The sequence below is a fragment of the Hydra viridissima genome, unplaced genomic scaffold, assembly GCF_058129835.1.
Source record: "Hydra viridissima isolate aposymbiotic clone 2 unplaced genomic scaffold, HvirCarnegie_v1 scaffold_9, whole genome shotgun sequence".
NCBI classification, from domain to species: Eukaryota; Metazoa; Cnidaria; class Hydrozoa; order Anthoathecata; family Hydridae; genus Hydra; species Hydra viridissima.
In genome coordinates, this window is record NW_028324308.1 from 17790228 (window position 1) to 17855553 (window position 65326).

The following is a 65326-nucleotide window of genomic DNA, read 5'->3' on the forward strand; positions in this document are numbered from 1 at the left end:
GAGAAGATGAAAAAACTTGTTTAATTTTTTCCATAGCACTGGTATGTTCATGGTTCCATGACCAGAGTATGTCTTTTTTAAGTAGCTTGCGGAGGGGAGCTGTTATCTCTGACATGTTTGGGATGTATTGTCGCAGATAGTTGACCATTCCTAAAAGCCGTTGCAAATCCGCTTGACATGTAGGCAATGGGTATGCAGATATGGCTTTAGTTTTTTCAGGATCAATTCTTATGCCTTCATGGCTGATTATGTTGCCAAGATACTTGACCTCAGATACTCGAAATTGTATTTTTTTTAGGTTGAATCTGATGTTTCTCTTACGAGCTCATTGTAGGATTTGTTGAAAATTTGTATCATGCTTGGCATTTGTTTTAGCTGCAATAATCAAGTCATCATGGATAGCCAAAACACTGGGGATATCACCAAAATTAAGTTCAATCATCTCCTGTGCAGCATCCGTTGCGCATGATATGCCGAATGGCATGCGGTTGAATTTGTATCGGCCATATGGAGTGTTAAATGTACATAGCTCTGAAGAAGGTTACTCTAGTTTTATATGCCAATAGCAATCAGCCATGTCTCTAACAGTGAAAACTTTGTTGCCGCAAAGTTTGATAGAGATTTCTTCTGTAGATGGAGTGGTTTTGTATTGTCTTAAAACAGACTTGTTTAGTTCTTTCGGATCAATACATAATCTTAAGGACCCATCTTTTTTTTCTATGATGAATAATGAGTGTACCCAAGGTGTTAGCTTAGAAATTTTTGAGATAACAGTGGCTTTTACTAAACGGTCAAGTGTGCTTTTAAGTTTAGGAAGGATAGTCATTGGTACTTTCCTTGGTGAATAATTGACTGGGATTGCATTTTTAGCAACTGCGATATGATAGTTTCCTTTAACTAAACCAAGGCCGGTAAAAACGTCACCATAATGTTTTAAAATGTTAGCTTTATCAATTTCAACATCGTTAATGTTTAATATTTCAAGAGATTTGCAGGAACTTAGACCAAGAAGTGGTTTTGCATCAGATAGAGATACAACAAAAAACTGGCACACTTGTAAAATGTTATTATTTTTAACAGTTAGATTGCAAGTTCCTAGTACAGAAATAATGTTTCCTCCATATGATTTTAGTCTTGTTATTGATTTTTTGAGAGGAGATCTTCCAGGAAAAGAGTTGTAGACATTGTATGAAATGACATTACATTGGGCTCCAGTGTCTAATTTAAATGTTATATTTTTGTTGTTGACTGTAATATTTGCTGTTAAATCGTCAGCACATTCCATCGATGCTGCAACATGATGAATATATAACTCTGCAATGTTGAGGTTAACTTCCTTTTGATCAACTTGGTCAACACGATTAGTATTAAAGCGATTATTTTTGGGTCTGCATACTTTAGCAAAATGGTTTAGTTTTCCACATGCTGTGTACTTTAAGCCATATGCTGGGCAAAAGGAGGTAGTATGTTGCGATCCACAGTAATAGCAAGGTTTTTGTAAGGGTCTATCAATCTTTAGGAAGTTGAAATTAGTTCTGTTTCCATGTTTTTTTATAGAATCTGCCTGGATTTTATTTTCGAGGGCTTTTAATTGTATTTTTAATTGTATCTCATAAAATTGATTATTTTTTCTAGAGCGAGCTCAGTGTCTCGAAGTAGTCGTTCTCTGGCAGCTTTAGAGTCGATACCACAGACTACTCTGTCTCGTATAAGGCTTTCTTCGAGGGTTCCAAACTCGCATGTTTTAGCTTTATTTTGAAAATCAATCAAGAAGTCAGTAAATAATCTGTTGTCTTGCATACATGTATTGAATAAATAACGTTCATAAGTTATGTTTTTTTTTGGTTTAAAATAACATTCAAACTTTTGAACTAAAGGTGCTAATTTATCGTTTTCTTCGCTTGTGATGATGAATGTATCATATACTCTTAAGGCATCTTCGCCAATCATATGAAGGAAGATGGCACATTGAATATCTTCATTTTTGTCATTGACTCCTGAAGCTATTTTATAAATATTCCATCTCTGCTTCCATTTTCGCCAGTTTCCTGAAACATCACCATTTAAATTCATTGCCTCTAATGGTCTAAATTGTTCCATTTTATTTTTAACACAGGTTTACTTCTGGTACCATGTAATATTCTGAGGATAATGTTAGAATAATAACTGAATACAACATAAAGTTTGAGACGTTTGAAAGTTTGAGTTCAAGAAAAAATGATCAAAATAATACTAGGCATGTGTGTATTATGCCGAACACGAATATTTCAATTTGAGGCTGAACTTCTTTTGACATTTTGACATCACCATCGGAGATAACACTCAAGCCAAACTTGAGGAAAAATCCTCCACCATCAATACCTAGTTTGATGAGAGGCGGTGAAGTGATTGCTCTAAGAATTGAGTTACAAAAATCCCCTAAACTCTTGCAGTGAACAACTTTCGCCAAATAATAAATTTTTGTTGATGGCCTTGTAAGTGAGATTTTGGAAACTTTGAATAAACTTTCAACTTTTCGACCTCCCATTAAGATTTTCCCTAAATTTTGTTTCAACAATTTTTGAATTTGTAGTCTTGCTTAATGTTACAGCCAGTTCTTGCACCTTTTTATTTGAAAGACCAGTATTGATTTGAACTTGAACCATGTCCAAAGTAGTTAGAGAAATTCCTTATATGCACTGAGCTCTGGAGGGACGTGGAGTAACTGTTAAAGTTTTACCGCCTTCTCTGCTCAACCTAATTGTGCCCTGTGGAGAGGATACCTTTTGAGTTATTACAGAGGACTGAATTTTTTCAGCAGTTCTGGAAACAGTTGCTATAATTTTCTTTAAGTTTTCAAACTTGATGGCTTGTGAACAATCTTGTATTAATCCTCTTTTGACTACACTGAGACAGTTTGAACATAGTTTATCAAAGCTACTTGATGATTCTTTCAGATCTTGATCGGTTGAAAAAACGAGCTTTGTAGAATGTCCTTTTAGTTGGCCAACCTGGCAAATTAAACAATTATAAGGTTCAAATCCTCTGGTCTGTGGTCTAATAATCACTTTGTTAAAGTCATGTAGCTTGGGAAGTTTTTCTCCTTTACCATGCTTTTGTATCATTGCTCTGCAGGAATTGCATGTGCCCAAAGGAACTTTATCATCCTAAAAATGAATGGAATTTCCAGAAAAAATATCTAGAATTCTTTTCTTGATGAAATCAGAAATATGCCTTTCACATTTTGAAAAACAAAAGAAGCATACAGATTGCCGACAATCTTGATGAGTTTTTCTTTTAAATGGCGTTTCAGTGCTTAAAAAACTGATCTTTGAAAAAAAACTTCAGTACTGAAACTTATGTTGAAAAAAAAGTTTAATACTGAAGCTTGTGTTGAGAAAAAATCTTTTTAGTTGTTTAGGTTGTTTACTCCTTAAATGTAATAACTTGATGTTGTGGGTTTTCCTGGAAAATAAGTAACATTTGTTTTACATTTTTAAATAGTAGAAAAAACTTGGTCAAAATAATGAAAGATTTTAGAAAATACTTCAATACAAAAAAAAAAGGACAACAAGGTTATACATATTTGATTTATATGAAAAAAAAACTTGATTCCAGCATTAACTTTGAAATTATTTTATAAATTACCAATTAATTTTGAATTTACAATTCGTCAGGTTAGAATTATTTTGTTCTAACTCTGCATTTGTTTAAACTGAGATAAATCAAGTTGAAGTTTTTATATATTTTTCGGTAATGAAAACTTTTTTCAATACTTGCCTATATTCTAAAAATAATTATTTATATTGAAAAAAAAAAGTAAGTTACTCAAATTGCTATTATGGCCCGACCCGATTCGGAGATAATTTCGATAGATATATTTCGCGTTAATATTATTTTGTGCTATCTCCATATTTTAGTAAATACAAATTTAAACGTTTTGCGAAAAGCAAATGAATTACAACAAATTAGTTTTAACTTAGGGATTTAAACGCAAATATAGAAACCTAAAACACTTCGTTGGAAAACTTAAATGGATGGGATGATATAATTAGCTTTCTTATTGCTACTTTGACAGAATTCAACTTATATTGCTTCTGGAAGGATGGGCAGCTTTTAACAAGAGCTATATTATTTAGAGAAAATCATTTCTATCTAAAAAAATTTATTGAAAATAAACAAAGTTTTTAATACGAATTACATGTTAATAGCATTTTGAATGAACCTTATACAAAATAAAACTTAATGTTGCATAACATAACTAAAGTATATAAATAAAACAAATAAAATGAAACTTGCTTCCAGATGAAGAGTTGAAAAAAAAAAACAACTGAAATAATGTTTTATAGAAACAAACATCCACAGCTGGCTTGTATGGGTACATAGAAACAATGTCTTTTACTTTCTCACTAGAAATTTTAATATTATGTTGAAAACAAGATGCCAATTGAATTGATGGTTCTTCAAGATTACTTTCTGATCCTCTAGTGTTTTTTGGCTTAGACAGTCGTACCTCCTTATAAATATCTGTAAAACGATTCTTAAAATACAGATGACCAGGAGTATTAGACCTATATACAAGTGTTTTGACATTAAAGTATGGAATTTTTTTGTAGTTCATAAGACAGGCAATTTTGGAGAAATTTTACTACTAGATAAGGAGAGTTCTGGGACAAACCCATTTTTGATCTCCGTTTTGGATTTTTTTGATAATTGAGGGGTGTGAAAATGTTTTGATCTCCGTTTTGGATTTTTTTGATAATTGAGGGGTGTGAAAATGTTTTGATGATTTTGGGGTGTGAAAATGTTTTGATGATTTTGGGGTGTCGGGAAAACGTTTTTTCATGACGTGATAAAGCATCATGAAAAAAATTTAATTTTTGTAAAGGTGTTTGAATCTTGCGCGAAAAATTTCTTTTTTTCTTTGTTCATGCTCTTGTTCTTGTTTTTCTTCGAGAATTGATTTGAACATTTCAATTTCTCGCCATCCAAATCCTTTGTTCCTTAAATATTCAATGGAGTCAAGTGTTTTTATACTTTTGATTTTTCCGTCCTCATTTCTCAAGATCCTTGTTTTTCCGTTCATTTTAATATGTCAAGAAAAAAAAATTTTTTTAAAGGATTTTTGAGAATGGGTCCGAGAAGCAATCAAGATAAGATGGGCACATATTTTCTGTCTCTTTTGAAGTATAATCCATCTTTGAGTGAGCTTCCTGTGACCCAGGGTGTTAAAAACAGTCCGTCTCCTTTTTATGTGGCAATTTTCATTCCTTTTCCATTGCTTTTGAGGTAAGCAATACCATTTCCAACAATTTTTTCGATCAAAGTGGGCGCAAGAGCTCCCAATAAAGGTAAAAGAAGAGGAAGAAATCCTCCTTCTGATTTTATTCCATTTCCTAAAATTTTGTCGATCATATTGGAACCAAGAGAAGAGGCAACACCTCCCAAAGCGGCCTTGCCAAAAACTGGGACGGCTTTGGCTGCAACCCTTCCCAATAAAGGCAAAAGAGCACCAAGAAATCCTCCTTCAACTTTTGCGTTGTGTTCCAATTGAGTTTTGCTCATTTTTATGGTGACTCCAATTCCTCGATTGAGAGCGTCAACAATTTTTCGGTGTTGGCTTTCTGTTAAAAGTAAAATGTCGTTTCCGTGAAGATTATCATTTGAAATGCGGATGCTCGCGGGTTTTCCTTCAATTATTAATTTTTTATTTTGTCGATCTGTCCCTGAGACACATTTAATTTGACACGAATGTAATTGCTCATTTTTAAATGCCGGAAAAAAATATTTATTTCACTTCTCGAATGTGATAACGGATCGTGATGTCCTCTCCTCGAAAGTCGATTAGATTTCCGTTTTGATCGACAATGCGTGTGATCATCGTGGAAATTTCTGGTACTTTCACAGGGAGGTAAACCAAATGGGTAGGTCTTTCGATGATTTTAAAGCCAGGACCCACAGAGGGGTAAAAGGAGTAGATGCAATTTAATTGCGAGCCGTTGATGTATGCCGACCCGATAACGTTGTTGACGATTCTGATCGTGTTGACGTTTGTGATTCTGACAATGTCGTCGGACTCGTATTCGGAATTGGAGTCTAATTGTCTTTTTGTGAAGCCCAAAAGGGATGCGATGCTGTTTTCCACGTTCAAATCCATCAAATAATTTAATCCAAGTTTGATGGTTGATTTTAAAGTGTTTGAATTGGATCCAATCTTGATGTTTTCTGGTGAGTAACTGATTTTATTTGCGGTGACGTAACTTGCGCTTTGAGACGCATAATTTTTGATTGTGTTTGAGACGGACTTTTGCAAATAATTGTTGATGTCGATGATGTCGTAGCTTCCTTCTGGAATGACGACGTTTTCCCGATTGGCACCGTTGGTCATGCTGTACCTGAAAGAACTGTTTTTGCTGGTGATGTTTGGAAAGCTGTTGTACGTCTCAAGACCGAGAAAAGCCATCTCATATTTTTTTTCTTTTTCAAAAACGATTTTGTCCAAAAAATCTGTTGTTATTATGTTGAATGTTTCATCCACATCGATGATTATTCCTGACATTTTTTTTAAATGGGTGAAAAAATTTTTTTAAATGGCTTCTTTTGGAAAATAAAAATCGTCAAATCCGCTTCGATATTTTCCATTGTATTTTTTTGACGACAAATCGATAACAGCAAATCCGTGAGGTTCAGACCAGCATTGTCTGCAAAACTTTTTAAACTCTTCTTTTTTCAAGTCGTTCGAAACATGGTCTCGATAAATGTGGTCAATATTTTTTGAGTCTTGAGGAAACAAGCAAATAAAATTGGTGTTTTCTCGGATGGTTTGTCGGGGGAGCATAAAATAATTTTGAGCAAGGTAAAAGCAGTCGACGTTGGAGTGTCTTCCTCGGATGTAATATTTTTCGCACTTGTTTTGTTTGGTCAATTGCAAATCGTCAAAGATCATTAAATTGTTTTTTGTTGAATCGAGATCTTCGGGTTCAGGCACATCGTCAGCCGTTTCAAAAAATTGGCACTTCATGTCCTCGGTTTCGGAATAATTTTTTGAAAGGTCGTTGATGACGCATTCAGGGTTTAGATTTAATTTTTCCATTTCTTTTTGCACCTTGAACAAATCGAGGATGATCTCTTTTGGCAAATTTTTTTCGAACGAGCTTTTCAGTATTTTGTACTCGGGTTGGAAAAGAGATTTGCCAAAGACTTGCAAATGGTTATAATCCAACCATCCAGGTTTGAGCAGTAAATTGAGAAGCAAGTTTGTTTTTCCGCAACCGGACTTTCCAACGATGATTCCTCGAATGCTTCTTGGTAAAAGCTCGTTGTTGTTCCTTTTGCTTTTTCCAATATTCCATGACAAATCGGTCACTTCCATTTTTTTGTTTAAAAAAAATATTTTAAATAAAAAATGTATTGTGTCAAATGCAAAAGGAAAACAGAAACGATCCATTTGAGAAACGAGAGGACAAAAAACAATAGAAACATGATCAAAGGAACATGTGATTCTTGTGGAACGACCAAATGCCAGTTTGTTTCTTCGCATGCAACAAAAGGGGGTGACTTGGTCGAATCGATCAACAATTTTTCTAAAAAAATAAAGCTTCCGTGGGCAAAATTTCCAGGAGAAATGCATATTTCAGGAATGAATTTTGCAGGGCCTGGCACAAACCTGGACAAAAGGCTCACATCCACCGACATGTATCAGGAGTGGAGCAAACCGGTGGACAGAGTGGATAATGCGGCATATCACCACGATTTGGCATATAAATATTTAAACGACGTTCAAAGCAGAAATTTGGCAGATCAAATGATGCATGAAGAAATGAACTCCATTCCAAACCCAACTCAAAAAGAAATAAACGAAAGAAAGCTTATCACGCCCATCATCAAAGCCAAAGCCAAATTCGGACTGGGTGTCTCTGCAAAAATGTCTGATAAAAAAAAAAATTTCCACTCAAATGGACGGATCAGCTTGCAGAGGAGCTTCACAAACCGGTCATTCGTCATTTTAAAAAAAGAAAAGTGTTTGTGAACGACATCGATGAAATATGGGCTGTCGATTTGGTTGACATGCAATCGTTTTCAAAATTCAACAAGGGCGTGAAATACTTGCTCATGGTGATCGACGTGTTTTCAAAGTATGGGTGGATCGTTCCGTTGAAAAGCAAAACGGGACTTGAAGTGGCTGAAGCGTTGAAAAAAATCTTCGCAGAAAGAAAATGTGTCAAATTGTGGGTGGACAAAGGAAAAGAGTTTTACAACAAGCACGTGAAAGCGCTGGGTGTTCAATTGTATTCCACTGAAAACGAGGAAAAAAGCTGTGTCGTCGAGCGACGGAACAGAACGATGAAAGAAAAAATGTTTAAATATTTTTCAGCCAACAGCACCAATAAATACATTGATGTTTTGGACGAAATGGTGAAAAATTACAACAGCACAAAGCACTCGTCCATCAAAATGACACCGATTGAAGCCAGCGAGGAAAAGAATAAAAATATGGTCTGGATGAATCTGAATGGAAAGATGTCAAAAGAAAGACCAGAGCCAAAATTTTTAATTGGAGACAAAGTGAGGATCACAAAAAAGAAGCCCCATTTTGAAAAAGGGTACACGCCGAGGTGGACTGAGGAGGTTTTAACAGTGTCCAAAGTTCAGCGAACGGATCCACCAACGTATAAAATCGCTGACGCCAACGGTGAAGACATTCAAGGCACTTTTTACGAGCAGGAGATGCAAAAGACGGATCAGAGCATATTCAGGATTGAAAAAATCGTTCGCAGAACAAAAAGCAAATCACTGGTCAAATGGAAAGGATATCCAGACTCGTTCAACTCATGGGTGGACAATAATGAATTGATCCGTTTGAAAAAAACGAGTTAAAAAAATTTTCTTTTCATATTAAAAAGATGAATTTCGTGACGATTGAGAATTTTGACGAGAGCAAATTATCGGTTGTAGAGATTTATTCCGCAACCAAACCCATTCAATATCAAAAGATCCCTCTTTTTTATGAGTACTCCTCTGGAAAAGGCCCGTTTGTTTTAAGAACCCCCGTTTTGTTTTCTCTGAGTGTGTTTGAGAACTGCAGTTTTGGAACGAACGAGCTGGAGGGATATTCCATGTCCTTTCTCGGTTTCAACGAAAAAAACGGAATGAGCGAAAAAGAAAAAAAGTTTATCGAGGTGACCGAAAAAATATCAAAATTTCTTCGTGAAAAAGTCAAGGAAATGATTCCCACTTTGAAAAAAGGAGGGAGAACCAAAAAAATAATGACAGAATATTTGTCCATTTTCAAAAACAAATCCGATAATCCACATGCATCTCCAATTTTTTTCGGAAAATTGTTCACAAAGAAAAGTGAAAAAAACATTGAGGTTTCTTCTTTGTTTTTCAAAAAGGAGAACAAAAAGATGGTTAAAGTGAATCCTTTGGAATATGTTCGACAAAAGTGTTTTGTCGTCGCCTCTTTGAGAATCGAAGGTGTTTTTGTCGGAGCGCAGATCGAGTCCATTCAGGTTAGGATTCCCGAAGTGGTCATTGCAAAAAATGAGACTTCAGTCCAAAGCATCATGGGTGATGATTTAGATTTGGGGGAAATGGAATCTGACGAAGAAATGTGAAAAAATAAAATGAGTTAAAAAAATTTTCTTTTCATATTAAAAATGCAAAGAATTCCAGAAGTGATCAATGCAAAAAATGCGCCAGATAAAGACAATTGGACGTCGTTGCACTCGACATCACATAAAGGTTGTCTCAAAACTGTCGAATTGCTGTTGCAAAACGGGGCCGATGTGAACGCTCAAGATAAAGGCAAATGGACGCCATTGCACAATGCATCTCGCGAAGGTAATCTTGCCTGCGTCAAATTGCTGTTGCAAAACGGAGCTGACGTTAACGCGAAGTGCAAAAGCATGTGGACTCCGCTGAAAATAGCAACCAATAAAGGTCATCTAGCAGTCTCCAAATTGTTGTTGGAAAACGGAGCCGATGTGAACGCACAAGATATACACGGATGCACTCCTCTGCACACGACATGTATTTTCGGTCATCTCAAAGTTGTCGAATTGCTGTTGCAAAACGGGGCCAATGTGAACGCGCAAAATGATTATCGAGTAACACCGCTGAACATGGCATCTCATCACGGCCATGTTAAAGTTGTCGAATTGCTGTTGCAAAACGGAGCTGATGTGAACGTGCGAAATCTTCTCCTCGAAACTCCTCTTCATACTGCATCTCATCACGGCCATGTTAAAGTTGTCGAATTGCTGTTGCAAAACGGAGCTGATGTGAACGTGCGAAATCGTCTCCTCGAAACTCCTCTTCATACTGCCTCTCGAGAAGGTCATGTCGAATTGGTCGAATTGCTGTTGCTAAACGGAGCTGATATGAACGCACAAAACCATAAAAAAAAAACGCCTCTTCAAATTGCCTCGAAAAAAGGTCATGTCGAATTGGTCGAATTGCTGTTGCTAAACGGAGCCGACGTCAACGCTTAAGATGACGAAGAAATGTGAAAAACACGAAGAAAAAAAATGAAAATAAAATGAGTTAAAACATTTTCTTTTCATATTAAAAAAATTCATGCCCCTCACAAGTTTTTTAAAAACGTCTCCTCGGCAGAGAAACACGCTGATTCGAGTTTGGAGATCTCGAAAATGTATTTGGGACACATGGATGAGAGGATCAAAGTGTTGGAGAGATTCAAAGAGTCGGATCGAACCAAAAATTTGGAAAATTTGGTGGAACGGATCAATGAGCTGGAAAATTTGGTTGAGACAATCAAAAACCTGCAAAAAAAGACATCGCAATATATTGTTGTGGCAAAAAAAGATTTGGATCATCCAAATTGTTATGACATAAAAGGTCATCATGAGATTTTTGCTCAGAAAGACATTAAATTTGCTGCTCTTTCTCTCACGACAATATCGTTGTCTGTTGGATTGAGTTTTGACAAAGGAATTGCTGTCGTCACTTTGATGAATAAAATAAGTGACAAATTAAACTTTTTCAAAAACGATGTGATTTTTTCAGAGTCTGTGGATGACGTCATTTTGGATGTGAGCAACAACAGCACCAATGACGTCATCGTCAAAAAAGGCGAAAAGCTTTGCAAAATAAATCACATCGATTCGAATTAAAAAAATCTGTCTTTGTTAAAAAGATGGAGATAATGAAAAACACTGAAAAAATTTATCCAGTTCTTCCAACAGCACCATCTGATGACGCTTATCGTCTTCAAAAGATCAGTGAGATCCAAAAAGAAATGGAGGATGAAAAAGTGAAGAGAATGGCCTTGAGCAAAAAGTACCATTGAGTGGCCAAAATTATTCGTTTCGCAGACGATGGGTTGCAAACGTTGTGCATTGGTTTGGGGATTACAGGCATTGCACTTTTGTCAACCGTTGTTGCCACTCCAGTTTCGATTGCATGCGAGGGGGTTGCAATTGGATTGGGGGCTTTGTCCATTTTCGGAAATCACCAAAACAAAAAATTGATGCTGAAGGCTGAAAAGCACGAAAAAATAAAAGTTCTTTCCGAGTCAAAATTGAACACGATTAACGATCACATTTCAAAATCGCTCATGGACGGGTTTGTGAGCGATCCCGAATACGAATTGATTCTCAGCGAGCTTCAAAAATTTAAAAACATGACCGAAGAAATCCGAACAAAAGCAAAAAGCAGCATTGAGGAATTGACGAAAGAGTCGTTGATCCAAAAAGGAAGAGAAGAAGCCATTCAAGCATTTAACAATCTTTACAAAAAGTGAACGCAAATGCAAACTCGTTTGTGTTTAAGTTTTTTTTCTCAGTATTTTAAAAAATGGAATTCTTTAAAATACCTGACCCGAAAAAGAGAGATGAGATTGTGAAAAATTACATGGCCAACAGGGAGAAGCTTTACAATGAGAGCCTCAACGCGAACATCTCAGATGCAAATTATCAGACTGATTTGTCCAAGTTTTTCAAACCGCTCATTGAGAGCAACGAAAAAGTGAAAAACGAGATGAAAAACGAGATGAAAAGCTTCGCATACAGAGAGGTTGGCAACAATCCACTGGCTTTGACTTATCCAGAAAGTGAGACGTCTTTTGAAAGTTCAAAAAGTGATGAAAAAGCGTTTGGAAAAATTAATGTTGGAAATACAGCATTGGAATATTTGTCAAAATACGCTGCAAAAAAATTTTCTGCAGACAGAGTTTTTGGAATTCACGCAAAAGAACGAGGAAAAATGTTTATTGGGAACAAAGAAATTACCATCGATGAAAACGACGTCATTATTGATGGAAAAAAGTTCGAGGGCACTTTAGGTTTTTGGGAGTTGATCACAAGGTCCAGACCTGATATGACAAAGGTAACAGACGAGGACTTGAAAAATTATGAAAAAATATTGGTCGAAACGCATGCAATGGAGAGAGAAGGGAAACCAACCGTGCCAAAAGCTTCGAAAAGCGAAAAGTGGGAAACGATTGTTTCAAAAATTTGGGAAAAAATTACACAAAAACGAGGGGAAAAAAAGGTCACGGAGTGATCATTCTTCCAAGCGATCCAAATGCTCTTGTTCAAAGACTCAGCTTGAGCATCGCCGCTGGTCATGCTGGAAATATCGCATCGAGAAACGAAGCTGTGGCCATTTGTGACGAGCTTTTGAGGCAGGGGGAAATCAACAAAGATGAATATCGATCGATTCAAAAATACATCGAGTCGTGAAACACGGATCTAAAAAAAATATTTTCTCATTTTTAAAATGCTCATTGTGAACAACAGAAGATATATTAAAAAGAACGTCGTCGTCGTCGGAGGGATCATGGACACGTTTAAAAATTTTTTGAGGAGAATGATGGCTTCAAACGCATCGAGATCTTCTCTTCATTTATTGAGGAAAGCAGCAGCAAGCGAAATTGGAAGAGAAGCGATCACCGCCGCCAAATCTGCCAGAAAAGAATTGGCCTCTTCTGCCATATCAACCGCCAGAGACGTTGCCATCGACAAAGGAAAAAAAGCGATTGAAAAAGTTTACGCCAAGACAGGGACGCCAAATCCATTAGTCAACACGATTTTGAACGAGGCGGCAAAGCAATATGAGTCTGTTAATCCGATGGAAGAGCTGCATAAAAAAATGTTTGGTTCATCCATCCGAATAAAAAAGAAAATGACAAAAAAGAACGCTTCCAGAATCCAAGATCTGGTCAAAATGGGTAGCGGGCTTTTGATTGCGTGATTTTTTTGACTAATCAAAAATGACATAAAAATTTTTTTTTCTCATTTTAAAAAATGATAAACACCGACAGATTAAGAGTTGATGAAATGCCTGAGCACGACACCGGCATTGAAAAAGTTGATTTTTTCGAATACCTTCCAACAAACATCGATTTAAATTCTTCAGGATCGATCGTTTTTGAGATTGATTGTCAGTCAGTGCAGACACTTCCGTCTGAGGCTTATATCCTCGTCGAAGGAGTTCTGAAAAAAGCGGACGGAACCGCTTACACAGCAACAGACAACATTGCTCTGGTGAACAATGCCATGATGTATTTGTTCAGCGACGTCACTTATGACTTGTCAGGACAGCAAGTGGAAAGAGTCATGTATCCAGGTCAGGGAACAACCATGCTTGGATTGTTGAAATATTCTTTCGGTTTTCAGCTTTCCGATGGTTTGAAGCAAATGTGGTACAAAGACACTTCAAACGCCACTGGAAACGCAGGGTTCAACGTCAGGCGAGACCACTTGTTTGCAGACACCACGTCCATTGGAGCATTTTCTTTTAGGATACTTTTAAAGCACATTTTTGGTTTTTGTGAAACTTACGACAAAATTGTTTGTGGATTCAGACACACATTGACCTTTACAAAAAAAGAATACGATGACGCCATTTACAGAGCCGGAACTGTTACTGCAGGAATGATCGACATCAAAAAATTCAGACTTTTCATGCCAAGGATTGAGCTGGATGTTTTGAAAAAATCAGAATTTTTGAACCATATGGCAAAGAAAATCTCCGTTCCAGTGGCTTACAAAGCAAACAAAGTCGAAAGGCAAGCCATTCCCGCTGGTCTAACAGAATTCACTTGGACCCTTGGAAGGATCACGGACAAAAGCGTTCCGAGATATATCGTGTTCGGTCTTCAGACAAATAGAGGTTCCAGTCAAACCGCAAATCCATCCGTTTTCGATCATTGTGACGTCAGCAATTTTTTCGTGACCGTCAATGGGATAAAATATCCAAATTATAATTACGACTTGAATTTTGGAGAAAAGAAAATTGTGAAAATGGCCCATTCCGATGCGTTCACTTTTGACGAAAAATATTATGGCACCAACGAGCTTGTTTGTCAATCAGGTTTGTCTCTGCTTGAATAAAAAAATTTGTTTCCGTTGTTTTTTGTCGACATCAGCAAGCAAAAGGAAAGAGTTGTTTCCGAAACGGCTGAATTGGTTGTCAACCTAAAGTTCCGAACGGCCGTTCCAGACAGCACCGTTATTTTCGCAGTGATCATTTCTGACAAATTGATCAAATTTGTTTCAGACGGAACAAACATGAACGCTGTTTATTAGATAAAAAAAAACCGTCACGAGATTCTTGACAAAAAATTGATTTAAAAAATTTTTTTCTTTTCAAAAATAAAACATGAGACTAACAAAAAATTATCTGAAAAATTTGCTGAGAGAAAATGGTGTCACAAAAACCTCAAACAATTTGTTGACTTTGATGATGATTGCGGTTGAGAACAATCTCGTAAGCAAAGATTCGCTTTTGGAAGGTGCAAAAGAATGCAGACAGGTGGGTCGACCGAAAAAAGAAATAAAAACAGAAAATGCGAAAATGGAAAATTCAAAAAAACCGATCGACCCAAAGTATGAGAGGCTTGGTTCAATTAGAAAAAAGCCTGTGTCTGTGAAAACGACCAACATCAAAACAGGGGATGTGGTTGAATACAGATCCCTTTACGAAGCGATGAAAAAGACGGGGCATGGCTGGAGATATTTGGAACGACGAGATGGAAAAGTGGATAATGGGATTAAGATTGAGATCTTCAATTCTGAAAAACTCGAAAACAGAAAAAACACTCCAAGTCCGAAAAAATGAAAAAAAAATCAAAGTCCGAAAAAAAAATTTTCGGAAAAAAAGAATTGAAAAAAATTCTCGGAAAAAAAGAAAAAAATTGATTTCGAAAAAAAATTTTCTAGGCGTAATAAAAATGGAAAGCAAAATGCGAAAAATCGGAAAAACCAAAAAAATTGAATTTGAGTTAAATAATTTTCTTGGCAATAAAAAAATGGAAAACAAAACTGTCAAAGAATTGAAAGAGATCGCCAAGGTCCAAAAATTGAAAAATTATTCAAAGATGCGAAAGGATGAACTCGTTGAAGCAATAAAAAACGCGAGACCTGTCATTGCTCCACGTCCTGATCCTCGTTCGATCGCTCCGCGTCAAATTGTTCAAAAGCCTGTCATTTCTCCGAAACCATCAACAATTCCACAAAGACCAAACACGTGGAAACCAGCTCTTCCTCAAAAACCATCCCATTTGCAATATCCTGTCGTTGCGACTGTTCAAGAACCGTCACGTTATATCTTTGACGCTCCTGTTACAGATTCGTCTCCTGTGTTGACTCCTGGAGTTTTTTCAAGGTTTACGACGTCTGCGACAAATGCGGTCGTCAACAGTTTCTACAGCTTGCTTGAGTTCGTTGATCCGTACGTTCCAGAGACGGTGAAGAGAACAATGAGCAATGTGAGGAACGAAGTGAAAAAAAAAGTAGACTCCCTCAAAACAACAGTCCTCAAATCAATTGTGCGCAATGCAGTTTACAAACCCAGCATTCATTTTCAATTGACCAATCACGCATTGAGACATGTTGCCAAACAATTTTCGCATCAAGTCAAAGGAAACCAAAAGGATGCTTCTGCCTTTTTAAATTTGGCAAAAGACGGAGTGATAAAGGTTCTTCAAGAGAATAAAAACAAAAAAGCGAGCCTTGTTTTGACAATCGATATGGAGAGCGTCAGCCTTACTACCGGAGAGGAGGTGCATCGAATCGTGCCTTTTTTGTCAAAAGCTGGGATTATTTTGGAGTCGACGGATTTGGGAGATTTTTATGAAAAAGCAAAAGATGAGATCCGTGAAAACATGGAAAAATACAACAAAATGGGATCGAATTGCACAGTGTCCGCCATCTTGAAAATGGACATTAACTTAATTGACTACACACCCATCGGTGGTCGGTCGTATATCCCTCTCGATGACTTTTTGGCAAACAAAAAAGCAATCATCAACATGGAGAACGAAGACAATGAATTCTTCAAGTGGTGCGTCACCAGGGCGTTGAACATGAAAGAAAAACACGGAGAAAGGATTGACAAAGACTTGATTGAAAAATCGAAAGCGTTGAATTGGGAAGGGATTGAATTTCCTGTCAAACTCGATCAAATCAAAAAATTTGAAAAAAACAATCCAGACATCAGCGTCAACGTTTTCGGTTATGAAAAAAAATCCATTCACCATTTGCAAATATTGAAATGCTTGAACAGAAAGCATGAAATTGATTTGCTGCTTGTTTCAGACGGAAAAACAAATCATTATTGTCTGATCAAAAATCTGAGTCGACTCATTTCATCCCAAGCATCCAAAAGAAACGGAAAAAAATATTTTTGCAGAAATTGCTTGCAGGGGATGAAAAGCGAGGAGGATCTTTCAAAACATTCGACCTATTGCAGAGAGCACAGCGCGACACGAATGGATCTTCCTCCAGAAAATTCGTTCATGAAATTTGGGCACATTGAAAGGTCGATGAGGGTTCCATTCATCGTTTACGCGGATTTTGAAAGCTTTGTCAAACCGATGGACTCGTGCGAACAAAACCCAGACCAGTCTTACACCAAAAAGTTTCAAATTCACGTTCCGAGCTCCTTTTCCTTTCTCATCAAATGTTTTGACGAAACCGTTTATGACGGCGAACCATCCATTTCCGAATCGTCAAACGAAAACCAAGACGTGGCTCAATTTTTTGTCAAAAGTTTGGAAAAAGAAATGAAAGAAATTTTTGGAAAAGACTTGAAAAAAAATATGGTCTTCACAAAGGAGGATGAAAATAATTTCAAATCAGCGACGGTTTGTCACATTTGCGAAGAAAAAATTCTCCATGCAAAAAAGGTGCGTGATCACTGCCATTTTAATGGAAAATATCGGGGAGCGGCACACAACGAATGCAATTTAAAATACAAAGTCCCAAATTTCATTCCTGTCGTTTTTCACAATCTGTCAAGTTACGACAGCCATTTGTTTATCAAAAAATTGGGTGGAGAAATAAACTGCATCCCATGCAACGAGGAAAAATACATCAGCTTCTCGAAAAAAATCAAAGTGGGAGAGTACACTGGGAAAAACGGAAAACCCAAAGAAAAAAAAATGGAATTGAGGTTCATCGACAGTTTTAAATTCATGGCCTCCAGTTTGGAAACTTTGTCGAAAAATTTAAAGCCGGAAGAGTTCAAAAACCTCTCAAAATATTTTGAAGGAGAAAAATTCGATTTGCTTCGAAAAAAAGGCGTTTACCCTTACGGTTGGGTGGATGGATTCGATAAATTTCAAGAAACGCAATTGCCTCCAAAAGAAGCGTTTTTCTCAGTACTCAACCACAATGAAATAAGCGACGAAGATTACGCGCATGCGCAAAAGGTTTGGAACGTGTTTCAATGCGAAACGTTCAGAGATTATCACGATTTGTACAACGTGTCAGACGTTTTGATTCTGGCGGACGTCTTTGAAAATTTTAGGGACGTTTGCATTAAAAATTACAAGCTCGACCCAGCCTGGTATTACACGTCTCCCGGGTTGGCTTGGGACGCTTGTTTGAAAATGACAAAAATAAAATTGGAATTGTTGAGCGACCCAGACATGCTTCGAATGATCCAAAAAGGAACCCGTGGAGGGATCAGCATGATCTCCAATCGGCATGGAAAATCGAACAACAAATACATTGGTGACTCGTTCGATCCAAGCAAACCATCAAAATTCATTCAATACTTGGACGCCAACAACCTGTACGGATGGGCCATGTGCAAACCCCTTCCCACTCACGGTTTCAAATGGATCTCAGAAGACGAACTGTCCAATTGGAGACATTATCCATGCATTTTGGAGGTTGATTTGGATTATCCGGAAAGCCTTCACGATGAACACAACGATTATCCGTTGGCCCCTGAGAGAATGAAAATTGGAAAAGTTGATAAGCTCGTTCCAAATTTAAACGACAAAAAAAATTATGTCCTTCATTGTGAAAACCTGACATTGTATGAACGATTGGGGATGAAAATCTCAAAGGTTCACAGAGGCATGAAATTTGAGCAACGGAATTGGTTGAAACCTTACATTGACCTCAACACAGAATTCAGAACAAAAGCAACCAGCGAGTTTGAAAAGGAATTTTTCAAGCTGATGAACAATTCGGTGTTTGGAAAAACCATGGAGAACATTGAAAAGCGAGTGGACGTGAGACTGGTGACAGAAAAGGAAAAGGCAATCAAGTTGTCGGCCAAACCAAATTACGACCGGCACACGATTTTCGACGAAAACTTGATTGCCGTTCACATGAAAAGGACAAAAAATTTTTTCAACAAACCAATTTATTTGGGGATGTCCATTTTGGATTTGAGCAAAACCTTAATGTTCGAGTTCCATTATGATTTCATCAAAAAAACATACCCTGGTGACGCAAAGCTGTTGATGACAGACACGGACTCGCTGGTTTATGAAATAAAAACGGACGATTTTTACAAGGACATTTCCGACGATGTGGAAAAAAAATTCGACACGAGCGATTTCAGCAAAAGCCATCCAGCCATTCAAAGCGTCGGGTTCAAAGTGGGTTTAAACAAAAAGGTCATTGGGATGTTCAAAGACGAAACCGGAGGAAAACAGATTGAAGAGTTTGTCGGTCTCAGGTCAAAATTGTACTCTTACAAAATACATCAAGAAGAGCACAAAAAATGCAAAGGAGTCAAAAAATATGTCGTCCAAAAATACATCACATATGACGATTACAAAAAATGCCTCGAAACCAAAAAAGAAAAGATTAACAAAATGAATGTCATCCGATCCCATTTGCATGACGTTTACACGGAGGAGATCAACAAAACCTCTCTCAGCTCCGACGATGACAAAAGAATCATTTTGGATGATGGGATCCACACGTTGGCTTATGGTCACCACAAATTAAAAAAAATTGCAGAGCCACAGGCAGAGTCAGATCAAGAGGCAGATCAAGAGACAGATCAAGTGCCAGATCCAGAGGCAGATCAAGAGACTGATCCAGAGGCAGATCCAGAGACAGAGATCGCAGAGAAAGAGACATAGATCGTAGATCCAGAGGCAGAGATCGCAGAGGCAGAGATCGCAGAGGCAGAGATCGCAGAGGCAGAGATCGCAGAGGCAGAGATCGCAGAGGCAGATCCAAAAATGGCAATCGCAGAATGCCGAAAGATAATCGCAGAGAACAAAGAAATCTCAAGTAGGTCAAAAATGTTGATCGCAGAGTGCAGAGGGATAATCGAGGAGACAAAAAGGTAAGTGACAAAAATGATGAGACAAAAATGGTGAGACAAAAATGATGAGACAAAATAAAAAAAATGAACAAAATAAAAAAAAAGATCAATGTGGAAGGAGTTATTTTGCCGAACGTGGCCTTGACCAATTTTCAATTGATGGAGGCAGCAAAAAAACTAAAAATAAAAAATTTTCGCGGGGTTTTTGTCAGAGACATATTGCCAAAAAAACCGAGAAAAAAAGAATGCGGGATTATCAACAAGGGGGATTCGAGCACCGGAGGGTTTCATTGGGTGTGTTGGTTCAAAGACGGAGACGAAAAGTTCAGCTTTGACTCTTACGCTCAACCCCCTCTCGTTGAATTGGTTCAATATCTGAAAAGCCCAGTCTTTTACAACAGCGAAAGGGTTCCATTTGGAAACACGTCTTATTGTGGTCACTTGTGTCTTTACGTCTTGAAAAAATGTGAGGAGGGAAATAGCTTTCAAGACGTTGTCAACACCCTTTGGTGATCACTTGCGAATTAAAAAAAATTTTCACCCTTTTAAAAAATGATTGACAAATTCAACAGAAACGAGTTCAGCGTTTATCTCGACAATCTTGCAACAGACTCAGCAAGCAACGTTTATATCAAAACGGATGGATCCAGCACCATCACTGCAGACATTGATTTTAACTCTCAAAAAATCATCAAACTGGCAGAACCAACCAACTCGCACGACGCTGCCACAAAATATTACGTTGACACGCATTCAACAGGAGGAGGAACTTCAGTTGGCACAGCGGACTTGGATTTGAATTCGCATAAACTGATCAATGTGCTCGACCCTTCAAACGCGCAAGACGCCGCGACAAAAAGTTACGCAGACGTTTTGTTGCAAAAATCCAACTTTTTAGGGCTTGTTCCCAATTCAGGATTTTCGTCCTTGGGATTAAAATCGCAAACAATAGCATCATCCGCCACGACAACAGCTTTCACTTACTCGGACGGACCTGGAGTTCTGAGAAGGTTGTGGTTGGCTCTCAGTGGAACTTTTCCTGGAAATGTTTTCATTCGAATATTTACAGATGGTGAGATTAACGTTGGAAACTATTCAGAAACCACAGAAGGAATAGGAGTGGACAACACTGGACTTGCTTGCGACTTGCTTTTTTCACCCATCGGCGGACCTTTTTACGCCAATTCTTTGCAAGGATGCAACGTTTTTAGCAACACTTCGTTGGGAGGATATTTTACTCTTGACATGCCGTTCAGGACAAACATCAGCATCCAATTGGTCAACAAAAATACCTCCACAATCACTTACTGGATTCAGCCGTTCATTTCCACTCTTGCCTCCATTCCTGCCTCCATCCCTCTTTTCAAACTTTACTGCAAGACCTTCAGATATTTAAACACCACTTACGGAAACGAATATGTTTTGCTTGACACAAATGGAAAAGGAAATGGAGTTTTTCTAAAATACATCAGGATGCACATCATCGGCGCTTCTGGAAGCTGGTGGGAATCGAGAGTCAGAATGTACGACGGCAATTTGCCTCCTGGAAACGGAACCGTTCTCAGTCCTTGGACACCTTATAATACAAACAATTACACCACTTTTTCTGGATATGACGGTAACAGCAAATGCATCTTTTCCTCGTCTGGATTGGAAGATTTTTATTTGTCTTCTTGGAACGGATCAAACGTATCCTCATTCAACAACACATCGACTGGACTGCTGTTACAATCCAACTCCACCATCGGATCCACCACCACCATCTCCTTTTACAGAAATTTTGCAAATGCAGACTCCATGCCAAGCGTCGCAGCCGGAAGAAGGCTCGTCGTCACTCTCAACTCCGGCGACGCTCAAGTCGGTCAATCCGGAAGCTTTAACCTTCTTCTCGGACAAGCATATTATTACGCATAACTTCGCGCAAGATTCAAACACCTTTACAAAAATTAAATTTTTTTCATGATGCTTTATCACGTCATGAAAAAACGTTTTCCCGACACCCCAAAATCATCAAAACATTTTCTCACCCCAAAGTCATCAAAACATTTTCACACCCCTCAATTATCAAAAAAAATCCAAAACGGAGATCAAAACATTTTCACACCCCTCAATTATCAAAAAAATCCAAAACGGAGATCAAAACATTTTCACACCCCTCAATTATCAAAAAAATCCAAAACGGAGATCAAAAATGGGTTTGTCCCAGAACTCTCCTTTTCTAGTAGTAATTTTTAATGTCCTTTTTTTGCATTTGGTATACAAAAAATGGTTTACGTTGGTTAACATTTAACATTGCTTTTACCAACTCGGGAGGGCTGAATATTTCTGCCGATTGTAATGATTTCTCAATCTGACTATGTATATTATCACATTACTGAATGGAGCTATGCCCTGGCTCACAATACTTTTGTTCAATGATTTTAATATTTGGATGATCAATAAGAAACTCACGCAATGCAGCTGACATATGACTGTTTCTATTTTGTGGAACACAAGAATCAAACCAAAGTAAAAACTTGTCAATATTAGGAAAATCCTTGTAGCATACATTTAGCATACATATCACAGCACTGGCAATATCGTTCCGGAACGACCAGACATACCTTCATGCCATAATACACAATATGCTTTTTTGTTCAGCGAAGAGTAACCAGTTAAATTATAACAACTGAGCTTTCTTTTATAAAAGAAGTTTCCCACGTTACTTTTTGGCAAGCTCAAGACATTTTGTAGATCAATACAAACTGTGGTTGTGGTAGGGGACTTCAACTTTCGATCCTTATCTCTCTCGATCTTTGTTTCATTTTTTGATGCAATATGCTTGTTATACTTTTGGATTTGCTCTTCACTTGCATTTTCAATAATGCAAAATTGGTAGCATGTATCACACAGATCTTTTTTTGGCTTTTGAAATTCAATATTAAATTTGGTGTTAAAAATATTGCGGTACATACATTCCTTTGCTGGTAAAATTTTATATTGAGTGCAATATGTTAAATACAAATCATAAAGTTTCTTCAAATTTAATGAACCATTAAAGTATTGTTTGCAGGAAATGCTTCGACAATAATGTGACTCAACTCGTGGAAACAAGTTAATATGGTTTTCTATACTCTGTTTAGTCATTTCAGAAACTTTTTTTTTACAATGTTTTCCCCATTTTGTAGGGGCAGGAATACCAGTTTCAAGCTTATTTTCATGATAGTATGATATTTGCCTGCTGCTGATGTCTAATGTAGGCAAAAAAAACACCTTACATACACAATGTTTGACATTATCAACAAAGAAATTGTAAAAATAAGTATATTTTATTCTTGATTTGCTTACTTTATTGATCTGAGTTGTTTTTTTATCTAATCGTTCAGTAGTTTTACTAAACAAGTCTTGCTTTTCAATCTGAGACATTCCCCACAGTCCATTAAATAATTTTTTTCTCTCGTCTTCTGAAATTTTCACAGAACACTTAAACTTGCAACAATTTCCACAATCTTTTCCATTTTTAATACTTTTTGGTTGAATAAACTTGCCCCTGATATTTATATATTCTTTTCCTGATTGCCTAAGTCGCTTTTTTTTATTACTGTTTCCATTTATAACAGTTTGCCTGAAGTTTTCTCGTTTTCCCACCGTGCAGAGGTAATCGCAGTTGACCAGCAATTGAAGGATGTGTTGAAAGATACGGAGTAACCATGATATTAGCTTGTTGTGGGTAAACTAAAAATAAAAATGAAACCTAAAAAAGTCATGCAATGCAAATAGGTAAAAAGATAATTTTTTCCACATATAAAGCAATTTATTTGCATTTGAGTCTTAATTTATTTAGTATATACAAAGTGTATTTATATATATATATATATATATATATATATATATATATATAAATATATGATATATATATGATCTTTTGAAAATTGAGTAATAAATGCTTGAGCTTCAGTTGCTGTTTGAAAGGATTAGCCTTTATGTAAGTCCATTTTTTAACAAAGTTGAGTTGAGTTTCACTGAGCTTTGTCTCGTTTAAAGTCGGTTGCCTCATCTTAGAAAATTACCGCCACTCTAACAAATTTCCCTGCTTAAGGAGGCGGTATTTACCGCCGCAATAGATTTACTCATATATATATATATATATATATATATATATATATATATATATATATATATATATATATATATATATATATATATATATATATATATATATATATAACAACAATTTATTAATCATAATATAATTCCTACAGAAATGCTTAATGTTCAACGTCGTTTCGTCATAAGTTACTAGGCTTTGAATTAGTTACTAGGCTTTGATATAACGTGTTCTGTAAATGCACGCAGTCATGGGAGAAAGATCTTTCAAGCGAGTTAGAACTTTTTTCCTTTTGGAATTTAATTATTAGTTTAGATATACAACATAAAGAATCATATTAAGATAAATAATTATCTTTAAGATCATATTATAATTGAAGTAAGTATAAGGAATAGTTATATATACATTTTTATTATATAAAGTAGAAAAGATTTAGGTTTTTATTAGATAAAGTAGAAAGAATTTAAAGTAGAAAGGATTTTAATTTTTTAAATCGTTTACATTTTGTTTGTTTTAGTTTTTTTTTTAGTAGATTTATTTCTATTATTTTAGTTATCAGAAGGAAAATAGGGGTATGGATGTTATTTAAAGTTATACTAATGCTGTTTCCATAAAATTGTGGCGCTACTGCACTTTCGCACCCCCCTTTTTTATTGCAGATTATGATAGAAAACTTCATGCTGGTTCAGAAAAATATAAAAACATTGAGTTGAAAATCAATGGAAAGTGCTCTAATTCGAAGTCAAAGTTTTAAAAAATCTCACTAAAGATCCCTAATATTCGCCATTTTTTAAAAATCTTTTTTAAAACGCTTTCAGTTTTAACGAAAATTAATTACCGTTATATTGCGCAATAAGCAGACCTGGTTTCAATTAGCCTTAACATTATTATTTTAAAGTATTTTAACGAAAGTGTTATAACAAAATGAAATTAATGGAAGATTTCAAATACAGGTTAAACGTAGAATGTGAGAATGCAGACAAATTGATGAATAATTTATATTATACTGCCCTATCCCTATCCCTATCCCTATCCCTATCCCTATCCCTATCCCTATCCCTATCCCTATCCCTATCTCTATCCGTATCCCTATCCGTATCCCTATCCGTATCCCTATCCGTATCCGTATCCCTATCCCTATCCCTATCCCTATCTCTATCCCTATCCCTATCCCTATCCCTATCCCTATCCCTATCCCTATCCCTATCCCTATCCCTATCCCTGTTCCTATCCCTATCCCTATCCCTATCCCTATCCCTATCCCTATCCCTATCCCTGTCCCTATCCTTATCCCTATCCCTATCCCTATCCCTATCCTTATCCCTAACCCTATCCCTAACCCTATCCCTAACCCTAACCCTAACCCTAACCCTAATCCTAACCCTAACCGCCTATCCAAACCAGCTTTATTGTGAAATATAAATCGTAGTTATAATAAAATAATTGCGCATGCGTGTACAATATTGCGCTCTGAGTAGCTTATGGCTAGGTAAGAGCGCATACCAAGACACTTCGGAAAAACATACTTTAACGACTTTTGTAACGTAAAAACCGTGCTATTAATGTATTGCTTCTATAAGCTAAAAGATCATTAACTTATTATTCTCAAAATGGCGAATATAAGGGTTTTTAGTGGGATTTTTTACAACTTTAACTTCGAATTAGAGCACTTTCCGTTGATTTTCAGGTCCATGTTTTTATATTTTTCTGAATCAGCATAAAATTTTCTATCATAATCTGCAATAAAAAAAGGGGGGTGCGAAAGTGCAGTAGCGCCAAAATTGTTATTTTTGCTTTGAAATTTCTGTGATGCTATTAACTATTTTTGTTCTTTTTTAGAAAATTTAGGAAAAAAAATTAAAATTTTGTGCCAACACTGACAACGCATGTCACATGTTATTGTATGTAAAGGTTAAATGTTGTTATGAAGATTACAGTTTTTATGAGAAAAAAAAGAAGGTAAAGAGAATTGTTTGTAAATATATATTTTGTATCTTTTTAAATTTTCTTGCGTCATTTTTAGAATTTTTGTTTGCACACGTTTATTGTTTGCATATATGCTTTTTTGATATGTATGTGTGTAATAAGTGTTAATAGTGTAATAAGTGCTTTATAGATGTTTTATCAATGTGTTTTTATAATAATGTAAAGTGTTTTTTTACTGTTTGTTTATGTGTTAATATGTGTTACATAATTGTTTTAAAAATGTGTTTAAATATGTATATAAGGTGTTTATTTATTTTAGCATATATTTAACCTTATATACATATTTAAACACATTTATTGTGCTTATAGTTTGTACATATGTTTATATTATGTTCTTTCCGTGTTTTTAAAGTGCTGTGACTTGGTAAACATCTACCTGAAAATCAATTAGTGTATTTTAGAGAAGGAGCAGAAAATATGGCTTTAGATTGTGCAGCTCAGCGTGATATGCACCTAATGGCATGGTTTAAGTTAAATACTGAAAATGAAAGAGCACATTGCTATTCTTATGTAGACATTCCTTATCACTTTATATTTGATGATAAACATTGTAAATGGAAGGTTAGACAAAGGGGTGGTAATAAGGTGATAGTAAGAATGGATAAAGTTAATCCAACTTGAGAATTGTTTTTTCTTAAACTGTTACTTTTGCAAGCAAAAGGAGCAACATCTTGGGAGGATGTGTGTACTGTTAATGGTATTGTACTTGAAACATTTCGTGAAGCATTTGTTTTGAAAGGTTTGTTGCAAGATGATACTGAATGGCAGAATACTCCTTCTGAGGCGGTTTTAACACATATGCCAAAGCAAATTAGACAGTTGTTTTCAATTATTTTGACCTTTTGTGAATCTGACAATCCTTTACATCTCTGGAATACATGCAAAGCTTTTATGATGGAAGATTTCATTCACCGCTCAATCCCACTTCTAATAGCTGAGTGAGCTACTCTTCATCAAATTGAAAAGATTATTAATCAAATGTGTTATATAAAACCATATTTGTTTATAGTTGTATATATGTTTATATTATGTTGTTTCCATGTTTTCAAAGTGGTGTGATTTGGCATTATGTTGAGCAAGATTGATAACCTTGCCAGCCAAGCAATGTACTTATAGCAGAGTTGTGACTTGGCAGCATTTAGTGCCAGGCGGAGTTACTGCTTTGGAGCTAGGTTGTGTTGTCTAGCCTTTTTTAACTATTCTCAAAACACATAATAATGTCTGTCAATGTTTAGCGTAATGTGTATGAGAGTATGCAACCTTGATCTTTTAATCTAGGCTGTTTTCATGTCCTAAATTTGAAGTAATTGAATAACTAATATTGAACATAAAAACAAATATACTTTTATGTATTTATATGTTTAGTAAAAAGATAAATATAGTTAATTTTAAATTGGTTTTCTAATTTTGCCTTTCATATTTTAATTTGGTTTGTTATCTTCACTGGATTTTAGGATGAAGGATGTAAATATTCTATTGTTATGTGTTATTGTTGTGATGTTTTGTGTTGGTATTCATTTTTAACAATAGACACCTTCATGTTGGTGACTACTGTAAAAAATGAATAATAGGTTGTTTCATTATTGGAACTTACTGCTTTTATTTATTTACTGAAAGCTAAGACAACATTATGCTAAAAATGCAATTTATATCTTAAATTGGTTTTATATATATATATATATATATATATATATATATATATATATATATATATATATATATATATATATATATATATATATATATATATATATATATATATTAGGGTACGTCACTTAAAAAAAAAATGAGCAAAGAAACTTCTAGCATCAATATTATAGTGCCAATATGTATAATAAATAAAAATTCGAAAAAAAAAATTGAAAAAACTTTTTTTTACCTACCGGGGAACTCGTTCTTTTAGGAAGATGTCAGATTGTAAAAAATCACAAATTTAAAAAAGTCATATCTCAGTGAGTTTAGTTCGATTTTGATGTTCTTTGTGTCTAACAAATAATAAAAAAAAGGTAACATGATTGGCGTTGAAAAATTGAGATTATACCAGGGCTGATGACGCCAGAGGATCAAGGGGTCACTGCCCCCTCCCCTCACTTTTTCTATAAAGCCCCCTCACTTTTTCTATAAAATTTTTTTTTTTTTACAAAGGTTTTGAAGTTTTTAGATATGGAGGATCTTTTATAGTAGTTGATGATTGTGCTCCCCACAACTCCCCCAACTTTGAGAACCGTGTCGTCTGCCCTGTATATTTAGAAATGCAAAGTTCGGAAAAGTTGTAGGTTATTTTTAAATATTTATTTCTACATTTATTACATTGTACAGAAATATTGTTTGTATTTACTTGTATTCACCAGTTATCTCTACATTTATTGCATTGTACAGAAGTGCACATTATTTTCTACGTTTATTACATTAATACAAAAGTGTAGTTTGCGCACAATGTACATAATACACACTTCTGTACTAATGTACTATTCTTTATGTACTCTGGAAAAAGTACAATACATCACATTCTGAAATATTTTTTTTTAACCATATGTTTTTGTTTATTCATGCTAGCAATCAATAAAACTGGAAATAAATTACTTCCGTAAGTGCATTTATGTACCTCATACAAGGAAATGCGGTACAAAAGTACTTTACTTCCGGTTTGGTTGATTTCCAGTTTTGTTAATTGCTAGTATTTATTTAATATTAATAGGAAGAATGAGTGCTCCTAAAATTACTAGATTCAATTTGGATAAAAAAGAGTCAAAATTTTCACTGTATTTGGGTGGAAGTAATGATCTTAATCCTTCAGAAGTGCCTACTATTAGAGATATCCTGAGAAAGGGTCTTTTAATACAAGAAAGTATGCTCATTGAAAAAGATATTGACAAGTATGTAATGAAAAGTTAAATTTAAAGATTGCAGAAATATTGTTTGTATTTACTTGTATTCACTTTGTTTTATTTTTAAGGAGGCTTATGTCTGTAAGAGAACTTAGTGTACAATTAGCAGACTTGGTTCTTCAACAGTGGACAAGATCGAATGCTCTTTTCAAGTTTCCTGTGGTAATAAACAAGATATCTTTGGTACAAAAAATAGAATTAGCCTGGAATAAGTTTAGTCAAATTTCTAGAGGAAAAGCAGCCCAAAAAACTGTTTCTACATGGGAAATTAAATTAGATCAATTGCTTGACATTACATCTTGTAAATGTGAAATCACTTTATGTAATGAAAAATGCTCAAAATTAAATAGTTGTCTAGATTTTGCACATATTCAGTGTACTTGTCCAAGGGAAAATAAGATTCCAAAAAGTGAACTTATTTGGTTAAAAGCTGAAAGAGAAAAAACGGGGTCACTATCAAAATATCAAATGACTTGTAAAGATACTAAGGAAACAGCTAGACAGGTTTCTTTAGAAAAGAGGAAGCTGAAAAGAAAGTCAAGTCTAGAAAAACAAATTAGAAAAAAAGAAGAGGAAGAAACTTCAAAAAGTAAAGATTATATTGAGTCTTTCATACGTGATGATAATTCAAATAGAATAGAAATGGAAGATGAACCTGCTTCAACAGATAAATGGAAACTAAATTTTTTGTCCATTAGTAATACTGCTGAAGCTTCTTTGAGATTTGATATTTCACCAGCTGCAACATCAGCAGTAGTTTCAGCTTTCCTTCAAGACCTTATTCTTGGTAACTTTTTAACACCTGAAATGTCCTATTTGGCTGTAGATCCTAAGAAAGTTATTAGGGCTAGGAAAGCAGTAATGACTAAAGCAAAGACATCTGAAGAAATGAAGTTTCAATTACAATCTATCAAAGGTATATTTGCTGATAGCAGAAAAGATTTTACCAGAGTTTTAAAGCACAACCCTGTAACAAAACGATTTCATCAAAGGGTTGTAAAAGAAGAACACATTACTGTTACTTCTGAACCTGACGGTCACTATATTACACATTTTACACCCATGAAGGCAATACCTCCTAATAAGCCTGCTAAACAAGCAGCTATTGGACTCTTTAACTGGATGGTTCCTCGGGGAGTACATAAATCTCTAGAAGTAATAGGAGGAGATTCAACAAACGCTGTAACTGGTTCAGGGAAAGATGGAGGTTTGTTGACAAATCTTGAACAATTGTTAGGTAGAAAGTGTTTCTGGTCTATTTGTATGCTACATTGCAATGAGCTTCCTTTGAGGCACATTATTGTCACTCTGGATGGACCCACCAATTCAAATGTTGGTTTCACTGGACCAATTGGAAAAGCTCTTTTAAAAGTAAACAGTATGGAAAGACTTGATACATTTGAACCTATTGCGCAGTTGGAACCATTAATCCAGATCCCTGAAAAAATTCTAAGTTCAATGTCAACAGATTCAGCTCTCTGCTATAAACTGATTACATGTTTGACTACAGGCAAGATGGACCCAAATCTTAAAATGGCTAAATGTGGCAATTTGTCTCATAGCAGATGGCTTACTATTGGCGAAGCGATTATTTTTCTCCATATGAGTAACCATGGCTTTACTGATGATGTGCTAAGAAGATTTCACTTAATTTTAAAATGGGTAGTTCAAGTGTATTTTCACATGTGGTATAAAATCAAAGTGAAACACAGTATTGTTGAGGCCCCGGAACACATAGTAACACTGTTAAGGCTGCTAAGAAAACAGGAGGATGAGATAAAAGAAATTGTTACTCCCTACATAAAAAATGGAGCTTATTTTGCTCATTCTGAATCTTTGATTCTTTCCCTTATAGCAAGCTCAGATAAAGAATCTAGGAGATTTGCCATTAAAACCATCAAAGAGATACGGAGAAGTTCGGAGTATGGAGACACTCGATTCAGGATAAGGAAGAAGGTCCAACTCAATCTGGGAGCTATATCCATACAAGAACTGATCAACTGGGACAAAGAAGATAAATCAGAACCTGTATTTACATGTCAAATACCTACAAAAGATCTTGACAATTTCTTAGAGATACCTTTTGAAGCACCCTACTTTCCCCTACACACACAATCTTGCGAAAGAGCGGTAAAAGAAGTGACAGATGCATCTGCATCTGTTTGTGGATTCGAGAGAAGAGATGGATTTGTCAGGGCTAGGTTGGCTCATAGACTATTAATGCCTAAGCTGCACTCTAAAAAAGATCTAAGAAACATTTTTTTAACAGACACTTGAATTTGATTATATATACAGTAAATATGTTTTAATATGAATGTCACTATGCCAAACAAATGGTTAATATTAATGTCATTTGTTTTTTTCTTTTTCATATCTGACATCTTAAAAATAAACAAATTACCGGGTAGATAGAGAATTTTTTTTTCTTTCTAATTTTTGTATTATTACTTAATATTACTTGAAATTTCTAAAAAATAAAAAAAAGATCTGGTAACCCCCCGGGCTCCCAGCTCGCCGGCCCTAGTTTAAACTTGGTTTTTCGATGCCAATCATTTCCCTAGTTTTTTTCATGTGTTATACACAAATAAAATGAAAAGTTCACAGATGTTCACTGAGATATAATTTTTTTTAATTCGAAAACTTTACGTTCTGATATAAGGATAATTTACAATTTTACGGTGACAAAAGAACCAGTTCCCCGGTAGGTAAAAAAAAATTTTTTCAAATTTTTTTTTCGAATTTTTATTTATTATACATATTGGCACTATAATATTGATGCTAGAAGTTTCTTTGCTCATTTTTTTTTTAAGTGACGTACCCTAATATATATATATATATATATATATATATATATATATATATATATATATATATATATATAGTATTGTTAATCCTTTTGTACTTCGAAACAGATTTTATTGTTAAATTTTCGATAAATGTTTATATTAACTGCCATGTCAAAATGGGTTACAATAAATAGGTAAATCGATTTTCAGTTTTTATGTGGTGTTTTATTTTATTTTATTTTTTTTTTTTTGTTGCTGTAATTATAGTATCATAATTCCATTTTTTTTTCTTTAGGATTTACGATTGACGCATTTATACGATTTATAAAAAGAAATCTGATTACCTTTTATTGTAAATTTTGGTCAGTTAAAATGATATAAATGTATGCAACTAGTTCAATTTTTTTAAAATTTTCTCTATTTTAAGCGTAATAATTTACTGTACGTAATGTAGGGAATCTTTAAATGGGTGGTTAATATTGTAGTTTAGCGCATTTTTCAAATATCGAGTTACTTAAATTTTATAAGGTTTTAAACTAATTAGTTAGCTTAGTTTGCATTTGCAACACTTTTGAAGAAAGAAAAAATTCTTATATATGTTAAATTCTTATAAATAATAAAAAGAGAAAATTCTTATACACGTAAATCATTGTTTTACATTTCATTATTCTGGTAAAAGGTCTTCATCAAAAACTTGACTACTCTTAATAAAAATAAATATTCTCCTGACCACCATTAAGGCAAAAACGGGGAAGGGAGGTCCTTCATTAGTGTCAAAATAGTTAAGAGAATTAAATTTCGAGTAACAAAAGGAATTTTTAGTAAATGGTAGTAAATTACCGTTTACTAAAAGCTATTGAACAAAGAGGACATATATATATAAATGGTCAGATTAGTGCCATATATAGTAATGGTCAGTTATTTTTAATAAATTAATCTGGCTGTGTGCATTTAACGTTTTAAGGACAATTTCCTGTTTTAAAGAAAAATGTATCAAGGGGATACCAAAAAATTAATAAATCATGTATAATTTACGTTCGCTTAATATTAATCTTATTAATTAAAATTCATGTTATAAAAAATATAACAAGAATATAGCCTTACTTTTTCGTCAATTTAAAGCATGATAAAGTGTTATTATTTTGTGTTAGTAACTAAAAACATATTGTGTTGAACTTAGTAATGTCGAGGAAAATGGTTCTGCCTTACACTGATGTGACTTACGTCAGTTGTAAATTACTTAAATAATGTTGAATAATTGGTAAATTGTTTTACATCCGCATACTTTTTATTTTAATTTTACAGATGGTTTGATTTTGTCAATTTGAAGGCGTTTTTCTAAAAGGGTATAGTTAAGGTTTCGCAACTTTAAATTGTGGAAAACTGCCACTATAAATATGGTCCGTCTGTTAAGTAACAGACCGACCATAACCCGTATTACGGGTTGCTTTTTGCTAGTATATTCTATAAAATAGAGTGCTCAATGTTCTTAAAAGAACAGAGCAATAATAAATTATTAGAAATCATTAATTTCAATTTTTTACACAATGTTTCGTCAGTAAAGACTTCAGAAATCTCAGAAAAATAATCAGAAATATATATATATATATATATATATATATATATATATATATATATATATATATATATATATATATATATATATATATATATATATATATATATATATATATATATATATATATATATATAAGAGCAGTTTACGTCTACACGAAATGTGAAAGTTTGCTATATTAGGTCTACATATAACTAAGGGCGACATATTTCGTGTAGACCTTAATTCAAGCATAATTTTTCTGACTAATTTTTTTTAGCTGATACTTTTTTCACAATCTGCGTGGTTTTCTTTGATCATTTATAGAGTTTCCATTTAATATTTTTGTTTTTTATTTAAAATTTCGCTAAAAACCAGCGTTTTATTGTTAAGCATGTATATCGTACAAATCCTTAAAAGTGAAGATTAGGCCTACACGAATATTTATAACAATTATTTATGTTATTTAAGTCTAAATCAAAAAAATAAAAACTGTTTAATAAAGACTTTTAGAATACTTATTTAAAAAATATTTTGTTTTGTCTTGAATACGAGTGTGTATCGAAATAAACAAGATATACATTTTCTTACGCCAAAAAAAATTCAATTTGGCACGGAATCAAAGTTACGTCATTTCATAATTTAAAAGTAATGCGTAGATTTTTAAGTAATGAAAATCTTTTTTAAATTAGTTTTTTTAAACAATATTATGTTATATCAATGTAAACAATATTAGTTATACCAATTCAATAATTATCAAGGTTTCTATATAAATCTATCCACATCATCATAGTTTCTTTACATTTTTACCGCGCTTAACAAGAAATGATGCTTACAATGGACACTTCCTTGTATACTTAAAAACTGTGTTTAACTTAACACCAACCTGTTATTTCTCAACAAAATAATGCAATAACTTCATCCAATGTTACATATTTGTTCTATTGTACTTCAATAAGAATATAAAGCTGCGATATCGATATTATTTTGCAATGATGTCGCCTTAAACTGCATATAATTTCGAATACTTCAAATTTGAGATTAGGCTACTAATATACATTCGATTAGATAGTCGAAATTTTTGATGAATGAAAAGTAATATATATAAATAAAACATGATGAATAATAGATAAATTACAATAGGAATAAATAATAAATATAGAATAAATATATTGAATATACTATGTAACAATAAATGCACAATATGCAAAATGGTAAGAAGTATAAATTTATAAAATACGATATATGTATGCAAATCATAATGAATACATGATGTATATCGTCAATACAAATCAAATAAATATATATATTACGAATATAAAACAATTAAAAAAAAAAGTTCAAAATTGGAGATTAGGTCTACACGGAACTAACAATATTTTATAGCGTGTCGCCTTAAACTGCATATATACTTTCGAGTATCTAATATTGCAGATTAGGTCTACACGAAATCATTTGAACAACTTACATACTTTCAAGTAATTATTTGAAAGAAATAAAAGAAAAAGTATAAATAAAATACAATAAACAATAAATAAAGCATAATAAATAAAGTATAATAAATAAAGTATAACAAATGATAAATATAGTAAATGATAAAAAAATATGATGAAAACTCAAAGAAAAATAATATAACATAGAAATATGTAATAAATATGCCATATAAAAACAAATTATTTTGTGAATTAAATTAGATGCAAATAATTATACTATATGCTATATATTATAGACACAAATCAAATAAAAATGTATATTACGAACATAAAACAATTTTAAAAAAAAAAGTTTAAAATTGAAGATTAGGTCTACACGGAACTAACAAATAATTTACAGCTTGTCGCCTTAAACTGCATATATACTTTCGAGTACTTAAAAATGGAGATAAGGTCTACACGAATTTTATACATTTTACAGCGTGTCGCCTTAAGCTGCATATATACTTTCGAGTATCTAATATTGCAGATTAGGTCTACACGAAATCAATTGAACAACTTATATATTTTCAAGTAATTATTCGAAAGAAATAAAAGATAAAGTATAAATAAAATACAATAAACAATATATAAAGTTAGGGTGGCCTTCGATTTTTTTCAAAAAAACGGGAAAATTGGCAAAAAATACGGGAGTTTTGCTAAAAACACGGGACATTAGCTAAAAAAATTTTATTGTAAATATATTGAAGCAAAAAGTAGTTTTTAATTTGTTTTTCAAAATATTTTAAATTTTGTAGTTATTTTTTAAAAGTTCCTCAACATTTTCAGATAAAATTTATTTCTTAATGAATGACAAAAGTGCGTTTAAGTAAAAAAAATTGAGAATGCAATCTCAAGTACAACGTTATTGTGCTGCAAAAAAAATTTTTTTTGTCTAATTTAAAATTTAATTTAATGGCTGAGAAATTCAATAATAACTGTGAGATATTTTTTCAAATAAATTAAGTTTTAAAAATAAATTTACTTTTACTTTATATATTTTTCTTTTGAAATAACATTATTAAGGAAGGAAACATTTTCCTTAATTAGATTATGAAAATGTAAGCATTTTAATTTAGACTTGTAATTAATTGTTGTCAATGAATCAATTGTCTAATATCAAGTCGATTTTTACATTTGCTACTTTGATACAACATCAAAACTGTTCCTTGACTAATTTATTTGATGAAAACATTATTTTAGTAAGACAAAAGAAGTTTAATTTATAAAACAATATTTTGATTTAATAAAATGACAAATTTAGTTTTTCAAATAGAAATGTTTGACGACATCATTATTTGCAAATTGATTTAAAAAAAAACGTTAAAATTTTCATTAAAAATTCAAAAGTGAAATTTGTACTAATTAATTTAAAAATACGGGACAAATGTGGTCAAATAAAGGACACGGGACATTTTGTAAAAATACAAGACTGTCCTGGCTAAATACTGTGAGGTAGCTAATTCTAAGTAAAACAAGATGTCGTTAATAAAAATAAAACCACCTAAAGCCATTAATTAATAATTTACACAATAACGAATAAAAAATGAAAAGACGCCAACGCCCGAAGCATTGGAACCAATATAAAAAGGGAGATACAAAACAGAAGAATGAGTTGGAGTAGGAATCAGAGAAGAATTAGTTGGGTTTAGTCGGTAAATGAGAGTCAGTCAGTAGTCAGTCAGTAGTCAGTCAGGAGTTAGTTAAGAGATACGTAAGGAGGGGATACAAGACTCAACTTCAAGAATTACGAAGAGAAGAGTTGGTACAAAGTTTTAGGTTCTTCGGAATATAAGTAGACCGGAGGTTTGATTTTATAAAAGGGGTTTAGAAGAATAAGTATTTATATAATTTTCAAGTGTAGAGATTTCAATAACGATTACGGTATATTAAAGAAAAAGGACTGTTATTATTAGAGTTAAAACAAAAGTTTGCACGTAAAGAAAAGTAGGCGTGTTAACAAGAATAAGTCAGAGTGCTACACAGAACCAAGAGGCTTCCCCATATCCCCACACATTTTTAACCCGAACCTCCTAACCTATGCGAAATACCAACCCCATCCCAATTCCCTGAAATATACCCATAAGTAAATTATAAAAAGCCCCACCTCACAATACTCGCAGATGGCCACCCTAAATAATGTGTAATAAATAAAGTATAATAAATACAAATATAATAAATGATAAATAAATATAAGGAAAACTCAATGAAAAATCTAATATAGAAATATATAATAAATATACTATATATATAAACAAGCATATTTTATGGATTAAATTAGATGTAAGTAAATATACCATATCTTATACATTATAATTACTAATGAAATAAAGATATACAATCCGAATATAATACAATAAAAAAAATGTTTAAAATTGGAGATTAGATCTACACGGAACTAACAATATTTTACAGCTTGTCGCCTTAAACTGCATATATATACTTTCGAGTACTTAAAAATATAAGGTCTACACGAATTTTGTAAATTTTTACACGGTGTTGTCTTCAAAAGCATATACACTTTTGAGCAATTGAAATTGGAGATTAACGTCACACAATATAAATAAAATTTTAAAGCGACTCGTCCTTAAATTGCATATATATTTTGAGCGTTTCAAGTTGCAGATAAGGGCTACACGAAATGAGTTTGTAATATCCTACAGCGATATTCGAAATAATTTCTTAGCTGACTTTAAATAAGAAATGATAAAATCAATCTAAATTTAAAGAATCACGCATATTAACAAACGAAACAAAACTACATGAAAAACTCATCGAAAACAAAGACATTTTTATATGCTAGGTTTTATGTGGAAAACTGAATCAGAGCTAAGGCTAATCTCATTAGATAAATGGTGGATCCGAAATGTATTCATACTCAGTATTAGAAATATGCTCACAATTTAAATTTTTGAAAATTTTTTACTACTAATTATATTTATAATGATGATGGGATTTATTTAACTGTTCTATTTTTTAATGGTGTTCTAAAAATCATCGTTGTTATTGTAAAGGAAGGAAACTTAATCATAATGAGATTTCAAAAAAAAAACTTCATAAGAATGATATTATCTTTTGAAGTTTTATTGAAACACTTTTGTAATCATTTGTTCCGATAAGATATTTATGTTTTAACTTTCATTATTAATCTGTATTTTTTTAGAAGAGTATAGTTTATTTCTTTAGTAGTAGTCTGGGCACTGATGTACAATGATGCAATTACAGATGATACTGAATTTCAGTAATGCAATTACAGATGACAAAGAAAAGGCAATTTCGTTAATTTATTATTATATACAAAAAATAGTGTGATTTCGGTGAACTATATAGAGAATGTCAAGTTATAAATGGCGTCTTTTTTTATAAATAATATCCGTTTGTAAATATTATTTAATTTAAATTGGTACAAATCAAGGAAAGTGTTTTTAGACTCCAAATGTAGAAAGTCTATAACGAAACAAAATCACGGCAAATTTCAAACAAAAACTTTTCTTATAAATCAAGTTAAAAAATCTATAATTTCCAATAAGAAAGGACAATTTATAATTTTCAAAAACAAGTGTCGGGAATTACACTAAAATATTCTTTAATGCGAAAAAATAATTTTAAACTTAATCATGAAGATGTTATCAAACCTGTTTCAGAAATTTGCAATACTTAAGGCGCAACTGTTGCACTTAGTATTCAATACATAAATGTTACTAAATATAATTATACCTCGGTAAAAAATATTCTAGAGAAAGAAAGAGTTTTAGTGAAACATGGAAAACTTAATTTCAGAAACTATTTCATAAGGGATAGTATTTCAGTTTTTTAGTTGAATACATTTTGAATAGATTTGAATTATAATGTAGTAGCAGCTGCATTATAAAAAAAATCTATTCTAATAAAGAAAAAACAATAAAGCTATCATTTAATTTTTATCAAGAAAAATTTAGAAAGTAAAGCAGAATGTCAAGCTTGAAATTTTGCTGTGGATAAAAATGTAATATCAAATGTGAAAACAAGGCGTTCAGTTGAACATAACAACTTTAACTCTCTCTCTCTCTCTCTCTCTCTCTCTCTCTCTCTCTCTCTCTCTCTCTCTCTCTCTCTCTCTCTCATGAGTTCTTAAATAGATTTAGATAAATTGCGCGTTCAAATGAACAAACCCAAAAACGTAGCATTTTTATGATGAGTTTTTTATATTTAAGTTTTACTTTTCACAATAAAAAAAAACTAAGTTTTGTTTTGTTTGTAGCCGTAATAGTTTAAATGAATACTTTTATACATTTAGCTATGCTAAATTTTTATCAATATTCCATCAGAATTGATTACAGCGGCTTCCGCACATACAGATTTCCAGGTTTATTAAATTTTTATTTTTACGGGAAGCTAATTTCCTCTTACAGAAGTTTTTACTTATGTATAGAAAAAGCTAACTATCAATTCCAGGATTTTATTTGCTTCTGTATAAGCAACTATGCTTTTTCGTGTCGCGCTCCAACTTCTATGAGTATTATTATTTAATTAATGCTTTCATTCTCTCCCTACCTGCCCCCGTGTTTTAAGACAATCAAAAAAATGAGAGTGTAAATGATAAGCTGAACGGCGAAACATAGAGTTCACACGAAAATAGAGTTCACGCGAAATATAGAGTTCACACGAAAAATAATAATTATGAATATATGGAAAATCACGTAGTTATTAAACATCTCCGTAATAGAGAAGTTTAATTAAAATCCATAGTTACAATGTCAAGTTCAATGTAAAAAGAATTGGGAAACAGCTACCTGGAATATGTTACTTATGAATGCTAACATGGGCGCCGGCAGGATTTTTTACAAGGGGGGGGGGGGGCAAAACAAAATTTAACAGTGATATTTCAAAAACTACATAAATGTATCAATTTGTCAAGTCATTTTATAAGACCAGTGACAACAAAAAATTAAAGAAAATATAAAAATAAAAACACAAGAATTAAATCATTGTTATTCAGTAAATAGAAATTGTAGTCGTCTGCGTTCACTTCCAAACTTATTTACAATTTGTTCCATAAATTCAGATTTTCTGGAGCGTATTTTTTCACAATGCACGCTCATCATGCAAAGGCCAGACAAACGCTCAGATTGCTAATAATGCTAAATTATACCTAATAATGCTAAATTTTATATTAATATAATGACTAGTTAAAAAACATTAAATGATTTATTACATACAAATTAGACATATTCCAAAAAACAAAACAAAAATTAAAATACGCAGGTTAATGCAAGTTAATCAAATTAAATATATATAATTATAATAATCAACATTTAGCAAGCAAAAAACACAAGGTAATAGTATTATTAAAATGAATATAGCACAATAAATTGGAAAAAATAAATAAATAGAAATACAATACAAACAAGAAACATTTTGCCAACAAACAAAAAAACAACAGCATAAAAAAGTAAATGAAACTGACACATTGACATCTTTCTTCGTTAGTTCGAAGTTTATTTGTTTGTGTAAGAACTTTGTTATTGTAATTCGATTTCTTTTTATTATTATTATTATTTCCTCTCTTTTTTTTGTTTTCTATACTTCTCCTTTATCTATTGTTTTTTCTATTTATTCCTTTTTTATTTTTCTATGATCTTTTTCTATCATATATTTTTTTAAACTTTCATTCAAATATCTTTTTTTTAAAACATAAAATATGCCTTTATAAAAAAGCTTCCGCCATCGTGGAAGTCATTGCATTTGATAGTAATATTTGATTTTAAACGGTAGTAGTTTACATTAAAATGAGTAAACTATAAATGAGTTAAAGTTAACAGTTAAAAGAAATTTTATGAATATTAAGTTTGTTATTTTATTTTTCCAGGAGGGGGCAACTGCCCCCTCTTGCCCTTGCCTGCCGGCGCCCATGAATGCTAACTTCAATATATTCTATTATCTTTCGAAAAGACATTAAGAGAAAAAAAATAACGGTATCTGTAATATACTCCCTAAAATGGACTCAAAATCATGCTAAGCTTCAAAAAAAGAAGGAAAAAAAATTTAATTTAATGCTTCCATATTTCTTATAGCTAAAAAATTTAAGTTTTCCAGAGTTTACAATACACTTAACAAAACTCTTAGGTAAAATAAATCACTAAAACGTCATTAACAAATTAATGTTGTTTTGTTATGAGTAGTGTGTGTCATGAGTATTATGCTATGTTATAACGCTGATAATAAATGTAATAACAATAATAATAATAATAATAATAATAATAATAATAATAATAATAATAATAATAATAATAATAATAATAATAATAATAATAATAATAATAATAATAATAATAATAATAATAATAATAATAATAATAATAATAATAATAATAATAATAATAATAATAATAATAATAATAATAATAATAATAACAATAATAATAATAATAATAATAATAATAATAATAATAATAATAATAATAATAATAATAATAATAATAATAATAATAATAATAATAATAATAATAATAATAATAATAAAAATAATAATAATAACAAATTAATATTAATAAATTTTAGAAACAGTAATACTAACAATAGGAACAACTTAAACAAAAATAGGTACAACAATACTAATAAGGCGCTTGTGTCAACTTTTTTAGCGCTGTCATAAAAAAAACATCTAAGTCGATTTAACATAACTTTTTTAAAACTAAAAATATAAAATGGAAAACATCCCAAGAACTTTTATATTCCTAATTTATATTAAAAAATTAAATTACAAATAAATTTAATTACTAAAATGAAACTTTTTACAGCTTTTATAATGAACTAAAAATCTTTGCAAAAATAGTTTGTTCTCAGTGTTCGTGTACTCAACGTGAATTTGAATTTGCTAATTTGCCAAACTTAAAACAGTGAATGTAACCTTCAGTATTTTCCATAGGTCACATTTTTATGATAAATGAGTTTTTTATGTTTAAGTTTTACTTTTCACAACAAAAAACTTAAGTTTTGTTTTGTTTGTAGCCGTAATAGTTTAAGTGAATGCTTTTATACATTTAACTATGCTAAATTTTTATTAATATTCCATCAGAATTGATTACAGCGGCTTCCGCACATACAGATTTCCAGATTTATTAAATTTTTATTTTTACGGGAAGCTAATTTCCTCTTTCGGATTTTTTTTATTTATGTATAGAAAAAGCTAACTATCAATTCCAGGATTTTATTTGCTACTGTACAAGCAGCTATGTCTTTTCGTGTCGCGCTCCTACAGTAGAATATCAATACCTTCTATAGAATATCAATACCTTCAATCTTTTTTTAAAACTAAAAATATAAAATGGAAAAGATTCCAAGAACTTTTATATTTCTAGTTCATATTAAAAAATTAAATTACAAATAAATTTAATTACTAAAATGAAACTTTTTACAGCTTTTGTAATGAACTAAAAATCTTTGTAAAAATAGTTTGTTCTCAGTGTTCGTGTGCTCAACGTGAACTCGAATTTGCTAATTTGCCAAACTTAAAACAGTGAATATAACCTTCAGTATTTTCCATGGGTTTCCAAACTTCTCGTGCTATTTGATTTTTATTTGCATTTGTTTAAAAATATAGTTTCAAAGTGTGACCCAATATCAGTGCCGAGTTCAACTTTAGCAGCAGTTTTTTTACAAGGAGAGAAACGCTAAAAAATTTCATTCGTCATCTGTAATTCTTGTGATTAATAAGAAACATTTCTCGAAAGAACGAGTTACTATTGATGAAACCTAATAACTTGTTACAAATTATGGAAAAAAACCTATTTCGATTTTCGGTAGAATTAACGAAGACCAATCAATTCGACGAATATATAAGGGTTTAAAGAAGAATAGTTTTTTGACAATAATTTATGAGTTTTAGTAGTCGGCGTTCACTCGTAAACATGCGCAGCGAGATAAATTGTTACACTCCTGTAACCAACGATTAGATTACAAGTTGCAAAGTGTTACGATTATGTATAAACCAACTGTTAAACAATTGAAATATTGTGTGCGTTTTTCTATTTGTTCTTACATAATTGTGACTAGATAATTTACAACGAACTAAAAAAGATGCAACTATTCGTAATTTAAAAATATAAAACGCTTTTATTTCAGAAACTGAAGTAAAAGTCTGCCTCATAATTATGAATGACAAGAAGAGTTAATTTATGGCTGTTCCGCAATTTTACTAAAAGGTAAAGAACTTCGCAGACTTAAAGTCATCTATAAGAAATGAATGCAGTATTATATATTTTTGAGTAGTGAAAATGTTGTGGGTAAATCATCTTTTAGTACTTGCTTCCAGATTTTCTAAACTGTTGATTCTTGTAACAGTAAACTAACTAGTAAAGTTCAAGAAAGAATTTTAAATTGAGATATCGAATGACTTCTCAAAGATACTATTGAAGATTAACAACACTTTTAAAAAAGCTCACAAAGGAATAATATTTGCGATATTAAAAATGAGGCAGTTGTTAGTAACACTTAGTTTCCGAACCAGAAAACTTAAATTTAACTAATGATATTTTGCATAACAGTTTGAGGAAGTGAAATCAGATTTTTAACCTAATTAAGAGTGAAAGTGGAAATTGGATTTAAGAACAATTAAGTAGAAGTAAATAAATTAAGAACGGGTTCACAAAAGAAAAGCAAACAAAGACTCTAATACCTTTCGAGTAACCAGCGTCGGCCTTAGCTTTTTTGACAGGTTGGGCAAAACTTGTGAACGCGCCCCTAGGTATATATGGGTGGGTTGTTACCATTAACAACGAGACCAATGCTCTAAAATGATGAACAAGAGTGCTAAAGGGAATATATAGTTTAATGCAAAGAGATCCATATTGTGCATCAAGTTTCTTATTTAATTAATTTTTTATTAAAGTTATAAACTTAGACTTTTCATGATATGGGTTTATAGAAATGAGTGACTAAATAAATAGACAACGCAACGCTGCTTTTAAAATAACAAATGTTTTTATTAAACATATAATGAATCCTCTAACTATATAAACATTATTAAATTTTAAAATGTAACTTTTCTAGCTTTTTTTGTCCACGAAATCTCTTATCAAACTAGAAAAATCTAAATTTTCATCTATTTCTTGCTCGATTGATAACATAGATAGAGAATTAAGTCGATCTTGCAACATGGTATTTCTTAAATATGTTTTGATTAACTTCAGTTTAGAAAAACTACGTTCTCCACTAGCAACAGTAACAGGTATTGTAAGAAGAATGCGCAGAACAATCCATGTATTTGAATAAAACTCTTGTAGACAATATTTTTTAATAAAGTTCAGTACAAAAAGTGGTGTCATCTCTTTTGTATTTATTTCATTTTCAACATTGCTTAATTTATCTTTAACAAAAAACTGCACACTTATTAGTTCGTCGCATAGCAAAGCACCATCAATTTCTGATTTTGTATTTACAGTTAAATTTTCTTGTAATTGTTTACACAATTTTAAAAGTTCATTCTTGATGGGCAAATTATCCAAATTAAATAAAAAACTCCATATACTTACATATTCATTAAGTTGTTCAAATCTTTCATTTATTGACGACAGACATGTATCTAATAAAGGGTTAAAAAATGTCACTTCAAGTTTCTTCTCGGGATTTTGAATTGGTTCGTCAGCAGCATTTTCATCATAATGACGTTTCACTCGTCGCACTCTTTTAAGCGGCTTAAATATTGGATCGATGTTTAAATCTTCAGCTAACTCTTTGGCATCAATCGTTGTTTGTTTAAAGCAAAACGTTCTGTAATTTTCCAAAAATGTCATGCATTTTTTCAACATTTCAGCGCACTGTATTATATCCATGTCTTTGGCTTGCATTGCTTTACTAACAACGTTTATTGGGAACAGTATATTGTACCATGCAATTAAAGAAACTAAGAAACTATAGTCTTTTAATTGTTCTGCTAATGTTTGCGCTTCGTGTGCAATATCGGGAGTTTTGGTTTCAGTTTCATATATAGTAATTAAAGCATCATGTACGCTGCTTATTTGGTATCGGATGGCTTTGAGGCTCTCAATTTTGGCTTCCCAACGAGTGTCGCATAATCGTTTAAGAGTGAAGTTTGTTGTATGACTAAGTAAAACATTCCAGCGTGAAGTTGATGCAGAAAATAATGTGAATAATCTTTGTATTATGCCAAAAACGTTAATTGGAATTTAGTGAAGACTGCGCTGCGTCACAAATAACCAAATTGAGAGAATGACTTCCACATGGAAGGTAAAAAGCCAAAGGATTCAAATCTAATATTCGCTTTTGTAGACCTATCTTTTTACCTTTCATATTTGCACCGTTATCGTAACCTTGCCCTCGACAAAAGCTTACATTCAGACCAAAATCTTTTAAAGCTCCAATTATGATTTCTGTTAAACCAAGACCTGTCGTGTCGTTAACATTGAAAAACCCAAGAAAGTGTTCATTTATTTTTATAGGATATTCTGATATATTTACAACTCTAATCGTAAGCGAGAGCTGTTCTTTGTGAGATACGTCAGGAGTGCAGTCAGCAATAATAGAATAATATGTACTTTTTAGAGCTTTGGATATAATTATGTTGGTTAATTTTGATGCCATTATATCTATCATTTCATTTTGAATGATTTTTCCACAGTAATGATCAGAAATATCTCCTTTAAGAGCTAGCGTGACGTGGTTTAACATGATCGGATCAAATTTAGCGAGTTACCAACCCTAAAAATTTGCCATTATTAACTGCATACAATTTATCAGAAGAACCTCTAAAGGCCATATTATTTGTTGCCAAGTATAAAGTAATGTTCATCAATCGTTCAAGAACACTTCGCCACCTTAAACTCTCCTTTTCGATTAGTTTTTGTTCTTGTTTATCAATAGTTTCACCAGCTTTCATTCGTATTTCTGTCTCAATCCATAGTTGATAAGCATTTCTGTGTGACTTACTATTTTCGTGAATTTTTTAATGCTTCTATTAAATTCTTCCATTTATTGAATCCATTTCCGTTTAACTTTAAATTCATGTTGAAACCAAAAAATTTGCAGCAAAAACAAAGTACCGCATCTTTAGAAACTGAGTAAACAAGCCAACGTCGTGAAATAACCTCACCATTTGAAAGTTTTCGGTTGTAATAAGCATTTGAAAAATGTCGTCTTCTATTACCGCGTGGATATGTGTCCAAATATTGCACCTATATTAATTACATAATCAACAAATTGAATGTTGCGATGAATTGGCCACAGTCTGAGTAATCGATTGCTGTTTCTTTGGTGCGATCATTTACATCACCATCTTGGCCATCATCATTTTCGTTATCGATATCTTTTTCATCGTAGTGAACATTTCCAACTAATACTATTCCGTCTTCTTCATCGCTGGTTGATGTATCACTAAATATATGCGCAACATTTTCTCCTTCCTTTATTTTATTACAATCACTATTTTCCGATGTAAAATAATTTTCAAGTTTTTTATAATTTTTCTTCAAATTATCAACTTTTTCTGCTTTACGTTTTCTGTATTGAGCACCAGATGGTTTCTTATTATTATGAGTTTTAAAAACATTTTTTTCTTTATTATGAGTACTCTCCATTGATTGCTGCTGACAGTTTCTATTTGTCTAAAATTTTGAAATAAAAAATTACTCGCAAGCTAATAATTCATAAACAATTTCCTTATTTATACTTACCTCCTTTTTATTACCGCAAAATTTGAAAACTTGACAAAAACTGAATTTGAATCACAAATACAACTTTAAATTTCTTCTACAAATTAATAAACAACCCGCTCGCAACTCGTACCGAAAATAACGTTTAAAATTCAAACTTTAAATAGATGGAACGCAAAATAATTGGCGCCGAGAAAGATACAAGTACAAAAATGAATTTAAGTCACAAAATATATGCTATGATTGAAACACTTTTTAGCAAAATTATTAATTTTGCATAAAGAATTTTTAACAGTGTAATAATACAATAAATAAATTATTTAAAGAAAATATTTTTATAAAAAAAACAAACATTCGAAAAAATTTAGGTAGACTTATTTTTTCTATTTATTATATTGTTGAAGTTTGCATACAACGTTTGGCGCCCCAGTTTCCTGGCGCCCTTGGGCGGCGCCCAGCCTTGCCCCCCTCTAAGGCCGGCACTGCGAGTAACCTTTTACTGTTAAAAAGTTGTTATGAAGTTTAAAAGTCGTTAATTTAATAATTCATCTGCTTAATAAGTCGGTAAACTTAGAAGTTGGTTTCTATCCATCACTGGAATTTGACTTCATTCTTTTCAAAATGTTTCCGATTTACTTTAATTCTCATTTTAAAAACGTGAAATTGACTCCTTGAAAACGTTTAAATAGCCTTTAGGAGATATCAAAAGGCATATGTGACCGAAGAAGAGTGTGAAGAGTAAGAGATAGAAAGGTATTTCTTATTTTTAAAAGTTTTGTGTTAGAAAATTCGCGAGGTTATAATAATTTTGCTCTATCTCCATGTTTAAACGTTGGGAGAAAGTTTTTGATTTTTTCTTAAAGTAAAAATTGTTTAAAGTTTTAGCTGTAATTTAAAAAAAAAACAACAACAACTTATGCTTTAAATAATTTGTTTAAGCAAATTATTTAGAAAAAAATGTGTAAAATAAAGCGTGTTTTAAAAGTTATTATCGCTAACTAAAATTAACAACTCATTTTCTCCCAACTTTTAAAACGGGAAATGGAACAAAATAATTCTAACCTCGCGAATTGTTTCTTGATTTTTTATAGAGTATTTCAAAATTACTGTAACCTAATATCAAGAATCTTAGAACAGTAATAAAGGTAACCCAAGTTGAGATTACCTGGTTATAAATGAAACCCATTTTTAAGTTATGTTTATTCTATATTTACTATCATCTTTCAAATAATTGGAAATGTTTTCAAAAACAAGTGTTTATAATAAAAAATAGACGTGGATTTCAGTTAAACATTGAAGCTTGAGCGTTAAAAAAAACACTTGTTGAGTTTTTAAAAAATGTTTATGGATCTCATTATAAATTTTGCCTAATTTCTACATTAGCTACTGTAATGTGCAAATTTGGAAACCGAATTTCATGGCATATAATTTGAATTTCTTATAAGTTTCAAACTTTGGAAAATTTTTTAAAGAGATGTAAAATTTTTTATTCACCTGTAATTTAACGTAGTTGACTGGATTACTTACAAAAATAAATAAAACTAACAAAAAATTTTATTTATCATTACTGTCATAAACACGCTCTCTTGGTTTATTAGTACAGTGAACAAATTTAAAATAAAGTATAATAAACAACTAAACATCTGCTTAACATGGTTTTACATTAAGAAGTAGAGAAATTAATGTTTTTTCTACTTTAAAATTATACATGCCACATCAAAAGCAACATTAACTTAAAACTTTATATTTAGAAATATTTTTAACTGTTTTCCGAAGTTCTGAGGACTATTGAAAATGAGTTCTACGGTAAGCAAATTTACTTTTTAATATAGTATTATTATATAGATAAAATTTCTTGGATAATCAGATATTATTAAATTTCATTACTTATCAAATTTTTAACATTACTTAACTGATTAATAATCAACTGAGTAATTATAAATCTGGTAATACCTGACAAGAAAATCTAAGATAATAAAGGTTTTGGATCACTAATATTTTCAAAAATTCAGCGCAGCATTCACTACTATCTCATCATAAGTTGTTACGTCACTAATTTATAAATTTAGCATAATTAAACTTTAAACGTTATTATTACTGATTTATATTACAGCTTGTAAAAGATGTTGCTGAAACGGACTGCATAAAAAACTATGAAGTATTTGATATGCCTATAAACTTGGTTTCCAAAATAGGTGAAGGAACATCAGCTTCAGTCTTCAAGTATAGCTTAGGAAACAAACAAACGGCCGTGAAGTTGATTAAAACCCAATTTTCTCAAAGAAAAACAATGCTAATTGCAACAAAATTAAAAAAACTACAACATAAAAATGTTGTAAACTTTCTAGGTTATTCTGTAAGGCCAACCGCTTTGTTTTTTGAATTATGCGCCACTAATATTGAACAAATGGAAGTCAATAATCTGTCTCAGCTCATTGATCTCCTAAATGAAGAGAAAATTTTTTTATTTCAACAAAGATTAGATTTTCTTTTACAAATGTCAGAAGGAATTGAATATTTGCACGAACACAATATAGTTCATAGAGATATCAAGCTTTCAAACATTTTAGTGACAGGGCATCAGTACAATGTAACTTTAAAAGTCAGCGACTTTGATGACTTTGTTGATATAAAAGCAACAGTTACATGTAATAAGACGAAGCCCAACAATCAAGGAATGACCCTTGCCTACACAAGTCCTGAACTGTGTAATTGTGAGGTGGAATCTCCAAACAAAAAATCCGATATGTACGCTCTTGCAATAACTGCATTCGAGCTTTTTAGCAGTTTTTCCACAGCATGGCATGGTGTTATACCATTGTTTAAAGATATACTTTTGCTTGATGCAATCAAATCTGGAAAACGACCAAACATAAGCCACATTACCGGTTTATATACGGAAAATACAATTAATGTGGTTATAGTTACTAACCTGATCGAGACTACATGGCAAGACAATCCAACGGCTAGACCAACCATATCTAAGGTAATAAAAAAAGAAAAGCTTTAATTTCACTTTCACTTTGAAATTTAGATATAAAAATATACTAAAGATATATATAACAAGCTCATTAACAACATTTTTTTAGTGGAGAGAAACAGTGTCAAGTATAATAACATCTGTCATGGTAGGTGATCTTTCATGTTTTAGCTATAGCAATAACAAACATTTTTATTGCAAACTTGTAATTTATTTAATTCAAAAGTTGTTTTTTTAATATGCATCCTCACATACCTATTCATTAAAAATTGACTACCACGCCCACCTTTATACTAGGCTAAAAATAAAACTTCTGAAAATTTATTTCATGCAATGTGAGAGTAACAAGAGTAGTACAATATTCCAAATGTTATTTAACACAGTTCATTATAAATACTTATATTAAATTAGGGTGCACCAATTCAAGCATGTGACATAAATACATCAACATTGCAGGTTTGTTTTTTTTTAAATAGAACATGCAAACAAGAAACTTGCAACTTCTACAGACTTTTGAGTAATTCACTTTTAAAGAAGTAGTTCTGAAAATAACCCTTCAATAGCACACAACTTTCTTCCTAATTATTTCAAAAATACAATTATAGGTATCAAGTAGCATTCAGCCATATCATGAAGAGAAGATAGTAAATAAAAGTCAGGTAACAAACCCATTAGGTTACTAACTCAGCAATGATAACAACAAAGAGCATTTATATAACTTAGACTTTAGTAATTATCATTATAATATTTATAATAATTAAAATATATATTATAATAATTATAATAAACTTTATATTAAAATTTACTTTTGCTGCAGAATCTTATTCATATAAATCCAGAGGGAAAAAAAAACAACATTTTGACTGTCCTATGTTTTTATATTGTAAATAGCAAGCCAATATTTTAGGAGAAACTCAGTGATTAAAAATTATAATTTTAGAGAAAACGACTTTCTCCAATTAAGGAAGCAAAGCACTATATTTCATTAAAGGAAGATCCAAGTTATTTAAAAAGAGAATTTATTAACCAAACAAAAGGTCAGAAAACTTGTCAGAAAATATATTTCTACAAACTTTCTAATGTAAAAAAAATAATATCAGAATGAAATATTACATAACAGATATCAAATATGGTTTTACTTGTATAGGTTTTGGAGTGTTTGCATGCAAAAGCTTAAAAAAAGGAGAATTCATAGTAGAATATAGGGGGGATTTCGTTGCAAAAAGCACACTGGAAAATAAAGAAAAGTTATACGAAGAAACAAATGCTGGCAGTTATGTTTATGACTTTTTACACAAAAATATTGAATACTGGTACTAAACTAAATTTTATTCTAAAATTCATCTAAATTTTATAATGTTTTCTTTATTTATATTGATATTCTTTTAAAACAAAAATTTTTATTTAGCATTGATGCAACTCCATACAATGAATACTTAGGACGCTATGTTAATGACTCAAAATACTTTGCAAATGCATACATGAAAAAGATTTTGCATTGTGATGTTCCTCATTTATGTTTATTTGCTTTGAAAGACATTTGTGTTGGTGATGAAATTCTCTACTTTTATGGAGTTGATAATCTAAAGTGGCATGCTGAGGTTTTTTTTATTTTCTTCTCAAGTTTTAACTACTTATTTTTATATTTTGCCAATTATTTGCATTCCCTGGTGATTTACTTAAAATGTTACTAAAAAACCTTTTTTTAACTCAGGAATTTCAAATGAAGACAGAGCAAAAAAGAATATCAAAGGTAAAAAAACCTTTTAAAAATTTTATCCACACTTTATAAGATAATAACTGTGTGCACAACTATTTAATAATACCCAAATAAATTGTTTTGTAATAAACAAAGTTTGCTGCACCCTACCTCTAAAATCATTTTCACATTGTTAGAGCCGTTCTGTTTTTAGGGCTATCATAAATTACACTTTTTTTTTCTTCACAAGGATGAATAATAACTTAAGTGAGAAAGATTTATTTTTGAGAACAATTTACTGATTTTTTTAGTTCTAAAGTTAATTTTTGATTTTGAAGCATTATTTTCTTGTTATCTCAAAGTCAATTTAAAAAAACAAGATATTTTTGAAATTTTTTTTATATTCATGTTATATTCACTCTTGTTACTAAAAAAGTATAATCAAAAAGTGTTTATTTTATATGAGAAAATTGATCATTTTTTTTTATTGAAAAAAAAACAACAAACATTTAGATTGAAAAATTACAAAGACCGAAAAATGGCATAGGACCAGTTGAGAAAAGTGCACAGTTAGATAAAGACAAAGAAGTCAGAAGTGATGTACAGTTTAATAAAGTCACAAAATTGGCAGCTACAGATTGTGATGAAAAAGACAATATTCAAGTAAATATTTCTAAAAAAAGACTAAATGAATATAAAACAAAAATACATGATATTATTATTTAAAAGCAAAATTTTTTTGGCAAAAAAAAAAAACTTCCTTCACATGTTTTGCAACATACTTATAACAGATTCATTATTTTAATTATATTACTTCTTGTATTTAATCTTAAAGGTTCATCTGATGTACTCTAACCCTAAAAATATTCTTAATAAAGTAAGGATATTTTAAATATAGGGAGTAATATTTTTTAAAACCTAGTATTTATAAGCAAACTCAAACTCATAATGAAAATTCAAAAGATATTTGACTAGATTTCTACTTTGATTCTGTTAATTCTATTTCTTTTTCAATTGTTATTATACTTTTTTCATCATTGGTTTTGGCTAGTGACTTTATCAATTATCAAAAAAAAAAGAAAAAGAAAAAAGAAACATCTTTTTATTTTATTTACAATAGATTTTTTCATCAATCACCCAAGAACATCAAAGTGAAAAAGAGTCTTTACCCCAAACTCCACAGGTATACTGCTTTTGTAAACAAATTCATGCTTTTTAATATTTGAAGATTGATTAAAACTAATTGATCATTTGAGAGCAAAAATATTCAGCATTTCAAACTTTAATGGAAATATTTTATGTGCAACAAATGATATAGATTTTTAAAAATTTAATTTAAAGTCCTGTGATGAAGAAAGAATTGATACTCTAGAAAATGAAAGCACATCAAGATCAGATTCCAGTGAGGTATGTGAAGTTTTAACTTTAATTTACTACCACTTCGCATTTATGATATGATTTGATTTAAACAAAATGCTAATGATTTTTTAGGATGACATTGATTTTGAAGCTCTTAACTACAACTTAGTTTTAGAGGTAAATTTATTATTTTATTTGTTAAGCTGAAAACAATTTTAAATACACAAAATGTTTTTTTAAATACACAAAATGTGTTATTTAATTTAATTTTTTAAATGTTATTTGATTATGAATAACTTTTCCATGTTTAAAGTGATCAAAATCAAGTTAAGTTTATTGCTGTTTGATTTATTTTTGATTAATGTAGCAAATATCTTAATCACATTTCTTTGCAGATATCTGATATTAAAAATGCCAAAATAGCTTCAAGCACTTTTATGATAGATGATGTGACAGACAAATCTCAGGTAAAAATTAAGCTGACTTTTTAATAAAAAATATTTTAAATACTTAACATTTTAAAAACTAAGAAAAACACTGATTTTATACTAAACATAATAAATCTTTCTTAGCATTATATGAAATAAAATCAAGAAAAACTATTAAAAAAGAAAACATCTCTTACTTCATACTATTGTTAAATATTCTAGGTAGGTCAAAACAGCCAACCAACATTGCCTGATGAAGAAATGCCTAAAAAAGTTAAGGTACCTTTGAAAAATACATTTTTTTTACACAATTTATAAATCAATCTGAATAAAGTTAAATCCCAAAATTTTCAGAAATTGAAATTTAAAATTCTAAACTTTAGAATGTAAGAAAAAAGAAGCCACATCGATTTTGCATTTTTTGTAAAAAGTTTACATCATATTTAACAAGACACATAAAGCTTATGCACAAAAGTCATCCAGAAGTTGAAGTTGCATCATCAATTAAATCAAAGAAAGAAAGAGATGAAGCTTTTGGAATGTTTAAAAGAAAAGGGATTTTGGAAGTCAATGTAGCTGAAGCTGGAAAAGCGGAACCAAAATATGAAAGAGAACGAGAGGCTCAAAAATATAAAGAAGTTAGTTATTGCAGTCAATGCCTTGTGTTTATTTCAAAACGATTCTGGCACAATCATGTGAAGTCGTGTCAAAAACACTCATGTCAAAAAGTTCTTCCTGTTCCAGTGGGGCTTCTAAGATTACCTGAAGAAGCAAGATTAAGTGATGAATTTAAAAAAAACATTTTATCACATTTTCGAACAGATAAAATTGGTCAGATTTGCCTAAAAGACATAACAATTCTTAAAATTGGTTCAGTCTTTTATGATAAAGAAAAGAGGAAACTTGATAAAGTTATGGAAGCAAGAAGCTCTGTCAGAAACGCCATGAGACAATTGGCACATCTTTACAACCTATTTTTACACTTCAAAAACTTACCAACACAAAGTAAAGATTCTAGTAGTATGTTTTTGCGCTCTAACTTCTTTGCCTTAAGAGAAGCAATAGATATTTTTACAAAAAAGGCAGATTCAGGCATCAAAGCTGGTTTAAAACAAAATTTATTTTATTTAATAAAACGTGCTGCAAAAGTTCTTAAAGCATTATATTTATCAGAAGCAAATGACAATGATGCTAGTGAAACTGACAAGTTTGTTAGTGTTTTAGAAATGTGGGAGGACTTTATCTTTGGAGATGCCACTTACCAACTAAATAAAAACAAAAACGTAAAATCCCGTAAACCATCTGAACTTCCAGTTGAAGAAGATGTGATTGCTTTTCGCAATTTTGTAATTACAAAAATGGCAGATTTAGCAAAAGATTCCTACCAATGGTTTGACTCTGAATGTTTTGTTGAGCTTCGGGATTGCGCATGTGCAAGACTTACATTGCTAAATGCTAGAAGAGGTATGGAATTACAACTATTGTTTTTTATACTATTTAACAAATTCTAAAATAATATCAGCTATTAACATCATATCATTTCAGGATGAACTACTTCCATATAACTTGCATAATCTTAGTTTTTTATAATTACAAATACAATTTTATCTAAGCTTAAGAAAAAAAAAATTAGAGCTTGTAACTGATGTTAATGTAATTTTAAATAGTGTTAATTTAGCAAGATAACCTTGTGGTTTTTTACTATAAAAGATATTTTGTAAAACATAAAGGTTTTCAACTAATATTTATGAGATTGACATAAAAGCTTGTTGTTCTCACAAACTTTGTGGCTTTAAAGTCTGTTTACTTCATTTTTTATGTTAATTGTATACAAGATCTTTTTTTAAAATCTATGCCTACTTTTTAAGTGATATAACAAGGTCAAGGTCAATTATAACACATGATTAATAAATCAATAGTTTCTGCTAAAAAAATAAAAAAAAAAAAAAAAATAAAACAAGAATCCTCATAAAACAGTATTTGAGATTTTTCTTTGATTAAAGTAAAATTGTTCTTCGAATAGAATATTAACAGATTTAAATAATACAAATAATTAATTATATTGGTAAACTAAACAAACCTAGTAGAATAAACATATGAAATGGTAGATCATTATTATAAATATATGGTAAAAATATAAAGGCTAAGTGTCAATAAATATCTTTTTTTTTTTTTTTCTTTTATAATAATAATAACAGTAATAGTAATAATAATTATTATTATTATTTATCTTTTAATTTATTTTATTTAATAATATCATTATAACTTTATATATTTTATTTAATAATATTATTTTTAATATTACTATTTATTATTACTACTATTATTATTATCTTTATTATTACTATTATTACTATTATTATTATTATTATTATCATTATTATTATTATTATTATTATTATTATTATTATTATTATTATTATTATTATTATTATTACTACTATTATTTTTATTATTATTATTATTATTATTATTATTATTATTATTATTATTATTATTATTATTATTAGTTTTTATTATTATTATTATTATTATTATTATTATTATTATTATTATTATTATTAGTTTTTATTATTATTATTATTATTATTATTATTATTATTATTATTATTATTATTATTATTATTATTATTATTATATAAGTTTTTTTTATAAAAAGTTACTAAAAACTGCCATTAGAATAAGAGTTCACATCATCCTTCTCTTTCTCAATGTCTAAATAACCTTCATTTATTGATCTTACATGTTTTCTTCGTTTTTTATTAATATCAGTCAATTTTCTTGACATACTTGATTATCACTTTTTATCTTTTTTGGAAGCTCCTTTTTTCGAAATTAACACCTCCAGAAAACCCAAGCATTTTAAAAATGCAACTTAAAGAAGAAAATCCATCATTGTAATTTAAAATAGAAGAATAAACAGATATTCCAAGAATTTTCCTTGCAGTAAAAGTAGTTTTAGGGCGTCACTTCCAAATGAAACCACTAAATGACTCTGCAGTTTTGTGTCATGTAAACACTTTCTTAGCATTTCAGGGTTTGACAATTCTTGAAAAATAGGTTTAATTTCTTCCATAATTGTCACAGGTAAATTAATTTTTTATCCATTGCTTATTTTACCCATAGCGTTATCTGATTGCCATTTACACCAACTGTTTTTCACTTTTAAACAAAATTGATGACGAGTGACTTCATATGGAAAGTTTGTACAATGGTAAAGTACAGCTATTACAGAATTTCCTATACTCAGTAGGTTATTTTTATTTTGTCTTATAGCCATTTCAACAAAGTTCTGAATTGTGTCACTAGCTTTGAACTAGAAGCACTTCGATTTATAGAAGGTGATGAATAAAATGTACTTTCAAAGTCACAGTTTGGACATTGTATTATAATTCCAATAGAAAATCCCATACCTATAGATTCATTATGAAAAATAGTTAGCTTGCTATTACACTCACTGCATGTAGAATACTGTTCAAATACATTTTTAATAATTCTAAGGTTGCAAATAAAGAAAAAACTGTCAACTTTGGAATCACAATTTGTTGCAGCACTTAAGTCATGTTATTTATTAAGCTTTGATACACTTGTTGTTTCTAATTTCCTGCTACGACCATTTACTTCCTCTGCTCTCCATGTATACCTATTTCCTTGATATTTTCACTTTAAATTTCTAATATTACTTCTTTTGTTCGCCATATCCAGATAGATAGCTTTCAGTTCAGTTACATTGTATTAATGCTACAGAGCATATTTTTAAGAAATATTATATTTTACAGAACAGTAGAAAAGCATAATAGATCTAACATTGAAAAATACTTCAAAACTTTAAGTTGAAACCTTCCAGAAGTAATGAATAAATTTGTTGTTTATACCGTTGCTATGACGTTGCTAAGGAGTAGGAAACTGTATTAACCACAAAAATGGTATTTTTTGTTACTTTTTAAGCATATAATAGTAAAAATATATTACGGATTTTGTACTTCGATGCTTAAAATAACATAATTCAAAAGAAAAAAAAAATTTTTTTTTTGATTTTTAATGGGGGTGAGCCACCTTAAGGAAATATTTCATAAAATGTATATGAGTTGAAAATATTAAAACACGAATATCTATGGAACCAAATAAGCTACAGGAGTGGTTGAAACCATTTTAAAAATAAAATATATTAAGTAATGCAATGCATTTTTAATAAAAAAGATTTACATTGGCTATAAAAATTGCCTAAACTCCCTTGTAATATGTAAAAACAAAACTCAGGCTAACTACGCAAAGCGCGAAATGGTTAAAAAAAGATTGAATTTTTTATTTATTAATTAAATCAACATAAAAGACGAAGTTTATTAATTATTCTAAACTTAATTTATAACAATTTAATCAGGCAAGATTTAATTTTTGTAAGTGTCTCTCATCGGTCCAGTTAAACATTTTTGCGCTTGACTATTTTTTGAAATGTTCTCAAAACATCTATGAAGCCGTGGGCAAGTTGTCGCAACTAAATATTGTATGCGTGGTCAAGATCAGAGTGCGATCGCACGCCTTTCCCGACCAAGCCTGACTACACTATTTTATATTTTAGGCTTTGTGTTTTATTAGAAAGATTTATTTATGAAAATTTTAGTAAAGTTTTGTATCTTTTTAAATGGTTTACTTCAAAGGAAATTTTCCGAATTTTTTATAGCTAAATCCTGGAAAGTCCTGGAATTTTTTTTTTAGGGGGAAAATATCCTGGAAAAGTCCTGGAACTTTTTTGCGAAATTCCTGGAAAAGTTGGAAAATGGTCCTGGAAAGTCCTGGAAAGTCCTGGAATTTTGATTCTTTTTTTCTGTGGAAACCCTAAATATGTATTTCAGTCTGTATTAATATACAAATTCAAATATATATATAGTAGAATAAAATATATTATCGCGCTTTATTATATATACTTTACTATAATATAATTTTAATAATGTTAAATTGGTATTTAATACAATGGATATAATTATTTTAGATTTTTAGTAAAAATATTTTTTAATCTCCACTTATTATAGCTGATTTATCCTGGTTAAAATGGTCACCTCATTCATCACTTACATATTCTGGATAATGGCGCTCGCACATTGGAGCTAGAATTTCCATAGCGAAAAATAGTTTAAGTAATAAAAAAAATTTGATGCATGTATTTGCTACTAGATTTTAACTTAGGTTCTATAAAATATATATAAGTGTCATAAAAAAAAGGATCGTCTATTTCTTTAGAAAACTTACAAGACAATATTCGTAATTTTTGACAATGATATTAGAAAATAGAAATGTCAAAATTTAAAATCTTCTTAAATCACCATTTAAACAAGCTACTAAACTGATGCAAATAGGACTTGTTGATAACTAACTCTGGGGTTTTTTAACTTGTTTGATGCATTTGCGAAAAATTATTTCTATTGTTATCCCAATTGAAATAATTTAGCAAAAGGCTGGGATAATTTTAAAACAATATTTTCTCTGAAGAGTACTGCATAACAATCCTTTTGCATTGTGAAAGACTGACTCATATGTCAGTTTAAAAATGTGGTCATACATTGGTCGTTTTGTTTAAGTTAGATCATTAGAATACATGTATTGGGGTTTGACTTACGTGTAAAGCTTACGTATAATGCTAGTAATTCAGTTTATTTATTTCTAAAAAACACAATTTTTATCAAAGGATATAAAATGATAAAATATATGCTGTACTCAAAGCAGATTGCTCCATTTTTAATCACATTAAAGGGTGCGCATAGTGTTTACATTTAACACTTCATAATTTGTCCAGAGTGAGCCAGGTGTGGCCAAAACCACAAATATTCAATATAAATGAAACCTATTTTTTATATTAAAAAAATCAAGCATGTACACTAAGCATTACAATAACGGATTTTTTAAAAAGAAAAGTCCTGTTTGGTTCTCTATAATATTACACTAATGAAATTCACGAAAATTCTTAGTGTGTTGAGTTTTTATCATATATCCTAAAATGTTTTTGTAACCAATATCTATACATGCTGTTAAAAAGCAGAATCTTTTTTGTAAAAATGTCTTAAAATAAGTTTTAGAGAAAAAAACAAAAACAAAAAAACATTTGTTACACTTTTCAACTTTTAACAACAGGAACTTGTTTTTCCCAGAATTGCTCAGTTTGTACTTTAAGTCTATATATTCTCCAGGCAATATAGAGTAAAAGCAAATAACAACTGTTTGCTAAAAGCTAAATTAATAATTAGTTGAAGCAGTCTAGAGAAGAAAAATCTTAGTAACTTGCCTAATCTATGATTAACTTGCCAAATCTTTGATTAAAAACACCAAGTTCAATATAAATGAAAAAAAAAAAAAGCGACAAGAAGCTTATAAAAGTTTAACCTAATATATTAACTATAGATCATTTTCTTATATACAACATATAAATGGCGCGACTCAGTCAGAGATTTGCAATTAACTAAACAAAGAATAACAAAATCTAAGAAGTGAAGCTATCAAAATATTTATTTAACTATTGTATTTCGATGTTGAATGTTAAATATATTTTGAAAGTACATATATTAATATTATTAAATTTCACAAGAAAGTTTGTGAAGTTTTGTAGGTGAGAACGCACGCACTTTGCGTTTTACACTCGACATCAGCTTTTGCAAAATCATCGGCTGGACTTTCTTGGTAGCTCTAATCCATTAATTTTTGAATTCTTTAATGTTTTTTGCTTCTTTTACATTGAACCTTAGTTTTCTTTGGACAAGAGCCCAATATCTTTCGATAGGACGTAGTTCGGGACTATTTGGTGGATTGCAGTGTTTTTCAACGAAATCTACTTTATGATCTCTAAGCCAGTTTAAAGTTGTCCTAGAGTAGTGACATGATGCTAAATCGGGTCAAAATAACGGGTTACCCGTGTGTGTTCTTAAAAACGGCAAAAGACGTTTCTTGAGGCATTCTTTTATGTATATTTTGGTGTTAATTGTTCCTGTAGTAACAAAACAAGAGCTTCTTTCACCACATTCACAATCTGCTGGCCGAACTAAGAACTTTTCAGCGAATTTTTGCATTCCAATGCATTTATAGTTAGAATTCAGTTTCTTGCAATTAATTGCTGAATAATATTGGTGTCCTGGAAGAGATCGGAAATATGCAGTACAATAAGTTTCATCGTCAATAATCAAACAAGATTTTTTAGCACATAATTTTTTATATCTTTTTTATATATTTTGAACATCGAATTGCGACATTTTCTTACTTTTCTTCACGACGAGGAACTTTTTTCTTTTTATAGCCACAATTTCTCTTGACTCTTTGTATAGTGGAAGCACTTGTCTTAAATTTATTCGCTAAAGTTCGAACAGAAATCTCCGGTTTTCTGTCTGAGGCATCTTTCACTTTTTTTTACCAAGATCTCGTCTAACAAAACATTTTATTCTTCCACTTCCTGATTTTCTTTTGATTGTATCATTGTCCTTAAATTGTTTCACAACGGTCTTTACTGTTCTCAAAGCAATCTGCAGCTCTTTAGAAATTGCATTGTTTGATACACCAGGATTTTCAACTAGAAAGTGCAAAATTTTTTCTCGCTTCTTATCTTGATTTGATGGCATTTCAATTAAAACTAATTGTTTTAGTATCAGAGTTGTTTAAATTTTAAATAACATTAATATGAAGACACTTTAAAACAATTAGCTATTTAAAATGATGCGTGGTTTCCGTAAACACCACATCAGAATACGCGCAGATTTTTTTTTGTACATGTCTTAAAAAGTTTTATTAAAACTTTTGAAAGAAACTTTTTAAGAAACACCCATAATATATCCTCAAGAATCATTGCATGTGATTTTTATTTTAACAAATTACTCATTTAAAGCTGTCATGTTGGGTTCTCTCTCTCTTTAGAGTAAACTCTAGTAATAACAACATCTGTATCATTTCTTTCCTGTATTGTATTTCAATTGAGAAAAATTCTAAAATCTTTCCTAGTGATGTGTTAAAATTCTTTAAAGGACCGATTTTAAGAGACTTTGTTTTATAAATAGAAAAGGTTTGTTCATTTCCAGTTGCACATATTTTTTATGATTAAAATTATTTTATGTTTGTTGATTGGTTTAATATTTTATAGTTATAAGGAACAGGTGAATACTTTAAATATGATAAATATATACCACAATAAAAAAAAATTAGTCAATAGATAAATTTTCTAAGGTAAGAACAACCTAACAAATGGTAACTAAGCAAAGTTTACTGTTGCTATGCAGTTCAGGTGAACCTAGCAACCGGTTGCAAGCTTACAAAAATAAATTGATATTAGATCTGCAATAGCAAATTTGATACATTTGGTGGTTTAGTGAAGTATGTCATGACTTTTATTAACATTAAAAAGTTGGTTCTCGCTTTGCATCTTAGGTGTTCCCAGCGATCCCAAACAATCGAAACCGAAAAACAAAAAACAAACAATATCACCATTTGATCCACATTAAGTCTAGTTAATAAATTTAATAATGATCCATTTAACTCACAAAAAGTTGTTAATTTTTTGCCTAAGATTACAACTCTAACTAAATGTGGGCCGATGAAACAAATTTGAAAAGGGATCAGCACAGTATGTCTCTTAGTTAGTAACATAATTGGTGACGAAATTTCCGAAGAAAAAGGATTTCTTTTATGATTCTTTTTCAAGATTGAGTACTTTTTCTCAATACATTCTTTTGATTTCTAAAACTTTTTATGCTTAAGTAATTTAAGCAAATTAGTTTGTAATATTAGGAGATGTATAATTTTGGGAGATATAGGGGAAAACCTCAATGAATGGGACAGTTTTTGCAAAATGCTTTTTAAACGTAGATAAAATTGTTTAATATACATATTTAAATATGTTTAATAACCACCGACTCTTGCTCAATGATATAGTAAAACAAAAAAATTGGATTTGCATTTGGCTATTGGAAAAAAGAGAGTTTTATTGGAGCATGACATTTGTCCCATTCATTAAGTATGTCACATTGAATGAGACAAACATAAAAGAATTAAAAATAAACCTATTTAATTCAATCATTTTTCAAATTAGTTTGTTAGTTGTAAATGTACTTAAATATATAGATACATACAGAAAGACCACACAAAAAATATTTTTAACTTTAAACATTTTAACTCTAATTAAATTTCAATCAAAGCAGAACTTTCTCATTTTAGAATAATATATTTAGTTATTTTTATTTAAGTAAAATATTGCAGTATAAAAGTGTGTAAATAATACCCATTACCCATGGGGATAAAAGTAAGGGACTGCAGCATCCCTCTGCTGAGCTGTAAACAATACTTTGTTAAATTAATTCAATAGGTAGTATTTTGTCCCACTCAATATGCGCATCACTTTATCCAAAAATGATTAGTCACACCAAAAACACCATTACTGAAGCTTGAATGTTTTACTCACTGTAGTACTAGAGACTGCTATCTATTTTAACATGGAATTTTATTTTCCATAACTTCAAAAATCGCTGCAAAATTAGAAAAACAAAAACATTTTTAAAAATTACTTTTTACATTCGAAAACACAATAACATCCAATGTCATTACAGTCATAGCACAATAGGATGGATGAGTCGGTCAGTTGAGTTCTTGTTTCTATCACTCTTTGTTACAGAAATTTGAATATCCTTACATCGATGCTTCTATAAGAATCTGAGTTTGTCCCATTCAATAATCGTCCCATTCATTAAGGTTCTCCCCTAAAGCGTTTTTGCAGAACGTCTTTAATTGGTTTTTCTTTCAGACGTTTTCATTTTTGTTTAAATAGTTTGAAAAAGTTTTCACAAAACAAAACTGGTAGAGGGCTCAATTTATTTATTTATATCATATCTATTTCTAATTAATTCTATTTCATTTGGGTGACAAAATGATTTGAAGACTCTGACGTCTACTACAACCAAACTAGGGATCGCCGATGTACGGTATACTAAAAATTTAGTGTACAGTTTACCGTATAGTATACCGTAAAGTATAATGTAAAGTATAACGTAAGCTTAACTTTTTACCTATTGATATTTTTTATTACTGTTATTACAAATTGTTTCAGATCAGAGAAATCTGTAGAATAAACAATCTTAAGTCTTAAAACGGTGAAGAGCAGCACAAACAGCCTGGTATAAAAATATAACAACTTAACAAATTGAAATTTTTATTAAGTAAATTTAAGAAACAAAAATTGAATTAAAAAAAAACAAAAAAACTCTTTAGTCATGATAAGTCAAATAATAGACATGGTCAAGTAATTTAATTCATTAAGAAAATATAATTATTAAATTTTAAAGCCAGTCCAAAAATATTTCACAAATAAAAGTAAACAGGTATACTAATCTGTATACTAATTATTAGTATACCAAGTATACGGTAAAGTATACCGTAAAGTTAGTGTATCGTAAACTGTAACTGGCGATCCCTAAACCGAACACGCTAACTTAATCTTATTTGTAAATTTAAGGAAAATCAGTAATAAAATAATAAATCTTTGGAAACAAAAATAATAAATCCTTCTGTCAGGTAAAATAAAACTAATAAAGTGTAATTTTTAAAATCTTTTTTAAAAATACTTTATATAAGTGATTGTTGTTATGTGAAGTGCTTTCATAAAATTCACTAAAAAAAAAGTTTTTTCACTATCACATTTAAGAGTCTTTAACTGCTGCGTTTAGTTGCAGTAATCTAATTGTTGTGATGTGAATATCACCTCAGTTCAGTGAATATTCTGAGATCTTTATCACTGACTACCATAAATCAATTGTTAATATCTAGGGTAAAGTAGGGTAATTTCGGCGTATCAAGCTATTTTGTTGTTTATAGACAATGGTTGCTTTAATAACGTTAAAAAATCATGCATATCGATGTCCTGCAGATATATCTATTAAATAATAGTTAAAAAGTTGTTTCAAACTTACAAAGTTTTATGTAAAATTTGTTTTACAAAATACTCAAAAATGACGAAATTAGCGACCTAGTATGGTAATTTCGGCACAATGATACGGTAAATTCGGCATACTTAAGAAAATTAAGATGTTCGTTGAAAACGCATTAATATAATTAAAATATTACAAACAGCTATAAATCTGCATTATATAAAGTAATTGTCTCTTAAATGGAATTTGTTACACCTAATTGGCATTTAATTAAGGGCGTTGCAATTTCAAAGATTCATATTTTTTGAACCACCTATTTTAGTAAAGTATGAATACATCACCCAAAACAGAAGCCTTATTAGAAAAATGTGCTTCCAAAGTAAAATTGTAAATAAAATGATTACTAATTTCTATGATTTCGATGATTATTTCTAAATTCTGTTAAAATGAGAACTCATGTTTAAGCTTATAAGTAGTTCATAAAATAATATTTTACATAACTTCAATAGTTAAACATAAAGAGATAAAATACAAAATTCAAAGAAAACTTTATAAAAAGAGATTTATTGAAGAAAGTTAAAAAACAGTTTATCAATGTAACTTTTTTTTAAAGAATCAGTGTTTCATACAGTCATCACAAGTAAATATTTTTTTAGCATAAACACCACATATAGCAGCACATGTTTCATGCAACCATCTACAGCATTTATGGCATTTATTCCAATTATCCTTTAAATATGGATTGACAGGATCCCCATAACTGTACTGACACATTGCACAAAGTTGTTTATTAATCACACCTATAGCATCAAGGTTATTCAAACACGTCTTTTGATGTGTAGATATATTTTATTTAATGCACTTTTTGCGTGGCTGCCTGTTCTTATATTTCAAAGTTAAAGATTCCTCTAGCTGAGATTTACATGGTGATCCAGTAATTCTTCCAGCATGATTTACCCTCCATTTTATTCCTGTTCGTTTTGTATTTTTAATGTCAAGTCCAGCTAGTGGACTTGACATTAAAAATAAAAAACTAACACCATGAGGTTGTGAGGTTTCATCAGAGGTGGCTAGTTCTAATGACTTCTGAATGATTTGTTTGGTGAAGCAGATTCTAAATATAAATATTTAATCAAAAAAGGTGAATAAAATTAGGCAACATGTAAGTTATAAAAAATTTGAACTATTTTTTTAAGAAACTTTTTTTTAGGTTAATAAGACAACAGATAAGTTATTATTTTGCTTGATTTAAAAAAAATTAATTTTTATTTTAAGTAAATGGTGGAAGATGGTAAAAATAACACATCTTTTAAAATAATTTACGTTTCTGAGAAGCAATTACACATTCTGTAACAAAATCAATATGATCTAAATCTTTAACAGAGTCTAAAGCATTGTCGAGAGTAGGGTGCATTTCAGAGGTAATATTTGATTTTGAAATTTTTGATACAACATACAAGTGATTAGTAGCCTTAGCTGCAGCAAAGTCTTCTTCAGTAAACACATTTCTATCAAATGGATATATTCCACATTTTTCAATATTTTACATGTTTTGAACCCATTATATGATGCTAACACACACACACACACACACACACACACACACACACACACACACACACACACACACACACACACACACACACACACACACATACACACACACACACATATTATTGTATATAATAAAATATTAACATATTATTGTATATAATAAATTATTAACATATATTTAGTTTATATTGTGGGGAACTATTATTTTACTTAGTTTCACAGAGACACTAACGAACTCGTTATTATCTTATTGCTATCCGAATTTCTGAATTACTAAAATCAATTCTTCTATACATAATATTTCAGACGCTTATTTCCCATTTTGGTTTCAGAGAAAACACAGGTCGGCAAATTCGGCACTGCCGAAATTAAAAACCATTTATATGCCGAAGTTATCTCCTTAGAGCAGTCCTAGGGGAAACTTTTATATCTTGTAACATACTTTGAGTTTCATCTTATTGTTGCTCACATTTTATT

General features: G+C 31.1%; 4 protein-coding genes, 2 long non-coding RNA genes and 2 pseudogenes across 12 annotated transcripts in view; 4 read left to right on the top strand and 4 right to left on the bottom strand.

Moving 5' to 3' along the window:
* Positions 1–541: 541 nt before the first annotated feature.
* On the bottom strand, positions 542–2062 carry LOC149884372 (uncharacterized). The gene has a single exon (XM_090098753.1). It carries the CDS (start codon positions 1283–1285, stop codon positions 542–544), a length of 744 nt encoding a protein of 247 aa, XP_089954879.1. The 5' UTR covers positions 1286–2062.
* A 19677-nt stretch (positions 2063–21739) lies between these two features.
* LOC145183788 (uncharacterized) lies at positions 21740–23557 on the bottom strand (annotated as a pseudogene).
* A 557-nt stretch (positions 23558–24114) lies between these two features.
* LOC149884373 (uncharacterized) lies at positions 24115–31772 on the top strand. Of its 3 annotated transcripts, none has more exons than XR_016455789.1 (3): positions 24115–24180; positions 25448–25567; positions 31564–31772. It is a non-coding gene; the product is annotated as an uncharacterized LOC149884373 (long non-coding RNA). The 3 variants fall into 3 exon arrangements; XR_016455788.1 differs by lacking the exon at positions 31564–31772 and adding an exon at positions 25947–27210; XR_016455787.1 differs by lacking the exon at positions 31564–31772 and adding an exon at positions 25996–27210.
* On the top strand, positions 27432–30889 carry LOC149884374 (uncharacterized). Of its 2 annotated transcripts, XM_090098933.1 has the most exons (3): positions 27432–27866; positions 28293–28470; positions 28551–30889. In XM_090098933.1, the coding sequence occupies exons 2-3, from the start codon at positions 28298–28300 to the stop codon at positions 30757–30759; spliced, it is 2382 nt and encodes a 793-aa protein (XP_089955059.1). In that variant the 5' UTR covers positions 27432–27866; positions 28293–28297; the 3' UTR covers positions 30760–30889. The 2 variants fall into 2 exon arrangements, with proteins under 2 accessions (XP_089955059.1, XP_089955058.1); XM_090098932.1 differs by having other exon boundaries at positions 27432–28470.
* Positions 31773–42534: 10762 nt separating the features above from the next.
* On the bottom strand, positions 42535–45902 carry LOC149884375 (zinc finger MYM-type protein 1-like). 3 transcript variants are annotated; one of them, XM_090098947.1, is made up of 2 exons: positions 43808–45733; positions 42535–43064 (listed from the first exon to the last, which is right to left on the bottom strand). In XM_090098947.1, the coding sequence occupies exons 1-2, from the start codon at positions 44120–44122 to the stop codon at positions 43017–43019; spliced, it is 363 nt and encodes a 120-aa protein (XP_089955073.1). In that variant the 5' UTR covers positions 44123–45733; the 3' UTR covers positions 42535–43016. The 3 variants fall into 3 exon arrangements, with proteins under 3 accessions (XP_089955073.1, XP_089955074.1, XP_089955072.1); XM_090098948.1 differs by having other exon boundaries at positions 42535–43085; XM_090098946.1 differs by having other exon boundaries at positions 42535–45902.
* Positions 44451–45868, bottom strand: LOC149884376 (zinc finger MYM-type protein 1-like; annotated as a pseudogene).
* Positions 45903–46501: 599 nt separating the features above from the next.
* LOC149884377 (uncharacterized) lies at positions 46502–57112 on the top strand. 2 transcript variants are annotated; one of them, XM_090097680.1, is made up of 18 exons: positions 46502–46696; positions 47695–47749; positions 48057–48929; positions 49033–49071; positions 49335–49379; positions 49529–49582; positions 49864–49960; positions 50071–50236; positions 50332–50524; positions 50638–50676; positions 51136–51285; positions 51743–51805; positions 51964–52029; positions 52114–52158; positions 52377–52448; positions 52632–52688; positions 52793–53873; positions 55536–57112. In XM_090097680.1, the coding sequence occupies exons 2-18, from the start codon at positions 47738–47740 to the stop codon at positions 55586–55588; spliced, it is 3105 nt and encodes a 1034-aa protein (XP_089953806.1). In that variant the 5' UTR covers positions 46502–46696; positions 47695–47737; the 3' UTR covers positions 55589–57112. The 2 variants fall into 2 exon arrangements, with proteins under 2 accessions (XP_089953806.1, XP_089953807.1); XM_090097681.1 differs by lacking the exon at positions 55536–57112 and having other exon boundaries at positions 52793–54301.
* A 7284-nt stretch (positions 57113–64396) lies between these two features.
* LOC149884378 (uncharacterized) overlaps positions 64397–65326 on the top strand; it is a 1377-nt gene continuing 447 nt past the window's right edge. Inside the window, exons 1-2 of the long non-coding RNA XR_016455795.1 lie at positions 64397–64457; positions 64571–64716. This is a non-coding gene — a long non-coding RNA (uncharacterized LOC149884378). The remainder of the gene's footprint in view (positions 64458–64570; positions 64717–65326) is intronic.

Coding starts and splice junctions, on each gene's coding strand:
- LOC149884372 (XM_090098753.1), bottom strand. CDS start 1,285: ATGGAATGTGCTGACGATTTAACAGCAAATATTACAGTCAACAACAAA.
- LOC149884374 (XM_090098932.1), top strand. CDS start 28,298: ATGAGTGCTCCTAAAATTACTAGATTCAATTTGGATAAAAAAGAGTCA. Junction 28,471..28,550: donor ATTGAAAAAGATATTGACAA/GTATGTAATGAA, acceptor TTTATTTTTAAG/GAGGCTTATGTCTGTAAGAG.
- LOC149884375 (XM_090098946.1), bottom strand. CDS start 44,122: ATGCAAGCCAAAGACATGGATATAATACAGTGCGCTGAAATGTTGAAA.
- LOC149884377 (XM_090097680.1), top strand. Junction 49,380..49,528: donor TAAATACATCAACATTGCAG/GTTTGTTTTTTT, acceptor ATACAATTATAG/GTATCAAGTAGCATTCAGCC. Junction 52,030..52,113: donor CAAGATCAGATTCCAGTGAG/GTATGTGAAGTT, acceptor ATGATTTTTTAG/GATGACATTGATTTTGAAGC.